Source organism: Bufo gargarizans, chromosome 1 (genome assembly GCF_014858855.1).
Source record: "Bufo gargarizans isolate SCDJY-AF-19 chromosome 1, ASM1485885v1, whole genome shotgun sequence".
In the NCBI taxonomy this organism is placed as follows: domain Eukaryota; kingdom Metazoa; phylum Chordata; class Amphibia; order Anura; family Bufonidae; genus Bufo; species Bufo gargarizans.
This window is the reverse complement of record NC_058080.1, coordinates 508,853,216-508,921,766: the sequence shown is the minus strand read 5'-3', so window position 1 is coordinate 508,921,766 and position 68,551 is coordinate 508,853,216. Positions and strand designations below refer to the sequence as shown.

Sequence of the window (68,551 nt, the reverse complement as noted above, 5' to 3'; positions counted from 1 at the left end):
AGACCTCGATCAGCCCTGCTCTGAGGCTGTACAGCGCAGAATCGCGCTGTACAGCCTCTCTGGGGGGTGCATTTCTTCTGTAACTGGGGCTACTATGTCAGCCCCAGTTACAGGAGAAATCAACAGTGAAAAAAAAAGAAAAAGTGAAGCAAATGTCCCCCAGAGGTCTTGTATGACCTTATGGGGGACTAAAAGTGTAAAATAAAAAATAAAGGGTTGAAAAAATAAAATAAAAAAAAGTTTCACATGTAAAAAAAAAAAGTCCCCAAGTAAAGAATAAAAAAAAAAATTAAAAATAGAAAAAATAAAATAGACATATTTGGTATTGCCACGTCCGTAAAAACCAGCTCTATAAAAATATCACATGAGCTAACCCCTCGGGTGAACACCGTAAAAAAACAAACAAAAAAAACTGTGTCAAAACAAGCAATTTTTGTCACCTTGCATCACAAAAGGTGCAACACCAAGTGATCAAAAATACGTATGTCCCACAAAATGGTACCAATAAAACCGTCACCTCATCCCGCAAAAAATGAGCCCCTACATAAGAAAATCTCTCAAAAAATAAAAAAAACTATAGCTCTTAGAACATGGAGACACTAAAACATCATTTTTTGGTTTCAAAAATGCTATTATTGTGTTAAAGTGAAACAAATAAAAAAAGTATACATATTAGGTATTTCCGCGTCCGTAAAAACCAGCTCTATAAAAATCATATGAGCTAACCCCTCAGATGAACACCGTAAAAAAAAAAAAAAAGTCAAAACAAGCAATTTTTGTCACCTTGCATCACAAAAGGTGCAACACCAAGTGATCAAAAACGCGTATGTCCCACAAAATGGTACCAATAAAACCGTCACCTCATCCCGCAAAAAATGAGCCCCTACATAAGAAAATCTCTCAAAAAAATAAAAAAAACTATAGCTATCAGAACATGGACACATTAAAACATAATTTTTTGGTTTCAAAAATGCTATTATTGTGTAAAACTTTAATAAATGAGAAAAAGTATACATATTAGGTATCGCCACGTCTGTAACAATCTGCTCTATAAAAATGTCACTTGACTGAACCCCTCAGGTGAACGCTGTAAAAATAAATAAATAGAAACTGTGCTAAAACAACCAATTTTTTGGTCACCTTGCCCCATAAAGTGTTATAATGAATGAGCGAAAAAATCATATGTACCCAAAAATAGTACTAATAAAACTGGCACCTTATCCCCTAATTTCCAAAATGGGATGACTTCTTGGAGTTTCTACTGTAAGATGCATCAGGGGGCTTCAAATGGGACATGGCATCTAAAAACCATGTGGAGTTCCTTTTCTTCTGCGCCCTGCCGTGTGCCCATACAGCAGTTTATGACCACATGTGGGGTGTTTCTGTAAACCGCAGAATCTGGGTAATAAATATTGAGTTTTGTTTGGCTGTTAACCATCGATGTGTTAAAGAAAAAATTGGATTAAAATGGAAAATCTGGCCAAAAAGTGAAATTTAAAAATTTGATCTCCATTTTCCTTTAATTCTTGTGGAACGCATAAAGGGTTAACAAAGTTTGTAAAATCAGTTTTGAGTAACTTGAGGGGTGTAGTTTCTACAATGGGGTCATTTATGGGGGTATCCACTATGTAGGCCCCACAAAGTGACTTCAGACCTGAACTGGTCCTTATAAAGTGGGTTTTGGCAATTTTCTTAAAAATTTGAAGAATTTCTTCTAAGCCTTCTAACGTCCTAAAAAAATAAAATGACATTTCCAAAATGATGCCAACATAAAGTAGACATATGGGGAATGTTAAATAATAAATATTTTATGAGGTATCACTTTCTGTTTTAAAAGCAGAGAAATTGAAATTTAGAAAATTGCGAATTTTTCAAATTTTTGGGTAAATTTGGGATGTTTTCATAAATAAAGGTGAAATATTTTGACTCAAATTTATGACTATCATGAAGTACAATGTGTCACGAGAAAACAATCTCTGAATGACTTGGATAAATAAAGGCGTTCCAAAGTTATTACCACATGAAGTGAGATATGTCAGTTTTGCAAAATTAGGCCTGGTCAGGAAGGGGGCAAATGGCCCAGATGGGAAGTGGTTAAAGGATATCCCTGTTTCGTGATAACTTATAGTCAGAGCAGGTCATAACTCCTGGCACCCCCACCAATTAGCTGTTTGAAGTGGCTGTGGTACTAATGCCAAAACTTCTGCATTGTAGTGGCGGTGCAGTGGAATAACGTCTTTCTCTGCTATTTAAAGGGGCTGTGCAGTTTCGCGACTAAACCAGACAATACAGGATCCACGTACAATAAATAAGGGCTCTTTCACACTTGCGTTCTTTTCTTCCGGCATAGAGTTGCGTCGTCGGGGCTCTATGCCGGAAGAATCCTGATCAGTTTTATCCTAATGCATTCTGAATGGAGAGAAATCCGTTCAGGATGCATCAGAATGTCTTCAGTTCCGGACCGGAACGTTTTTTGGCCGGAGAAAATACCGCAGCATGATGCGCTTTTTGCTCCGGCCAAAAATCCTGAAGACTTGCCGCAAGGCCGGATCCGGAATTAATGCCCATTGAAAGGCATTAATCCGAATCCGGCCTTAAGCTAAACGTCGTTTCGGCGCATTGCCGGATCCGACGTTTAGCTTTTTCTGAATGGTTACCATGGCTGCCGGGACGCTAAAGTCCTGGCAGCCATGGTAAAGTGTAGTGGGGAGCGGGGGAGCAGCATACTTACCGTCCGTGCGGCTCCCGGGGGCGCTCCAGAGTGACTCCAGGGTGCCCCACGCGCATGGATGACGTGATCGCATGGCACGTCATCCATGCGCATAGGGCGCTCTGACGTAATTCTGGAGCGCCCCGGGAGCCACACGGACTGTAAGTATACCGCTCCCCACTACTACTATGGCAACCAGGACCTTAATAGCGTCCTGGCTGCCATAGTAACACTGAACGCATTTTGAAGACGGATCCGTCTTCAAATGCTTTCAGTTCACTTGCGTTTTTCCGGCTCCGGCGTGTAATTCCTGCAAGTGGAGTACACGCCGGATCCGGAAAACGCAAGTGTGAAAGAGGCCTAAGTGATTATTACTTACCTGCCAGATTCTGTACTGCCACTCGCTCTGTTTCTCCTAGCCATTATATTTACCAGACTGCAGCAGTGATGTCATGTCGACAACACATAACCGCTGAGGCTAATGATTTATTACAGCGGTCAACCGAAGAGGCCAGTGATTGGCTGCAGCAGTCATACCTTGAAGACGCCACACAAAAACAAAAAACATTTGTCCTATACTAAATCAAGTGTGCGGATTACAAATCCGAAGTCCGAATTAGCATAAGTATGCCAAAATGAATTAAGCACTTGGAAAGCATTGAATAATTTTGAACAGAATGAGTTTTAGGCTACTTTCACACACTCGTTTTGTGCGGACCCGTCTTGACTTGCATTGAAAGTCAACGGGGGGAGGATCAATTTTCAAGCCCACATTGACTTGCATTGTAAGTCTAGACGGATCCGTTAGGCTCCGCATAGTCAGACGGTCACAAAAAATGCTGCAAGCTGTGTTTTAGTGACCATCTAAAAAACACAACGGAGAACAAACGCAGCCAAATTGATGCATTCTGAACGGATCCTTATCCATTCAGAATACATTGGGGCTGAACTGATCCGTTTTGGGCTGCTTGTGAGAGCCCTGAAACGCCAGTGTGAAAGTAGCCTTACTCCAATAATTACCTGATCTACATCAAAGTTTGCATAGTAAACAGTGTATGAAAATGTAATGGAGTAACAAAATTTCAAAAAGTCTTGTTTTTCAGTTTAAAAGTCTTACTTGAGCAAGGCCCAGTACTGTTAAATGCTTCAGGCATCTGCTTTTGCGTTTGTCATATTTTCCTGTTGCAAAAACCAGCAGTAGTCCCCCATCATGTTGGCATTCCAACGGCCTTGATACCTGTTCTCCATTGTAGAAATATCTTTATGGAACCGCTCTCCATGTTCGTCACTTACGTGTCCCAAATTGGGTGGGAAAAAGTCAAGATGGGAATGTAAGAAATGCACTTTCAATGACATTCGGCAGCCAATGCTGTAGCATGCTGTAAGCATGTTGTCTACTTATTCAGCATAGTTTGCAGCTCGTCTGTTCCCAAGTAAGTTCTGCACTAGTGGCACAAATGCATCCCAGGCTGCAAGACGCACTCGCTTTGTCAGATTCTTGCACTGATCATAAATAGTGTATTTGCCACATATGTAGCAGAAATTGTCTGGATCGTTAACACATTTGCGTTTATCCATCTTAAAGGGGTTCTGCACTTTCATTTAACTGATGATCTATCCTCTGGATAGATCATCAGCTTCTGATCGGCGGAGGTCCGACACCCGGGACCCCCGCCGATCAGCTGTTTGAGAAGGCAGCGGCGCTCCAGCAGCCCTGCGGCCTTCTCACTGTTTACCGCCGGCTCACTGACGTCATGACTAGTATCAACTAGCGTGGGCGGGGCTAAGCTCTGTTCACTTGAATGGAGCTTAGCCGCGCCCACGCTAGGTGATACTAGTCGTGACGTCAGTGAGCCGGCGGTAAACAGTGAGAAGGCCGCGGCGCTGCTGGAGCGCCGCTGCCTTCTCAAACAGCTGATTGGCGGGGGTCCCGAGTGTCGGACTCCCGCCGATCAGAAGCTGATGATCTATCCAGAGGATAGATCATCAGTTAAATGAAAGTGCAGAACCCCTTTAAAGTATAACTGTCATCATATTTTTTATTTATTTTTTGGAGTATTGGATTGTGGTGATTAATATCACCTTCGTGGCCCTATTTCAACTTTTCAGTGTGTATTCAAATACCCCTTAATTCCACAGTTTTGTTCCCTGTACTGCCTGCTTTTACCTGTGCTTAAAATAGGGTTGCTAGGCATGGTCCGTCTGTGTTGAAGGACGGAGGACACAGAAGCAGGCAGCATGCAAGGTCAGATTACAGACAGCCAGGGACTGTAAGTAAATGATTAAAGCCAGGTCCTCCCCAGCAGCTGATAGCAGTGCCTGGGCTGTGTGCACTTCTCCCTGTCCCTGCGCTTGGCAGACACTCCCTCACTCAGCAGACTGGGACAATGCAGAGCCGGAGCAGCGCAGACCAGGGAAGGGAGATCTGCCGTCTGCTCAGTGTATAAATTAAAGCAAAGCGTGGTAAGAGGATCCCTTTGTGCTGCAGGAGATTAACCCTTTAGGGGGGCTATTGTTACTGGTTAGTGAGGGCAGGCAGGATTAGCCTTAGGGTGAGGGCAGTGGCGGCTATCTTAACTGAATAGTGAGATTGCAGTTTTATGCAGACTGGTTGCTAAGGGCTGAATCTTATTAAATATGGGGTAAGTCAGTCTAATAGTAACTGATTCTGGAATATCATGTTTTTAGTAACTACATATATGAAAATTGAAATTAGGGTCTAAGTGTGACAGTTGTCCTTTAAGTTTCAAAACTGATAGCACTATAACAGATCACTTTATCAAAATCTGTCCAGCTTGCCTTATATACTTACTGCTGACATCAGCCTGTGTGCGTCTGAACAGGTCTGGACATGTCCATTGGAATATCTCCAATATCATGCATTAATATTATAACTGAAGGCTTTGCATGTATAACTTAACCCCTTTAATCCTTAACCTTTTAAGGAACTACATGTACAGTGGAAGTTCGGTCCCCAAACATGGCGCCCGCTTGCACGTGCAGCGAGCGCCATAGCCGCTGGGTTTCTGCTATTTTAAATAACAGAGACCGGCGGAACATGTATGTGATCAACCATAAGGCTGATCTCTTACATTTTCCCTTTCAGATGCCGTGGTCAAATGTGACCACAGCATCTGCGCAGTCTGGAAGCAGAAGTCACGCACTTCTGCTGCAGTAACAGAGGAACCTGTTACATTGATCTAATAGGCTGAAGCCTCAAGCAGGCTTCGGTGCCTATTAGATGACTATACTAATACAGGGCACTAGGTGACAGCATTGGTATAGTGCAAATGAAGTGTTCAATGGTGTCTATATAGACATCAATGAACACAATAGGCAATCTAATGATTGCCAGTTATTGTCACCCAAGGTGACTTAAGTAAAAAAGTTAATCACCCCCCTTTCCTTAAAATAAAAATACTTTAAACAATAAAAAAAAAACATCATGGGCATTGTTGCGTGCGAAAATGCCCATACTCTAAAAATACAACACTAGTAATGGCGTAACAGGAAAGAAAAGTAAAAACGGCTAATTCACCATTTTATGTCACTTAACTACCCAATACTTGGGCACAGAGTTGGGACAGCGTGATGACGTGAATACGTCGCGTCTCGTTCTCCCCCTCCACCGGCCTCCCCCTCCCAGGCTCTCGCGTCTATCCGAACAGCTGATGCTGAACAGCTGATGGTTAGTGCTGCGACCTGGCGCTATCTCCTCTCTCCGCTGCAGGCTTTTACCTCCTGCCCCCTGGGTCCGGCCGCCTGGTGTGTCGCTTTTCATCTCTTGTCCGCCGATGTGCGGTGGGATCCTCCGCTCCTTTCCCTGCTGCCTGCTCTGCTCTGCATCGTCATCGGCTTTTACCGTCTGGCTCTGCTCCGGAGGCGGGCTTCAGCTGTTTGATCGTCCGGATTGTGTGCTGCCGGGTCGTCTCTCCACCTGCTGCTTTGCTTGCTGCGGACTGCCTGCCACCCTGATCCCCATTCTGAACTGCTGCCATCCCTCTCGTCTGCCCTCGATATTTGGACACAGCTGCGGAGTGCCCCACGAGTAGGACTCCCTCCTCCGGACACGTGAGAAAAAAAAAAAATATAGCCTACTTCTGACTCTTCTAAGTTTTCTGAGTTTTTTCTAAGTTTTGCCATCCCTGGTTTGCAGGTTTTTTTTCCGTCAGATTGCCATACGGAGGAGATAGTCCCCTTCTCTCTGATTGGAATTGTTTTCTTTTTTTTCCCCACTCTCTCCTTCCTTTCTTCCTCCCTGGTGAGGGGGGGGGGGGGGGGGAGTGTAAGGGGGAGAGGAAGGAAGAGGAAGGGGTGAAAGACAAAAAGGAAAAAAAAAAAAAAGGGAAATAAATAAATAAAAAGATAAGAAAAGAGAAAGAGAAGATAGAGAAAAGGCCGAAGAGGTTAAGAAGGCGAAAGAAAAGGGGGAGAGGCAATAAAGAAAAGGAAAAAGAAAAAGAGGACAAGGATAAAGGGGGGAGAGAAAAAAAAAAGGGGACAAAAGGAGAGAAAATAACAAGCGAGACAAATAAGTAAAGGGAGCAGGTGGGAAAAGGAAGAGAAAGGGGCAGGAAAAAAAAAAAAAAAAAAAAGAGAATAAAAATTTTTCTTATGAAAGAATGGCCCCAAAGCGACGTTCAGTCGACTCCTCTGTAAACAGGGTGGGGTCTAAGACTCCAGAGAACAGAATTGATAAATTTCTGAAATCACCTCTCCCATTCGAAAAGAACTCAGCAAAAACTAATCCCTCTGCTAATTTGAGAAAATTCGCTAAAATTCCCCAAAAAGTTGATCATTCTGAGGACGGATTAGAGGACGCAGACCAGGAGATGGGGGAGGAAGGCCTCCTTGCACAAACACAAACTGAATACGATCCATCTCTCTTGGACAAAATCCTTGGCGCCGTGGAAAACAACGGCAGTTTAGTGCAAGGGATGTCCGCTCAATTGGGGTCAATGCAGATCGACATATCCTTAATAAGAGATGACCTAGCAAAGATCCGCGATCGAGTTCTGCATATGGAAAAAACAGTTGCCTCTCTGCAAACTGACACGGACATGCTAAAATCTAAAACTATGCTTCTCGCCTCAGAAAATCAAGCACTTCAAAATAAGTTAGAGGACCTTGAAAATAGGTCAAGGCGAAACAATGTCCGAATAATTGGCTTTCCAGAAGGAGTGGAAGGTCGACACTTAGAGGAACAACTTAAAGACGCGGTTATGCATAGCCTAGGTAGCGATAACTTCTCCTCGGGATTTCAAATTGAAAGAGCTCATCGAATCCCAGGAGGGAAACCTATTCCAGGGAGGCCCCCGCGTGCAATTTTAATGAAAATATTACTGTCCTCCGACAGAGATATGATGCTGAGAAGAGCAAGAGAATTGACACCCATTGAATATCAGGGCTATAGGCTGCTCTTCTTTCCTGATTTTGCTCGGCAAACTCAGGAAAAAAGAAGAAATTTCACAGAGATAAAGAAACGCCTGGCATCCAAGGAGATTAAATATTCTTTACAGTACCCAGCGAAACTGAGAGTGATTCACAATGGGACTCCCCTTTTCTTTGAGACACCGCAACAAGTGCTAGAGTGGATGGATCAAAAGGGCATCTGACATTGTGTACTTTCATTACCGGAGGGTTGGGAGGGGGGTGGGGCTAGAATGGGGGAGAACGGCCGGAGGTTAGAGGTTCGCTGAATAGACCGGGCGAATCAACGGAGAAGGGGGGGGGGGGAGAGAAGGGGGGGATGATTACCCACTTTGCAGGCAGGGTTTTTTTTTTTGTTTTTTTTTTTTTCCTTTTTTTTTTGGTTGTAATTGATGTCTATTAGAATGGTATCCTGGAATGTCAGAGGGCTTGGGGAAAAGGTAAAAAGACAGGCTATTATGGATGCATTAAAAAGATATCTCCCAGCAATCATCTGCATAGTAGAAACCCATCTAACTAAAGAAACCGTGTCCCGCCTGACAACGGGATGGTATTCCCAATCTTATCATTCTACCTTCAGCAGCTCTGCCAGGGGGGTTTCAGTTCTTATCCATAATTCTATAGATTTCACCCTTATAAAATCCCATATAGATGATCAGGGTAGATTCATCTTCCTTCATGGTGAGCTGTATGGATGCAGCTATATCCTCGCTATTTTTTATATACCCCCGCCATTTTCAATGTATCCACTGACCCAGTTGATGCTCTTTTCTGAAAGGAGACCAGAATCTCGGTTGATCTTGATGGGAGATTTTAACGCGGTCATGGACCCTAACAGAGATAGATTTTCATCAGATACAGAAAGGCGGAGGAATTCTTGTAACTCCCCGCTGTTCCAGTTTTGTTTGGAAGTAGGGCTGGTGGATATATGGGAACATCTTGGCGGAGGAAAGAGAGTGTATTCCTGTGTCAGCAGGGGCGGTAGAGCAATGTCTAGGATCGATTTAGCACTTACTAATGAGTGTAACCTGAGTAATATCCGCAAGATGCGATATGGAGTAAGAACAATTTCAGACCATTCACCCGTTCTGATTGAGGTTTGCACTGGGGAGAACAAGGATATTCGGGGGCTGGGATTTAAGCTGAGTCCATATTGGCTCACTATTATGGATAATCATCAGGTTATTAAACTGCTGATTTCTTCCTTTTGGGAGGTGAATCTACCCTCTGCAAACATCAATATGGTATGGGATGCCTTGAAAGCATACTTGAGGGGGACCTTTATAAGTGAGATTGCTGCACTAAAGAGAACATTTAAAAGGAAGGAGGAGGAATTGGCTAAGACTGCGGCATCTACAACTGAGCGATTCACCAGGCAACCCACTGAACACAACAGGGAAGAGATGCAGAAGGCCAGCTGTCTCCTGGAGAGTTGTGTAACAGAGAAGGCAAACCATAGGGTATTCTTTAAGGGGTTAAATTATTTTTCCGAGTCTGGACGACCGGGTAAGCTTCTAGCTAGAATAATCTCACAACAAGATAAGAAAAATCAATCTATTACCTTGATCCGGAATACAGAGGGGGAAATTATAATAGATTCAGAAGGAATCAGGAATACTTTTCTGCATTATTTTGCTCAGATATATAAACCCTCCTCTGGCTTAACATCTGAACTGGCGATGCGGTTCTTGGAGAAAATTCCACTCTGCACCTTAAATGAAGCTCAAATAAAATATCTGGAAGAGGAATTGTCTCTCTCAGAGCTGCAGGAGGCCCTTGGGTCTATTTCGGGGAACTCATTGCCAGGCTTGGATGGCCTGCCATATGAGGTTTACCGTAAGTATAGCGATGTGATTCTTCCTCAGCTGCTCGAGGTTTTTTCCCAAGCAATACAGGGAGGGGGATTACCAAACTCCATGATGGAGGCTCTCATTGTTTTAATCTTAAAAAAGGATAAAGACCCGGCAGAATTGAGCTCTTATAGACCAATCTCCTTATTAAACACGGATGCTAAGATACTATCCAAAGCTCTGGCTAGAAGGCTGTCGCGGGTCATATCCACCATTATCCACCCAGATCAAAATGGCTTTATGCCAAAAAGGGGTACTCAGCATAACTTGCATAGATTATTTATGAATATTCAGTCCCCGGGAGGTGGTGCCCGCTCCATCCTGTCGTTGGACGCTACCAAAGCCTTCGACAGGGTGGAGTGGACTTTTCTCTGGGAGGTAATGAAAAAAATGCGTTTTGGACCAAAATTTATGACAATGATTCAGCTGTTATACAATTCCCCAGTTGCTAGGATCAGGATTAATGGGACAGTGACAGAGAGTTTCATCCTGGGAAGAGGTACCAGTCAAGGCTGTCCCCTCTCCCCCCTGCTATTCAATATTTACATCGAACCTTTAGCAACTAGTATAAGGCAGGACTCAAAGGTGGCCGGCTTCGGCATAAATGGGGAGTATGATCGTGTTTCACTCTATGCAGATGACATCCTGGTCTTTATGCATCAAACAGACACTACTCTCCCTTGTATAATGGAGCTGGTTGGTCTCTTCTCTGATCCATCCGGTTTGGAGATTAACTGGGATAAGACCGTCCTCCTTCCTATAGACGAGTTGCGTGGCGAATGGGATAATCAGTTGACGATCTCCGAGTCAATAAAATACCTGGGGATAACAGTTTCTGCCAAACCGCATGAATATCTACAATTAAATCTGATTCCGCTGTTGATGAAGGTGAGGGCTAAAATTAAGGTATGGCAAAAAATCCTGCTTTCTAGAGCGGACAGAATCTCATTAATAAAAATGGTAGTACTGCCCCAGGTTCTTTATATTTTGCGCAACTCGCCTGTATGGATTGCAGATAACTACTTTAGATTGATAGACCGGATGCTCAATGATTTAATATGGGGGAGGAAACGCATGAGACTAAAGGCACTCTATTTTTCTATGCCCTATGAGCGGGGAGGTCTCAACCTCCCCTATTTTAGGGGTTACTTTATGGCCTCCCAATTATGTCTTTTTAATGACTGGGAAAATAGCCCTCTCTGCAGTAGAGTGGTGAAAGACTCAGGATTCTCGGATTTCTTTACTGTATTGGAGTCTGATTATCTAGTAAACACACTGAGCGGGTACACACTTTTCTGCAAAATGGCTATGATGACTTGGTTGGCCATAAGGAGATGGTGTGGAGTTAAGGCGTCACTTATTTGTACCCCATTGTGGCACAACTCAAAGCTCCTTAATTTAAATGACTTAAACTGCTGCCAGTATTGGAGGAACAAAAATTTTCAGTATCTACACCAAGTGGTCAGTGAGGGACAAATATTGCCCCTCATGGAACTAAAGCAAAGGGCAAATTTAGGTGAGGTGGTTTGGTTTCCATATTTCCAACTGAGGTCAGCACTATCTTGCACTTCGGACAGCCAATTTTTTATTGATACCCCTTTATTTCTACACGATTTAATTTGTAAGAAAACTGTCACGAGAATTAAAATATCACATTGCTATAAGCACTTAATGAATAACTTTTTTTCGGATGCTCTCTCTCCAGGACAGAGAGCCTGGTCTTCTCTACTTTCAGAGGTGGGTTCTCCAAACTGGGAGAACATGGGGGATAGTTTAAAGTTGGTTTCACACAATTTAATATTTTGCACAAAATTTATGTGACACCCACATGGTTATACAAAAGAGGCCTTAGGGCCTCTTCCGATTGCCCACGCTGTGGCGATCCCGGGGCAGATCATTTACACCTGTACTGGGACTGCCCAACGGTGAGCAGATACTGGAGCCTGGTCCAAAATAATCTGGCTCATAAACTTAACATCTCTGTCCCTTTGTCCCCCAGGATATGGGTCCTGGGGGACTTATCGGAGCTTAACTGTCAGCCTATAAAACGCCAACTGCTGATCAAGGTTATGTTCTTGGCTAGGCTCCTGATCACTAGATTATGGTTTTCCCCTTCCGCTCCAGAGTGTAACAACTGGCTGGGCCTGGTCGAGAAAGTGAAAACCTATGAAAAGATTCTGTACAAACAAAGAGGATCTTACTTGAAGTGGAAAAAACTCTGGAAAGATTGGAATAGGGTTAATTAATCAGAACCTTTTTCCCCCCTAGGCTTTATGAAGGGTCTTCCTTTTTTTTTTTTTTCCCTTCCTGCAAAGTGGGGCTGGGTGGGGGGTTGGTGAAGTGAAATCAATGTCACTCAATAGAACTGACGGGCTTATGAATTTTATAATATTGCAAAGTAATATGGATATAAAGTTTTGTATTACAACAATAAAGTATTTTTAAAAAAAAAAAAAGAAACTACCCAATACTTTTTCATCACTTTTTATTTAAAAAAAAAAGTCGCACACACTTCAAATTGGTATCACTGAAAAGATCGTCCCACAAAAAATGAGCTCCATACACATAACTACAAAAAAGTTTTAGGGGTCAGAATATGGTTATAAAAAAATAAAATTTCCTCAAAGGTTTTTAAAAAAAATAATTCAGTATTAAAATGCACGAAAAATTATACAAGTGTGATATCTTTGTAACCGTCCTGACCTGGAGAATGAAGATAACAGGTCAATTTTACTGTATACAGTACAGGGTACAAAAAAAAAAAAAACCTTTATCAGAATTGCCTTTTTTCACCCAATTCTACCCTATTTGGAATTTTTTTCCCTGCTTCCTACTGCATTGTATGCAACCGTAAATGGTGCCATTAGAAAGTACAACTTGTCCTGCAAAAAAATAAGCCCTCAAAAGGCTATGTGAATGGAAAAATAAAAAAGTTAGGCCAAATAAAAGGCAGGGAGTGAAAAACTGGTTAAAATCTAGATGTGTCGGGCACATTCTGAGTTCATATTTGGAATGAGCTACTCTCAGTAGCAAATCATTGTTGCGCGGTGTGATGTGACTGCTGCAGTTGGGTAAACGGATTCGAGCTGGGAGAACTGGAGAGTGGCAGCGCAGAATCTTCCAGGTCAGGCATGCTCAACCTGCGGCCCTCCACCTGTTGTAAAACTACAACTCCCACAATGCCCTGCTGTGGGCTGATAGCTGCAGGCTGTCCAGGCATGCTGGGAGTTGTAGTTTTGCAACAGCTGGAGTGCTGCAGGTTGAGCATGCCTGTTCCAGGTAATTCATGATCACTTCTTTGTTGTACATCCACACTAACATGAACTCCCTATCATAAAACACTATGATGCAGTCAGTTTGGATCAGGGGAGCCATGGTAGGCCTGGGACATGTGGTCCAAACACGGACCATGTTTCCTGGGCCAGCTACAGTTGTGTGAATCGGCCTTTACATGTATATAAAAAAAAAAGAAGCTACAGCACTTCTTTAACCACCTCCCGTCTGCCCGTTGAGTATAAACATCCAGGAGGTGGATCTCTATCTCTGAATGGAGGTTTATGAACGTCCATTCAGAGATGGCAGCTGCACGCTAATTGTGCAGCTGCAGAGCGGGTTGCCCGCTGTCAGTAATGGCAGGGCAACCCAGAGAGAAGGCAGTGACAGTTCCCAGGTGTCCCTGCCTTCTAGATCGCTGTATACACAGCACTCATCGAGCGCTGTGTGTACAGATCAGGAGAGAGTGCAGGAGCTGTCGGGTCTTCTACAGACCTCGATCAGCCCTGCACTGAGGCTGTACAGTGTTGTATAGCGGGGGGGTATATTTCCCCTGTACCTGGGACTACTATGTCCAGTAACAGGAGAAATCAATAGTGAAAAAAAAAAAAAGTGACGTTAAATGTCCCCCAGAGGTCTTGTATGACCTTATAGGGGATGGAAAGTGTAAAAATAAAAAAAAGTATTACATGTAAAAAATAAATAAATAAGAAATTCCCCTAGTAAGGAATTAAAAAAAAATATATAAAAAATAGAAAAAATTAAATAGACATAATTGGTATTGCCGCGTCCAAGACGGTCGACTCTATAAATATCACATGATCCACCCAGTTTGATAAACACCGTTAAAAAAAATTATAAACTGTGTCAAAAAAAGCAATTTTCCATTTCATCCACAATGACGGCCCACATTGAGATTGACCCTTGACCTCTGTAGGGGCAGGAACACATAGAGAGTTTAAGAACCCCCCACCCCTCCACCTCCTCAGTGCTTTCCTGCCCCTACAGGGGCCAACACGTGGAGAGGATCCTCCTCAAGGAGGATTGCATCGTTATTTTTTTCCTTTGCAGGTTCTCCAGCTGGCCTCCCGCGGTATGGGCTAAGGCTGGCCAGCTTGGAGCATCGAGGACCCTCGTCTTGGCCTATGCTGAGGCCTGTGGTCCTCCCCCATACCTCTTGTACTTCCTTCCCTCCTTAGGGAAGCAGTCGGGGGTGCCGGCTTCGCGGGCGTTCTTCCTCCGGGCATGCTGTGCGCTTGTGACCGGCTGGGGGAGCAGGTGCGGCGCATGGAGCGCTCAGGAGGCAGGCCGGACGTCGCACGCATCCTCTCATAGGCTCGTGCGGCGCCGGCTCTTGCCGTCACTAGGGGCGCAGCTTGATGACGTCAGACGCCGGGAAATTTGAAAAAGGAAGTAGACCGCGGTTCCCTCCAGCTCTTGCCTGCTGCACCGCGATGTCTGAGACACCTGCTCCCCGCCAGGAAGGCCCTGATCCCACTGCTGCCAGTACCGTGAGTCCCCTTCTGGGGGGTATATATTTCAGTCTCTTGTCATTGAAATACTAATTGTGGCATATCTGGTTGCTTCCTCACTCCAGGGCAGCAAGGAGTCAAAACCAAAATCCAAACTCTTAAAATGCTGCGCTTGCTCTAAGCGTCTCCCTGAGAACTACAAAAAAAGGTTGTGCAAATCTTGCACATCGGAAATTTGAAAAGAAGAACAACCAGATATACTGTCTGAAATGAAATCTTTTATTGCGGACGAAATTAAGTCCTCTTTAGCCACCCTGACGGCCCCCGCTAGTACTCCCATCCCCTCCAAGAAACGCAAATTGTCCGCTATCTCCTCTTCCGAGGGCGAGGATGTTGAAGTGGCTTCCACCTCATCCGGACAATTTCCTAATGAGGAACCCTTGTCTGATGGGGAAATTCCGGACGAGGATAAAAAATATTTCTTCTCCGCTGATGAAATGGAGGAGCTGCTGAGAGCAGTCAGATCCACAATGGGTATCGAGGATACCCCTAAACCCCGTACGGTACAAGACGAAATGTTTGGGGGTCTTAGATCCAAATCCTCTATAGTTTTTCCCATTAATGAAAATATAAAGGAGATGATAATGGAAGAATGGTCAGACCCGGAGAAAAGATTAGGCGTTCCTAAAGAGTTCAGAAACAGGCTCTGCTTTGATCCGACTGAATGCAAACTTTACAATCAGACCCCTAAAGTGGATCTACAGGTGGCTAAGGTAGTAAAGAAGACCGCCCTACCCTTTGAAGACTCCTCACAGTTGAGCGATCCTATGGATAGAAAGGCGGATGGGCTCCTAAAAAATCAGCCATGTTTGGGGTCAAGACTAATATCGCTGCTACCTCCGTTGCCAGAGCAATGTATATATGGCTAGGGGAGTTGGACAAACACCTGAAAAATAAAACCCCAAGAGAAGAGATCAGAGATTCGCTCCCTCTTCTACGCTCCGCCACAGCATTTTTGGCCGATGCTTCTGCAGAGTCGATCCGTTTCTCAGCCAAGGATGCGGCTCTTTCTAATGCAGCCCGGCGGGCGTTATGGATGAAGGCCTGGTCCGGGGACAAGGCATCCAAGGCCAAACTTTGCTCCATCCCCTTTTCCGGGGAATTTGTCTTCGGTCCCACTCTGGATAAAATCCTAGAGGGGGCGGCAGACAAGAAAAAGGGGTTCCCAGAGGAGAAGGATTCTAAAAAGAAGCCCTTTCGTCAATTCCAGCCTCAGCAGAGATCCTACAGGGGGAAAGGGAAAACCGGCCGATGGAGCTATCCCAAAGGAGGGAGAGGAAGAGGCTTCATCCTCAATGCCCAAAATAGACCAAATAAACAGCAGTGACGCCAGAGTAGGGGGGGCGACTGATGGGTTTTCTATCTTCCTGGAAACAGGTAACTTCAAATCCCTGGGTTCTAAATGTAATCTCTCAGGGCTACAAGATAGAATTCTCATCAGTCCCCCCAAGAAGATTCTGCATCTCACCCCAGCGCAGGTCAGAACTTCCAAAAATTTGGCAGGGCATCTAGGACCTCTTGGACCTAGGGGTGATTCAGAAGGTCCCTATCCCAGAGGAAAGGAGAGGGTTTTATTCCAGCCTTTTTTTAGTAAAAAAAAAAAACAGACCAATCCTTTCGCACTATTATAAACCTAAAACCCCTAAACAAGTCCATTCTATACAGGAGGTTCAGGATGGAGACAATCCCATCCACGATTCCCCTGATCCAGAAGGGGGCATTCATGTCATCAATCGATCTAAAGAACGCCTACTACCACGTCCCCATTCATCATCTCTCTCAGAAGTATTTAAGATTTGCTATAAAGGGTCCAGACGGATCAATCCATCACTTTCAATACGTGGCCCTTCCCTTCGGTATCTCCTCGGCCCCCAGGGTCTTCACAAAGGTCGTAGTAGAGATGGTGGCCTATCTTCGTCAAGAGGGAGTTACAATCATCCCATATCTCGACGACTTCCTGATTCTGGGCAAGACAGAGTCCGAAAACCTCCGAACAACTCAAAGATTCTCGGCTGGATCATAAATCTAAAGAAATCCACCCTAATCCCATTCAGGAGAATAAGGTTCCTGAGTGTGGAACTGGACTCATCCCTGTTGAGAACTTTCCTCCCTCAGGACAAGGCCACGACTCTAACGGAAAAGATCCGAGCATTCCAGAGGACTCGCAGTTGCTCCATCCGGAAGGCCATGAGTCTCCTGGGAAGCCTAACCGCCTGCATCCCCTCGGTTGCTTGGTGCCAAAGCCACACAAGGGTGATCCAGAGTTGGATCCTAGGCATCTGGGACGGGAAGCAGGCAAGTCTGGACAAGACTTTCCGGATTCCACAGGCCGTAAAGACAGACCTAGACTGCTGGAAAGAAAGAGGAAGACTGCTTGGAGGCCTACAGTGGCAGAACCATCCGGCCGTTCAGGTTATCACGGATGCAAGCCTCGGAGGCTGGGGTGCAAAGATAGGAGATCATCTTCTACAGGGCTCCTGGCCAGCCGAGATAAGAGTCAGATCCTCAAACTACAGAGAGCTGTATGCGGTCCTGGAGGCGTTATTAAGGGGAGAGAGTCTTTTAAAAGGGCGACACCTAAGAGTAATGTCCGACAACACCACAACGGTGGCTTATCTGCGACATCAAGGAGGGACAAGGTCACGGCCTCTGGGTGCATTAGCAAGAAGAATCTTCTCCTGGGCAGAAGAGAACGTCTTATCTCTCTCCGCCATCCACCCAAGGGGCTGCGAAAATACGATAGCAGACTTCCTGAGCAGGAGGACGATAGATCCAGGAGAATGGTCTCTGAACAGGGATATCTTCCGGAAGATCTCGGAAAGATGGGGCCGTCCGGAGGTAGACTTGTTCGCCTCCAGAAAAAATGCGCAGGTGGAATGCTTCTGCTCCCTAAACCTAGAGGACAGACCCTGGGCAATCGATGCCCTATCTATACACTGGAATTGGAACCTGGCCTACGCCTTTCCCCCAATACCTCTTCTACCCCGGGTCATCCAGAAGCTCCTAGGGGAACCAACTACTCTGATCCTAATAGCCCCTTCATGGCCAAAGAGGAGTTGGTTCTCCACTCTAAAACAGCTATCACTGGAGGATCCATGGGAGATCCCTTTCCAGAGGGACGTTCTAGTCGAGGGCCCTCTACTTCATCCAGACCCCGGGATATTCAAACTGTCAGTCTGGATCCTGAGAGCGAGACATTAAGAAACAGGGGTCTTTCAGAAAAAGTGATACTTACCCTAAGGGCCAGTAGGAAAAAGGTGACGTCTGCCATCTACCTAAAGATCTGGAAGAGATACTGTTCCTGGTTAGGAGTGGAGTGCCCAGACACCTCCTCCCCTCCCATCAATAGGATCTTGGACTTTCTGCAGTGCGGCGTGGAATTGGGCCCAAGACCTAGTACCCTGAAAGTCCAGGTTTCTGCTCTCAGCTCCTTTTATGACTGCAGCCTAGCTAGCCACAGATGTATCAGGAGGTTCTTTAGAGCGGTTTCAAGATTGAGACCCTCTCTGAAATCCAGGGCTCCTACTTGGGACCTTAACATCGTCCTAGAAGGCCTAACAAAACCTCCCTTTGTACCGTTATCAGAAATCTCTTTAAAACACCTTTCATTAAAAACTGCCTTTTTGATTGCTATCACCTCAGCCAGACGTATTGGAGAGATCCAGGCCCTTTCTTGTAGGGAACCCTACCTCCAGATCACCAAAGATCACATCCGTTTAACTCTCGATCCAGGTTTTCTCCCAAAAGTAGTCTCCCCCTTTCATCGGGAACAGGAGATCTTCCTACCTTCCATCCCCAGATCTGAATCTTCAGGGTCTAGCGTTAATTTACATATCTTAGATGTCAGGGATACAGTGATCCAGTACCTGGATTCTACCAAAGATTTTAGGGTTGATGGCAATCTCCTTGTTCAAAGTAAGGGAAAGAAACTAGCTAGGTCTTCCATAGCCAGATGGATGAGATCCACCATTGAATGTTGTTACAGGATCCAGAATAAACCCAGTCCTGATAATGTTAAGGCCCACTCTACTAGGGCCACTGCCTCCTCTTGGGCTGAGAAAGGAGGAGTCTCGCTGGACCAGATTTGCAAGGCTGCAACCTGGTCAAGCGCCAATACCTTCGTAAAACATTACCGTCTTAATCTTCCGGATTCGAATGAAACTCTTTTCGGCCGGAGGGTTTTACAGGCGTTATCCCCACCCTCTTAGTTATCTGTTATATCTCAATGTGGGCCGTCATGGTGGATGAAATGGAAAAACCGCAATTAGACTTACCGGTAATTCCGTTTCCTTGAATCCACCATGACGGCCCATACTATTCCCCTTCCCTAATAAAAAAAAAAAAAAAAAAAAAAAAAAGCAGATATATACTTACGAATATATCTTTTCATATATACGTACTTTAGGATAAATAGGAGTTTAAGGGTATGAATTAATATCCTTTTACTTTTGTTCCACCTTTTCGGGTAATTGTAAAGCACTGAGGAGGTGGAGGGGTGGGGGGTTCTTAAACTCTATGTGTTCCTGCCCCTACAGAGGTCAAGGGTCAATCTCAATGTGGGATGTCATGGTGGATTCAAGGAAACTGAATTACCGGTAAGTCTAATTGCGTTTTTTTTGTCACCTTACATCACAAAAAGTGCAACACCAAGTGATCAAAAAGGCGTATGTCCCAAAAAATGGTACCAATAAAACCGTCACCTCATCCCACAAAAAAGGAGTCCCTACATAAGAAAATCGCTCAAAAAAACCCAAAAACTATAGCTCTCAGAACATGGACACTTTAAAACATCATTTTTTTTGTTTCAAAAATGCTATTGTGTTAAAGTAAAAAAAAAAAAAAAAGTATACATATTAGGTATCGCCGCATCCGTAACAACCAGCTCTATAAAAAATATCACATGACCTAACCCCTTGGGTGAACACCGTAAAAAAAATAAAAACTGTGCCAAAAAAGCCATTTTTTTTGGTCACCTAACATCACAAAGTGTAACACCAAGCGATCAAAAAGGCGTATGCCCCCCAAAATAGTACCAAACTCTCACCTCATCCCGCTAAAAATGAGACTCTAACTAAGACAATCGGTCAAAAAACAAACAAAAAACTATGGCCCTCAGACTATGGAAACACTAAAACATCATTTTTTTTTATTTAAAAAATGCTATTATTGTGTAAAGCTTAAATAAATAAGAAAAAGTATATATATTAGGTATCGCCACGTCTGTAACGATCTGCTCTATAAAAATGTCACATGACCTAACCCCTCAGATGAACGCTATAAAAATAAAAAACTGCTAAAACAACACATTTTTTGGTCACCTTGCCCCATAAAGTGTTATAATGAATGATTAAAAAATTTTGTACCCAAAAATGGTACAAATAAAAACGTCAACTCTTCCTGCAAAAAAAAGGCCCCTGCACAAGACGATCGGCAAAAAATAAAACAAATATGGTGTTCAGAATATGGAGACACAAAAACATAATTTTTCTTTCAAAAATGCTTTATAATGTAAAACTGAAACAAAGAAAGTAGACATATTTGATATAATTGCGTCCGTAGCAACCTGCTCTATAAAAATAGCACATGATCTACCCTGTCAGATGAATGTTGTAAAAAATAAAAACAGCAATTTTTTGGTTACCTTGCCTCACAAAAAATGTAATATAGAGCAATTAAAAATCATATGTACCCCAAAATAGTACCAATAAAACTGGCACCTTATCCCCTAGTTTCCAAAATGGGGTAACTTTTTGGGAGTTTCTACTGTAAGGGTGCATCAGGGGGGCTACAAATGGGACATGGCATCTAAAAACCAGTTCAGCAAAATCGGCCCGGATGTGAAGTGGTTAAGCAGTCGTAGACATGACATTTGAACCAGCAAGAAATACTACCACAAACCTTCAAGGCATGCAGTTTTCAAATAACAATGTCTGCAAAGTTTTCGCAGATAAGGCCTCTTTCAGACAAGCGTCTCCTGTGTGGAAATCATGCTCCATGTGTGAGCGTGATTTCCTATTATGGACACTGCTAGTTTCGCAGGAGAGCACAACATTATAATGATATTTCATGCTGTGTGTCTCTGCATGACCTGCATCTACAAAATTATACTGACTTTGTCAGTATAATTCTGTAGAAGTAGGGTCATGCTCATCTGAAAGAGGCCTGAGACTAATATTACACGAGCAGATCATGCAGGCGATTGTTGGGAAGGAAGCTTTCCTGCACGGCAATCGACTGCTCGCTAGCGGAGGAGACTGCTGCTATTACATGCAATGATGTCCTCCTCAGTGTGGGGAGGAGCGATCACTAATGCCATCGCTCACCCCCCCACCGAATCACTGTTTGCCGGCGGCAGATTAGACAGCACGATCTGCCGTTGGAAAACCTGTTGAAAGATTCCAGTTACCTGATTAATGAGCATTTGCCCATTCATCTGGTAATTGGCGCCAGTATTGCACAGCCAGATCATCGCTAACGAGCATTCGTATGAAGCTTGTTAGCAATGATCTGAAAGATTATCTGCCCGTGTAATATAAGCTTAAAAGGGTTGTCTCATCATGTACAATGGGGGCATATCGCTAGGATATGCCCCCATTGTCTTATAGGTGTGGGTCCCACCGCTGAGACCCTCACCTATATCGAGAACGGAGCCCTGCAAGGTGGTGGCTGGAGGACCACCACCAAGCCGGCTCCCAATAGAAGTGAATAGGAGCGTACCACGCATGCGGGGCCCCTGCTCCCATTCATTTCTATGGGGCCAACAGAAATCACCGAGCCAGCGCTCGGCTATTTTCGCAGGCCCCACAGAAAATTAATGGAGGGCGGCTGCGCAGTGCCCTTGCAGGGCTCCGTTCTCGATATAGATGTGGGTCCCAGCGGTGGGACCCGCACCAATAGGACAATTGGGGCATATCCTAGCGATATGCCCCCATTGTCCATGATGAGACAACCCCTTTAAGATTGCTGTTTATCTCCAAAAAACGCAAATGTTATCGCGAAGGGTTTTAGCTTTGCACTACTAGGTGCTCTGAACCCTTATAACTATACAAACCATACAAAGGCGTAACATTCATTTGGAAACTTGCATCTAAATTTTAAAACTCCCCACCCTGAGGGACCTGTAAAGTGAAGCATACTTACCTGCTCTCCAGCACTCTATTCTGGCTCCTAGGGTCCAACGCTGTCTTCTCTGGACATCCAGTATGGATGTGCTGCTGCAGCAACCAATGACTGTCTGGAAGTCTAGAGAAGACAATGGTGGACCCGAGAAGCATGTAAGTATACTTCCGCCCCCCAGGGTGGGGCATTTAAAAAATAATAATATGGGGTTGTCTGATGAAAGATAATGGGAGAAGTAGGACAGTCTCTGGCTGCCTTACCCCTGGGGTCGCCTCTTGATTACGTGTGCCCATTGCACTAAAGGGTTGCCACGCTGTCAGCCTGTCCCTGTTTGTGCGCAGTAGCTCCCAGGCCCTCTCATGTCGCCCTGACCTACTTCTGTGTCGGTCTCTCCTGACTGGGCCTCTTCCCTGTCCCAAGCCATAGGAAATCCTGTCCGACTCTCCCAATCTATGGCAGAGTCGATGCTCCGACTGCCTGCCCCAAATTGCGACCACCTCTGCCCTCCCAGGGACCTTTCCACTGATGGGGCACACTGCTAGTTCCCGCAGATGACCTCTGGTTGTCACAACTATGTCTCGCTCCTCCTCGGCAGCCTCGGGTCTCTCCCAGGACAGGTCTGAGGCTGGCGACAAATCCTTCCCTGCCATTCCATCCGTTGCCTCGGGGGACACCTCTGCTCCGATTCTCTCTTGGAAACAGAGCATCAGGCGGTCTTCCATCGTACAGATTCTCTCTGGGTGATTAAAGACAAATGTCCACTGAAGAACCTCTCCTCTCCAGGGTTGGTATCCCCTCTAGTGGACCTTCAGATGGCGCTCCCCTGGCTACACACAGGTAAGTCAGCCCGCCACATGGTTAGCATGCCGGCACACCTACGTGGTGTCCCAGGTACGTACGCCTTCCCCTTAACAGGGGGGTACTTGTACCACTGCCAAATACTGTACCCAGCACTGCAGCTATTTCACTGTACCAGGGGCTATATTTAACACACCCTCCTAGTCGGAGAGTGTTCCCGCCAGGCGCTGTAGCCAAAACAGCCATTCTGGTGCTAGCGTGTGACACGCAACCATATATACAGAGGGAGCCCTGGTTCACCAGAGTGAGTGCCTGTAGCCATTACAGTACACTACACCTGCCTGGTTCTATGGTGTTTCATCTCCAGGGGCTGTAGCCATTACACTGGTTCTAATGTGAACCAAGCAGCTACATTGCTCCCTTCATAGATAGAGTAACTGTACCATCTTCAGACACTGTAGTCATTAAACGTGTCTGGTTCTCTGGTGCTCCATCTCCATAGGCTGTAGTCATTACACTTGTCTGGTTCTCTGGTGCTCCATCTCCAGAGACTGTAGCCATTTCTTATGCCTGGTTCTTGTGTGCACCATGCAGCCACATTGCTCCCTTTAGAGGTAGAGTACCTGTACCATCTCCAGATTTGCTGTAGCCATTACACCTCTCTGGTTCTATTATGCACCATGCGGCCCTATTTCTCCCTTACCAGGCGAGGTATAGAGGCCATCTTCTAATGCGGTAGCCATTACACTTCTCTGGTTCTAGTGCGTACCACGCAGGCATCGCTCCCCTTTGAAGTGGAGTTCCTGTGCCATCTCCAGATGTTGTACTCTTTACACCTGTCTGGTTTTAAGTCTGCACTACACAGCCATATTTCTCCCTTATTAGGTAGAGTACCTGTACGGCCTCCATATACTGTAGCATCCAATGCTGTAGCTATGTTTCACTCTCATGATAAGCGGAGTATTTGCAGTATCTCCAAGAGCTATGCCCTATTGGTACAATCTGCGGCCCATACAGCTCCTGCATTACTTGTTGTATCCCTCCCTTCCCTGGCTCTGATCTGTGATACGCAATCATGTGCCCCCGTCCCTTCTTCACGTGAAGTTATGTTTCTATCTCCTGATGCTGTATTTATCACGCTTTTCTGCTTCTAGCATACATATCATACCTGGTATCCATAGGTCTCCCCCCTTCCTGGCCAGAGTAGAGTTGCTTTGTTAGTTTCAGGATATCGCTTCCCACCTTTGGTGGAGCTGGGTGTTTCCCTTTGTTCCTTCTTGCAGGCCTTGTTTCCCAGGCACCTGTCCTTGGGATCCCGACAGTCTCCCATATTTTTATTTTTGTTTTGGAACCATTTCATGCTAGGGTCTCTCCTGGTCCTGTTGGGTCACATGGTTCTTCTGCACCTGTGCACTCTTCTTTTTGCATGAGATTTCAATCCCACCCTCAAGGACTGCTTTAGGACGTCCCATGGTGCTGTGTTCCCTAATGCCATTAACAAGAGAATTGGATTTTTGTACTTACCATAAAATCCGTTTCTTGTTCAATGCATTGGGGGACACAGATCCCACCCTTTGTTTTCACTTATTTTCCTGTCACCGGGCTGCTGTTCTCTTTTCCTTTCCCGGTCCAGGAAATGTTGGTTCTTCACTTTTGTTTCTCTCTCCTACTGCTATTGATACAAACTGAATAGCCTAGTGCTGTGGAGAGGGTATAGCCCACCTGGGAGGAGCCAACCTTTTTGATGTCTGTTGCCTCCTAGTGGTAGCTGGGCATATACCCGTGGTGCTGTGTCCCCCAATGCATTGAATGAGAAACAGATTTTACGGTAAGTACAAATTATTATTTTTTTATAAATCTCCATAATTGAAATGAATACTAACATTAGAAGAGCACTGCAACCCATAAATAATAGGAATTTTTGTTCTTACCTGTAAAATCCTTTTCTCGCTGAGTTCATTGGGGGACACAGGAGACCATGGGTATAGCTGTTGTCACTAGGAGGCAACACTAGACAAAAAAAAGTGCTAGCTCCTCCTTTCAGCTATATCCCTCCTGCAGACACTCAGCTAATCAGTTAGTACAAAAGCAGTTGGAGCAGCCAGAAGTCAACAGAAACCAATTTTATGAAAGAGAGCTGGAGATAGGTCAGAACCAAGAACACCACCGGAAAGAACCAGAAATATACTTACAGGGTGGGAGCTGTGTCCCCCCCCCAATCAACTCAGCGAGAAAAGGATTTTTAAAGTAAGCACAAAAAATCCTATTTTCTTGCTTGTATCACTGGGGGACACAGGAGACCATGAGACGTTAAAGAGCAGTACCATGGAGAGGGAATAAAAGACTAGAACAAATGTAAGGCCGGTCCCGCACAGAAATGTGGGGAAAGGATGCACAGAAACCCTGAATAGGACAGGAAGAGCATTAACCAGGAAGGTCAGCCAGAGAGCGCAGAACGCACGGCGTCTTAGACTGAGCAAAAAGAGGAAAACCCAGTTAAACGGAGCCCAAGGGTTCGAGAGGCTTCGGAAGATGTGGACTGCAACACATAATATCCACAAGAAGGATAAGCATGACTGACGACTGAAGATGATGTGCGGAAGGCAATTCCGGATAACAAAGACCACAGAATTGCTGTGGGGACCTGGACTGGAAACCCAGGATGTCTTGCATGGCAATAGGCCCCATGGAAAACCGAGGGGTGTTTACTCAACAGAAATGAACCTGTAGAATCCGGGTATGCACGAGACCTGGCAAATGAGCAACAGGATAACCCAGACAAGACCTTACCAAATCCAAATGTATAAGTATCAGGATGGAATACTTCAACCTAGGAAAACTGGAAGGAATTACTGGGAAACTGGCAGAGGACTAGTCCTGTAGGGATCCCCCAGGTACGTGAGGAGACCCCTGTTGGCCAATTTGTAAAACAAAATAGCGAGTAGCCACTCCCTTGTAAAGAATCCAGCACAAGAAGAGACTAAAAAGTATGGAATATAAGACAGAGATAAGGGATAGCCAAGGGGGACAAAAAGCCAAAACGGGAACCAGAGGTAGAAAATTAAAAACCATGGACAAATAGGAAGTTGTCTGAGAGGACAAGACTGTGTCCCCGGGGATCAATAGCACCCCAGCCGTGCATCAGAGAGCAATGCGGCAGAAGAGTGCAGACAAAGCAACCTCCGCCACTGGACAAAAGGAAGACTGTGAGTGATGCTGGATCCAGGACCATATCATGACCGGCAATAGACAGCCTGAGGAAACTGAACAACTGCACTCTTAAAAGAGTGCAGGCTACAATACATGAGAGAGAGCACATACACTCACCGGCATGCACTCATGGAAGCCGGTCCAAAAGGTAAGGATCACAGCATACATCTCTGCTTAAAAAGGAAACGCCCCTAAGGAGCAGGTATTGTGAAGACTGATGCCCCAGAGCTGTAGAGGCTTGTCGTGAGACTTCTAACAAAAGAAGCTGCTTGATACTCCACAAACTGCCTGGATCAGGCAGACCCAACTATAAGCTGAAGAACAAAAATATCGGAAGTGTGTAGATTCGTCAGAGACCATCTACTGCCACTGTGTAGCGACTGTGCCTTAAGGCGACAATGCGGTCACCAGCGGAATGCACAGATTGGTCCGAGATAGGATAAATACTTCTCCAGGAGAGAATGTGATGACTATGTCCGACATCACAAAAACACCAGAAAAAAATCTGGACATGTAAGAAAAAAAATAGTGCGGGCGTTTCAGAACAGTAACAATCCAACCTCAGGAGTATGGATACTGGCCATGTAGACAGAAACATAATCTGGGTGGAGCGCAATTACTCATCTTGCGGAGGGGCATAATGTTGAAAGGGTGTTGCGTTCCAGCAACGAAACATCTATTAGCATTGACAACATGCGACAGCACCATAGTCCCGTCCGGTGAGGGGGAGAAAGCAGTTGATGCACAGCATGTGCCCTGAATAGGTGTGTCACCCACATAAGGACATGTCAAAGCTATTACTCATCTCTTAAAAGAGGCAGTGTGTCACCGCCAGTTCTGTGAGAAGGTCTGGCAGACGTTCTTCTCTACCTCTTGTATGATGTTCATTGTTTTGGTTTCACTTTCTCATCTCCTTTCCTTCTGCCAGGTGTTACTTATTTAGACTAATCATTTTCCTTTATAATCCTTCTCATACTGCCTCACTTTGCGGTTTATACTACTTCCTGAATGAAGTTTTCACTGCTGGAGGCTGCTTCTGCTGTTCAGATAAGTCTTTTACTTTATTGTGTTTCCTTGCTGGCTTGATTCTAGGTGACCCTGACTCCGTCCGTATTAAGTGCAGGGAGCCAGTGGTCGTGTCCCCTCACTATTATAGGGTTTTCAGGTGTCACACAGTATTAGGTACGCGGGCATGCAATCGTCTACCATACAGACCCTTGCATGTGCATAGCAGTCAGGGAGAGCTCTTAGGGTTTTATAGGGCTCACCTATAAGCTCCTTAGTTTGGGATCAAGCCAGTCGCTCGTTTATTTATACGTTCCAGCTATCTGCTAACTTCATCAGTGACATTATAAACCGCCATAACCGTCTTAAGCATGGTTAGAGGGAGCCAGACACCCTATTACCGTGTTTACCGACCATAAGAATCTGGCCTACTTGGAATAGGCCAAGCGTCTGAACCCGAGACAGGGCAGATGGTCTTTGTTCTTTTCTAGGTTTAATTTGGTTGTTACGCTCCGCCTTGGGGTTTAAAATGTGAAGGTGGATGCCCTGTCACGTTGTTTTCCGGGAGGGGGGAACTTTGAAGACCCGGGTCCCATTTTGGCTGAAGGGGTGGTCGTCTCTGCTCTTTATCCTGATTTGGAGACAGAGTTTCAGGCAGCCCAGGCAGAGGCTCCTGATCTTTGTCCTCCTGGGAGGTTGTTTGTGCCTCTCGCTTTACGACAAGGTTTTTTAAGGAGCACCACGATACTGTCCTTGCTGGGCACACAGGAAGTAGAGCCACAGTGGATCTCATTGCTCGGAGATTCTGGTGGCCGGCTCTTCGTAAGACGGTTGAGGGTTTTGTGGCAGCCTGCGGGACCTGCGCTTGTGCCAAGGTCCCTCATTCACTGCCATCGGGTTCTCTCCTCCCGTTACCCCTTCCTTCCCGTCCTTGGACGCATCTGTCCATGGACCTCATTACGGACCTGCCTCAGTCCTCGGGGAAAGACTGTGATTCTGGTGGTAGTGGACCGTTTTAGCAAAATGGCACATTTCATTCCCTTTCCTTTCCTGGGTTACCCAATGCTAAGATACTGGCGCAAGCATTTGCTGATCATATTGTTAAATTGCATGGCATTCCTTCAGACATCGTTTCTGATAGGGGCACGCAATTTGTTTCCAGATTCTGGAAGGCATTCTGTTCTCACTTGGGGGTTCGGTTGTAGTTCTCTTCTGCTTTTCACCCGCAGTCGAATGGTCAGACCGAACGTGTCAATCAGAATCTAGAGACATATCTGCGCTGTTTTGTGGCGGAGAATCAGGAGGATTGGTGTTCTTTTTTGTCCCTTGCCGAGTTTGCTTTAAATAACCGTCGTCAGGAGTCCTCTGATAAGTCACCATTTTTTGGTGCATATGGGTTTCATCCGCAGTTTGGGACATTCTCTGGAGAGGGGTCTTCTGGTTTACCTAATGAGGAGATATTTTCCTCGTCTTTGTCATTTATTTGGCAAAAGATTCAGGGTAATCTGAAGAGGATGAGTGAGAGATATAAGCGTGTGGCGAATAAGAGACGTGTGTCTGGTCCAGACCTGAATGTTGGTGATCTGGTGTGGTTGTCTACAAAGAATATCAAACTGAAGGTTCCTTCTTGGAAGTTGGGTCCTAAGTTTATTGGGCTTTACAATATCCTGTCCGTCATCAATCCTGTTGCCTTCCGTCTTGATCTTCCTCAGACTTGAAAGATCCATAATGTTTTTCATAAGTCCCTATTAAAACCTTATGTCCAACCCACTGTACCCTCCTCTTTGCCTCCTCCTCCGATTATTGTTGATGGTAATCTTCAATTTCAGGTCTCTAGGATTGTGGCTTCTCGCATTATCCGCGGTTCTCTTCAGTACCTCGTTCATTGGGAGGGTTATGGTCCTGAAGTGAGGATGTGGGTCCCAGTGGCGGACATTAAGGCCACTCGTCTCATCAGGGCTTTCCATAGTTTTCATCCTGAGAAGGTGGGCTCTGAGTGTCCGGAGTCCACCCGCAGAGGGAGGGGTACTGTCACCGCCAGTTCTGTGAGAAGGTCTGGCAGACGTTCTTCTCTACCTCTTGTATGATGTTCTTTGTTTTGGTTTCACTTTCTCATCTCCTTTCCTTCTGCCAGGTGTCACTTATTTAGACTAATCATCTTCCTTTATAATCCTTCTCATACTGCCTCACTTTGCGGTTTATACTACTTCCTGGATGAAGTGTTCACTGCTGGAGGCTGCTTCTGCTGTTTGTTCAGATAAGTCTTTTACTTTATTGTGTTTCCTTGCTGGCTTGATTCTAGGTGACCCTGACTCCGTCCGTATTAAGTGCAGGGAGGCGGTGGTTGTGTCCCCTCACTATTATAGGGTTTTCAGGTGTCACGCGGTACGCGGGCATGCAATAGTCTACCATACAGACCCTTGCATGTGCATAGCAGTCAGGGAGAGCTCTTAGGGTTTTATAGGGCTCACCTATAAGCTCCTTAGTTTGGGATCAAGCCAGTCGCTCGTTTATTTATATGTTCCAGCTATCTGCTAACTTCATCCGTGACACAGTGTTGATGGTGTCACAGCATCAACAGTTAGCACCAATGTCCCACTTGAAATGAGAACCATGTGGAAAGACCAATGTCATAGAAACTAGGGGCTTATGCCAACCAGGAAGAACCCTGCAATAGTGCGCACCAGAAGTGAATAGCTCATCAGCCATAGCATGCATACTAATGCAAATACCTGGTCAGAGAATGGCAGTACTGTGGATAACCATGTCATCAGGAATGAGTGAACGAATCAGCTAAAACTGCAAGCACCAGCATAAAGACCCCACCTTTTGGTGAAAAGACATCCATTAGTCGCGTAAAATGGGCCCGAGATCCACCTGAGAGGGAATGTAGACACAACCACCAACCTAGGACCAGTGTGAGGGTTTCACCTATAGAAGGAGAGAAGCAGTAGAGGCTACCGCATACAGAGCCAGTGCCAAAACATGGAACGGAACAGAAGGCAATGTAGTAGAAACCACAGAACCATATCCAGTGCAAATGCAAGGAGTGAGGAGGAAAGCAACGCAGGTGCCACCATGGATTGCAGGGGGTACGTAAGACCCGAGCCTGAGGAGAAGGGAGCCACACAGTGGTAGACAAGGCACTTAGGGCTAAAGCCAATTCTCCACCTGAGAATGGGGCCAGACAGGAGTAGACACAGGAACTAGTGCTGGTGCAATACTCCACCTGAGGAGGGGGTCATAACGTAGAAGCCATAGTATACGATGATAGAACCATACTCCACCTGATGAGGAGACCATACAGAGGGAGCCATGGTATGTAGTACTAACGCAAATACTCCACCCAAGGGGAAGACTGTTCAGTAGGAGCCATGGCATGGAGTGCTAACACAAATCCTTCCCCCTGAGAAGCAGCCCATACAGATAGTAACCACTGAAACAAGGGCTAGCGCAATACCTGAGAGGGCCATACAGTAGTAGCCATGATATGTAGCGCTAGTGTAAATACTCCACCTGAGAAGGAGGCTATGCAATAGTAGCCACAAAAGCCAAAGTCAGGGTAGACAAGTCACCTGGGAAGGAGGCCCTACAGTAGTAGCTACCATCTCTAGTTCTAGCGTAAATACTCCACCTGCAGAAGAGGACATATAGTAGCAGCCATGGAATGGAGCGCTAGCCCAAATACTCCACCTGAAAAGGAGAACTAGAAGTGGAAACAGTATTCAGAGGCAGTGTAATACTCAATTCGCTTGGTAGTAACTAGGGATAAGCGAATCGAGTTTGGATGAAACATCCGAAGTCGATTCGCATAAAAGTTTGTTCCAATACTGTACGGAGCAGGAACTCTGTACAGTATTAGAATGTCCAGGTTTTAATTCAATCATTGGCCCTTTATAAGGAGGGGTGTGTCCCTCTTTTTTCAACATATTTTTTTGCCACTGAGGAAGAAATCCTTGCGGTTTTGAAACGCATCTGGCGATACCAACAACTGCATCCTTTTGAAGATACTTTGTTACACCACAGATCGCTATACCACAGATGGTATAAAAGTATACGAAAAGTTACACCTTGGCGTCCGGAAATTTACACCACAAATGCGCGGAGTGCCGTTGCCAGCAAGAGACGACTCTTGGGGCCGCTAGCATCTGGAAATTTACATCACGCAGGCGCGGAGTGCCATTACCAGCGAGAGACGGCTCGTGGGGCCGCCAGTATACAACACAGATTCCAGCAGGTACCACTCCACAGACGGAGCCACAGACAACTGGTAAGAAGCGCATCTGCGCTTAATGCTGTGTGAGAGAAAAGGAATCAAATATACCACAGTATATACAAGGCGGGCGAACTGGCATGCATGTGAGTGAACTTACATATAATCATTGTGTGTATACCAATCTACTATAATCAACCATATAGTGCACTCATCTTCTGGGGAGGTGTATACAGATCTTACCTTATTTAGCTCCTTTTTTGTATGAGCAGTCATACTGAACATTAACTCAAGGTGTGCAGGACATTATTTTAACTTTTTCTCCATCTGCAGTCTGGATTACAGAATAAGAGCGCAGGACACTGCAATTAATTTTATAAACAGGTAAAGGATCGCAGTTGTAATATAAAACTGTGGGCTGCGAGAGCTCCGCAGCCCACTGCATAGGAGGGACCGTGACCATTTTCAATATTTTATACTGTTATTTTATATTGTTATTTATATATGTTTATATGATTCTAGTGTTAATGTATTTCTCATTTACATGGTTTGTTTTTTCATAGGTGCGCTTTTAGAGTTAATAATAAATACGCAATTTTGACTTCTTTTGAGCCGACCATTAGTATATTAATCCAGTATCAGAATGTATTGGCTCCGATGAGCCGAGTGGTAACTTGGAAACGAACCAGAGTTCGGGAAATGTTTTTTTTACAGTACAAATGAATTTATAAAGTTATTACCTGAAGTCTCGCAAGTCTTCACGAAGCAATAACTTCGGCTCAGCGGAGACAATACATTCTAATACTGTATGGAGCTTCTGCTCCGTACAGTATTGGAACAAACATTTATGCGAATCGACTTCGGATGTTTCGTCCGAAGTCGATTCACTCTTTCCTAGTAGTAACCACTGAATTCTCTTCTAGGGCAGATACACCAACTAAGAAGGTGTTAAGTATCATGACCAACTATACAGTGTGGAGTCCCACCGGGACTTAATGCGGTGTTGTGGGGAGACACCCTGGGATGACAGAGACTGCCATGTCGGCACTCTAAACCAACAACCAAAAACGAAGGTGATAATGCGCTAGTAGCTGCAGTATCCAGTGGTTTTGCCCATATTTCACTTGTGGGGGAGGAACGGGTAATAGTAGGTATCGTCTCTTAGCATACACCCCCTGTAGAAGAGTAAGAATATGATAGGAAATATAGTACCTGGTGCTGTGGCGTAGTAGACATAGTATCCAATGGTGGTGCAATTACTTCACCCGTTCATGTGAATACTGAACTTGTGGGAGTAGGTAACGTAGGATATACTATCCAGTGACGGAGCAATTACTCCGCCTATGGAAGGGAGTATTGCGACCGGCTGTGCAGTTTCCAGTGGTCGTGCAATTACACCGCCTATGGAGAGGGGTAAAGCGACCGGCTGTACAGTATGAAGTGGTAGTGCGATTATGCCACCTATTGAGGGGGGTAATGCAACAGGCTGTACAGTATCCAGTGATCGTGCAATTACACCGCCTATGGAGGGGGTAATGCAACAGGCTGTACAGTATCCAGTGGTCGTGCAATTACACCACCTATGGAGGGGGTAATGCGACAGGCTGTACAGTATCCAGTGGTCGTGCAATTATGCCGCCTATGGAAGAGGGGTAATGCGACCGGCTGAACTGTATGCAGTGGTAGTGCGATTACGCCACCTATTGAGGGGTGTAATGCGACAGGTTGTACAGTATCCATGGAGGGGGGTAATGCGACAGCCTGTACAGTATGAAGTGCGATTACGCCACCTATTGAGGGGGGTAATGCGACAGGCTGTACAGTATCTAGTGGTCGTGCAATTACACCGCCTATGGAGGGGGGTAATGCGACAGGTTGTACAGTATCCATGGAGGGGGTAATGCGACAGCCTGTACAGTATGCAGTGGTAGTGCAACTACTCCACTTAAGGCTACTTTCGCACTTGCGTTCAGAGCGGATCCGTCTGAGACGGATCCGCTCATATAATGCAGACGGTGGCTCCGTTCAGTACGGATCCGTCTGCATTATAATGTTAAAAAATTTCTAAGTGTGAAAGTAGCCTCAGACGGATCCGTCCAGACTTTCAATGTAAAGTCAATGGGGGACAGATCCGTTTGAAGATTGAGCCATAGTGTGTCATCTTCAAACGGATCCGTCCCCATTGACTTACATTGTAAGTCTGGACGGATCCGCACGCCTCCGCACGGCCAGGCGGACACCCGAACGCTGAAAGCAGCGTTCAGGTGTCCGCCTGCTGAGCTGAGCGGAGGCTGAACGCTGCCAGACTGATGCATTCTGAGCGGATCCGCATCCACTCAGAATGCATTAGGGCAGTACGGATGCGTTCGGGGCCGCTTGTGAGCCCCTTCAAACGGAGCTCACAAGCGGACACCCAAACGCTAGTGTGAAAGTAGCCTAAGGAAGGTGGAACGTGACAGGATGTACAGCGCCAGTGCGTGTCCGTGGAAAAGGGTTGCATGAAAAACATCTAGTGGACTTGTGTCAGGGAAGTGCGTCAGTAACTGCATGAGGGGAGCGCACATGCACCACCTTAGAGGGGGTTAATTCTGCAACAGACACCACACTCAGCACTTGATAGTGCCAGGGTAACTTATTTAATTTTCTTCTTCACGGACAGAGAGGCTGGGGGCGGAGCTCAGCAGGCTCCTGGAGAAGGGGGACGTCTGGGCGCAAAGATTTCTGCCTCCTACAGACACTAAGCTAAAACTGATTAGCTCAGTGTCTGCAGGAGGGGTATAGCTGAGAGGAGGAGCTAACACTTTTTTTTGCCTAGTGTTGCCTCCTAGTGGCAGTAGCAGCTATACCCATGGTCTTCTGTGTCCCCCAATTATAAGAGCGAGAAAAAAGCTTTTGTCAAATGCTACTGTGTGCAAAATTTTAAGAATTTATTGCTCGAAAAGCAATAGTATACAGTCACTAAGCAGCAGTTCCTTATAAAGAGTGCAATATTAAGATGGTATCATCCCTTTATTCCTCTTCCGATCTGACATGAACCTGCGGTTGTGGTTTGCTCGGGCTCCTTTGTTGGATTCTTTCTTTCTCCGCTCTTGTACCGTTTCTCGGCTCTGTCCTTGACCCCGGGTTGTTCCAGCAACAGTCGTACTGTTATCATGTCGGATGCTGGAAAAAAAACAAAAAAAGTTCTGACTTTAGATATACTATTATGTGTATTGGACTCTTAAAGGGGATTTCCGGGAGTAACATAGTGATGAACTATCCTCAGGATAGATCATCATCTAATCAGTGGGGGGTCCGACTCTTGGCACCTTTGTCAACAGATGTTCGAAGAGGCACCTTGGCCTCTTCATTAGGCCAGCGAGTCACGTTTATCTGTCACATGGCCTAGGTGCAGCTCAGTCCCTTTCAAGTGAATGGGCATGGGCTGCAATAAAAAGCACAGCAGCTGTGAACTGCGCTGTGCTTTCTATGCTGCGAGGAGGCCACAGCGCAAGTTGCAGTGCAGGTTCTGAGGCTAGATCATCAATATTCTACTCTCAGAAAACCCGTTTAAAGGTGCTGTCTGAACAAAACAACCACCATTCACAATGCAGCTGTCCCAGCGATCAGGTTGTTGATAACCCTGGAGATCCGCTGATATAGGGAAACGTGCAGGCAGCCACACACTTCAGGCTGCTGCAGGTGAAATGTAGTATTACACGGCATCAAATTATAGGAGTCCTCCAGAGCAGGAAGTGTTGCTTTATGACGTGGCTGTTGTCTTTGTCTAATAGAGTTTGATCCCAAGCAAAGAACCCCCTTCTACAACATACGGACAGAAGTTGTCCTAATGGGACTGCCCTCTAAAGGGGTCATCTCACAAAGGAGATTCATTACCTATACACAGTACGGATATCAGATCTTTAGGTCTCCCACCAATCCCCTATTTGGCGTCTATGGAGCAGATGGAGACGGCCAAGCACTGTTTTCCATCACCCCGTAGATTCTGATTGGCATTGCACATGCACCACAACTCCGTTCAAAATGGTGTAGTGAGGATGAATTTGAAGCTGAAGACCGCTGATCTAGATACTGGTGCCCAGCAGTCAGACATGCATCATGTGGGACAAACCCTTTAAATATTTAGATGCAATATAATAGACTAGTACACAGCTGTATGATCATGACATAGCCTAGCAGACAAACGCGCAATCTTCAAAGCTTACCCTTTCCTTGCAAAGTAACTTGCTCTTCTTGCCTCAGCACGTTCTCTCAGTACTGCGGGGTCCTGCACAAAGTGATCAGGGTGCTGGAAAACACAGTGCCAGTTACACAGTCAGAAAGTGCAGAATATGGTAAAAGAAAACAAGCTAAGAAGCAATATATGAAAGCGAGCCTCCAATTATAAAACGGCTTTCCCATTACTTACGTGGTAAATCCCCAGCCGTTACAAAGCTGCTGCTCTGTTCACTTGACTGCAGCAATGACATGCCTGTCACACGGGACCACCACAGTCAATCACCGGCTGATCACTGGCCTCAGGACTGGTAAGGCAAGTGATTGCTTCAGTGGACATGTGGGTAGACAGACATGTTATCTCTGAAGCCAAGTACGCAAAGAACAGTGGGAAGCACTAGGGCAGGGATGGCCAACCTGTGGCTCTCCAGCTGTTGCAAAACTACAACTCCCAGCATGCCCAGACAGCCTATAGCTATCAGCCTACAGAAGGGCATGGTGGGAATTGTAGTTTTACAACAGCTGGAGAGCCGCAGGTTGGCCATCCCTGCACTAGGGTAATGGCGATGGAGTGGCACAAACAGCTCAAACCATGTAGATCAGGGCTGGCCAACCTGTGGCTCTCCAGCTTTTGTAAAACTACAACTCCCACCATGCTTTGCTGTAGGCTGATAACTGTAGGCAGTCTGGGCATGCTGGGAGTTGTAGTTTTGCAACAGCTGGAGAGCCTCAGGTTGGCCATCCCTGATGTAGATGATCTGTAACATTCATGCATGCACTTTTAAAAATGATTTAAAAAAAAAAAAGCTTCTATGCAGTGTCAGCTTCCTGTAAAGAGTTAAACAAACGTGTGATGATATTATTAATGAATATTCCATGTAGACGGTCCTTATTAGTGTGCTTCATACGAGTTATCTTTATACAGGAAGGCACATGTCCGTTGTTAGATCAGCACAATTCTGGTAAAGGTGAGTTTAGGGGAGACCTACACTGAGGTTACCAGTTCCACTGCTGGCATTGTTACTATGTGTTGCACATATGGTAAGACTGATCTATATGGTAATATGCCATCCACTTAGTAATACCCGAACAGCTTGTTCTTGGGTTTCTTCCTCTTCAATCTCTTCTTCCTCTTCTTGCTCTTTAGACCTGAGTACTCGAGGAATAGTAAAGGGCCTAAGATATAAAATGATAAAAGTAAGAACACATACGCTGTTAGGTAGGGCGTCTAAGTATGCAGCAGCACAGCACAATCATAAACATGCTTGGCAAGGTGCATGTATACTGGTGACAGTACTGACCTGCGGCTAATGAGCTCATCATCAGAATCTGCATCATTTGCTCCAACCTGGTTCCCATCATATGTATCATCATACTCATCATCGTAGTCGCCATCCACAGTGTGTTCTTCAGAAACCATGCTATAGTTGGAATAGCGCTCTTTCTGTGCAAGTATTGAGCTCTTATCTGACAGTATCTGTGCTGCGGATTCGTGTTTCCTGCACAGGGGTAATGGATTTTTTAGTGCTCGTCTCATCACTGTCATGGGTTAAACTTTGAAGCTACTTCCATGAATATATAAAAACAGGTCAGCACTACAAAACATCATATATATCACATTTCAACTATATCTCTTAAAAGAGTATTCCAGTTACTACAAGTAATCCCTTATCCACTGGATAACAGATAACTAATTGATCAGTTGGGATCCCAAGAATGGGGGACCCATCCTCCATTCTTTCTTTATGCGGCTGCGGGAGATTGCAGATGGCTGTTCTTGACTACCTCTGACAATCCCATGTAGAATGAATGTAGAAGCAGCACGCACACTTGATCTGCTGCTCCATTCATATGGGGATATGGGTTCCCTCGTTTTCAGGATTGGTGGGAGTCCCGGCGGTCAGACCAAGCAGATACCAAAGGAATGGGGATAAATTTGTATCTTGGGACAACCCCTTTAGGGTCCATTCAGACGTCCGTAGAATGGGTCTTGATGGGTGTGGACCCATTAATTTTCAATGGGGCAGGAAAATATTCGGACAGCACACATTGTGCTGTCCGCATCCGCGTTTCCGGTCCGCGGCTCTGCCAAAAAATAGAGCATGACCTATTCTTGCCTGCAGCTGCGGACAAGAATAGGAATCCTCTATTTAGTGATGTGCGACGTCAATGTTTTGCAGTTCGCAATATGGGGACCGCAAAACACTACAGATGTCTGAATGGACCCTTAACTGTATTAAGAACAATTACCTATACCCTTAAAGCCCCCTCTCAGAAGGCTCAAACCTATCAAACCAGGGAACTGCCTGGTAGTGTTGATCCTGATAATTAAAATGATACCTGTCTTGTGAAAAGCTGTTGTGGCATTCTTGGGAAAAAAATACTTTTTTTTATGACAATGAGAGCTTCAGTGTACAGAGGAATGTGGTTAAGGCTGAGGTGCATAGAGGTGTTAGGCCCTGGCCCTTGGTGCTTGTATGCCCTAATTTACGTAGGGAATAAAAGTATTTTTTGGGGAATGCTGCAACCAATTTTCACAACACAAGTATCATTGTGATCAGCAGAATCAACCCTACCAGGCAGTATGCTTGGTATAATAGGGTTGATCTTGCTGACAGGCGCTCTTTCTGGCACAATCAGCAGAATGCATGTGCTGTTTAAAAGAATCTATATAAATATAATGAATACTCTCTACCTTCTTCCTTTCCAGATTTTTGAAGTGTCCACAACATCTCGACTGAAGACATCAAATTCATCATCTGCAAAAACATTTGACCGAGAGGCGACAAGAGGGCAGGGATTCACCTGTTCCTGTCTGCAAAGTAAAGAATGTATGGTATCTGGTAATGTAATATAAATGACTGAACAAATCCCTGCATTTTAGATCATTCGTACAGATCATTTAACCATTAAAGGGGCTGTCCGGGATTGGGGACATTGGTCTAATAGTACTAGACTGCCTTACACATTCCAAACATGCATGTACTACTTTTTGCACATATTTCTCAAGCCCCGTTTTCATCCAGTAAATTCTTGGCCGGAAGTGACTGTTTTCTTGTTCTCAGTGAAGTATCGGGTCCCTTGCAGGCGAGCAAAGCCTCCTCTTCCGCTGCTCAGGGAGCCCGGTGACGTCACTGGCAGCCTAAGTAATTATGCAGAGTGGATGGAGTGGAGGTAACTAGGCCGGCCGGCATCGCGCTAAGCCCCGCCCCTCCGGTGACATCACCGGGCATGGAGCTTTATAAGGAGGCAGATCGCTATGCTAGTTAGCATAGAAAACTCCTCCCGTGTAATGTGCATGAGGCATGAATATGTATGAGAGGGGCGGGTGCAGGGACACAATGTTAGAATGTAGAAACCGGGAGATGCCGCGCTGCGCTGGGAGCCACAGTACAGTGCGGCAGGAAGTGATCGCACAGATAAACAGATATGTAAACATAGAGCCATGCTGCAGTATAAAAGCTACCTAAAAACATCCGGGGAACATAGACTCAGCTAGTCACGTTGAGTAAGCTGTTTTTAAAAAATAACTACTTGCCCAAACAATCAATCCGACCCTGTGCATTGGGCCAGGTTTACAGAATAATGCTAAAGTTTGGACCATATTATTGTAATTTCTATACCATATAAGTAGACAAATCGTGGTTTGTCGTGTGACTGCTGCCATGTCTTAGGGCAGTGAGATGTGTCTTGACATCAGCAGATCATGTGACACTAACCATGGCCTTGTTCCTACCAGTGACGCATCCTACATTACAAGGCCCCAATGCAGGATGTATCCTACAGCAACTGAATAGGAAAACAGATTTGCTAGAGTGCAGAGAGGCAGTTCTGATAAATGGTGGTATTTGGTGAAAGTGATATAATAGTGATATCTGTCAGGTGGGACACAACCCCTTTAATATTACTTGGGTAGATGCATAAAGTAAAAGACATGTTAGATCTCACAGTACCTGGGCATAGAACGATCTAGTTCCTGCAGATGTGGTGACAAGTTTTCCTCCAGCAGGTGGTTGATGACTCCTTCGGGATTGTGTCCATATTCTTCAAGACATCTTAAGATAAAGCCCTCACCCAGATCAGGAAGCAAATCCTTCACCTGAGACACTAGAGAGTCCAGCTCGACACCGCTAGGAAATGGAGCAGCTGTAGCACCTGCACACTGAGTCAAAATACTTGATTAGTTATTTCAGGATAGTGGAGAACCTAGAACGAAAGGTCACAGAAGTAGTCTGGAAGTCAGCATGCTCACTGCAGGTTCTTCTGGGTAACCAGAGCTTTGTTCGCTGCCTGAAGGTGCACCTTCTATGCTTCTGTCAGGAGGAGTTTGAGATGGTGGCACAGAATGCGGCCTGGGTCTCTGAGCTTCTGCCGATGCACTCTGGACGCCGTTTAACAAATACCTGCTGCGAGTTTCATCCCTGATATAGGGTTAAGGACAACTCAGAAAGCAAAAGCACAAACAAAGTTCCACTACTGTGACAGTGCATAAAGGATACAGAGAAGGGGAGACTTGTTGTAGCAAGTGCATGTCATCCGCTACTGGAAACAGCTCGTCATAGTCACACAAAAACCTGCAAACCAGAAGTATTTATACATTACATGCTCATAGTAATAAAATACATCATTCAATATTATTTTGACATGGTCTCATAATTCTAAGGCCGCATGCACACGACCGTTCCCTTTTTTTGCTGTCCGCAAAAAACGGAAGCCGTCCGTGTGCCTTACGCAATTTGCGGAACAGAACGGGCGGCCCATTGTAGAAATGCCTATTCTTGTCCGCAAAACGGACAAGAATAGGACATGTTCTATTCTTTTTTTGCGGGGCCACGGAACGGAGCAACCGATGCGGACAGCACACAGAGTGCTGTCCGCATCTTTTGCGGCCCCATTGAAGTGAATTGGTCCGCATCTGAGCCGCCAAAACGGCCGTGTGCATGAGGCCTAATACTGATGTAAGTTATACAAAGGTCACAAAGGAGAATGTCATGTGTCAGCCTGGGCATAGGGACACACTGGGGGAGATTTATCAAAATTGGTGCAAGAGAAAACTGGCTTAGTCGCCCATAGCAACCAATCAGATTCCTTCTTTCATTTTCCAAAGGAGCTCTGAAAAATGTAAGGTGGAATCATGATTGGTTGCTATGGTAAACTAAACCAACAGTTTTGATAAATCTCCCGTCCTCACTTGCTATTCTTTTCCTGGGCATAGGGTCAGGAGGTAATACGGTATGATAGGTGTTTCTATATAGTAAGCCTATAGTAACAAGACAGGGAGCTAGTGATAAGTTATGGCTAATAGGTAGATTACAGTGTATAAGTGTAAGGGCAGATATTAGCGTTACAGGTCCGTACTACTGGTAACCGATAAGGCGCGTTACAGGTCCGTACTACTGGTAACCAATAAGGCACAAAAAAATAAATAAAAAATATATACACTGAGTCTTTTGGCTATTAGGAGTGCTCACGGAATACAACAGACACATAGGGGATCATTTACACGGGTCTTTGTTTCCCCTTTGCGTACGCCTCGTCATAGATTAGGCACCTCCAGCAGTCAGTGCGTCTACAGTGAAATCTACTGCAGTCCCTGACTGGAGTAGTCTTCACTCCTCTTTTACTCGTTTCCAAGCATAAAAGATGGCAAATTTGTCAGAGCCGAAGTCCCACCCACACCACGTCACTCCCAGGTGTGGCGCATAAACGCCTGTGCCACAAAATATTGTGGCACAGGCATTAAAAAAAAGGGGGTCTACAACCTTATTTACGCCTGCAGGAGTAATGTGCTTCATAAATGACCCCCATAGTTTAGAGTCCGGTGTACTCGTGAAAGAGACCTCACCCACCCCTAACACGTTGACTGACAGGCTGCTGTGTATATGTGCATATACAGCAGCCTGACCATCAATGCCCTAGGTGCCGGTCAAGCCCTCTCCTTAGGAATACACCGGACACAACAATGAGTCGACTATATTCTTTTAGCACTCCTGGTAGTCAGCACAATAATGTTGTGTACCGATTTGGCCACTAGTACTAAGGACCTGTTGTTGTAATAGCTTCCCTTATATACATGTCACCCATGCGTGACATGACGCATGGGTGATATGTTACCACTGCAGCCAGGCACTGGCTGCAGCAGCCCCATGGCCCTCACCAAACCAGAAGCTAACGCAGGAAGACCCAGGACCTGCAGAGCCGGAACACAATGGCAGGATCATGTATGATTCGCACTGTGGCTCCGGCCATGCTGCAGGAAAGGTCTCATTGGGTGAACAACCCCTCTAAGCTGACAATTTTGCTTTAAATATTTATCATGAATTAGCATGGCTTATTCCAAGTTCATAGAGCATGCTTGTCGTATATATGCAACATGTTTTTAGAAAATTGGTATCGGAATCAGTTTATTTTTTACACTGGAAATACCCTTACCTTCTTTCGGGAAGCAGATTTGTTAATATTTGTAGGAATTCTTCCACATAAGGTTGAATATTTGCTGTTCTAAAAACACAACAGAGGCTGGGGCTTAATCTTGTGCCATGGAAGAGGAAAAAAGGCAGGCGGAAAGCGTCATATTTACCTGTGCTCAAGGATGGGCTGCAGACATGTGCTGCTGATGAGGATGTGAGAGATTTCTAATAACTTCTTCCGGGAGTGACAAAGTCTCCTCCACAGATCGAGCTGAACGCTAGCGAAAATGAAAAAAAAAATCCACAATTACCATTTCCTTTACCAAACTGAGGCATCCTCAACATGCGTCTATATGCAGATATATTTAGACACAGGTTTACTGTACCACCTTAATGATGGCATATTGCTGGTGTATGCCGTGTATAATTATGTAGGTGGAGGCCAGAACAACATGTCCATTTGTATCTGAGGTCAAATCGTAGCCTGCATTCCAACAGTAGTGTCAAGGGTGTACATAAAGCCTTACACCTGACTATTAGATCATGGTATGCCTTTCTAATTACACCTGACATAACGTGGTGCTACCATTTAAAAAGCCAGTGATAAATTATGAAACATGCAATTTCATATATATATTTTTTTAATTTAGACAGTTAAAGGGAACCTGTCACCGGGATTTTGTGTATAGAGCTGAGAACATGGGCTGCTAGATGGCCGCTAGCACATCCGCAATATCCAGTCCCCATAGCTCTGTGTGCTTTTATTGTGTAAAAAACAAAAAAAAGATTTGATACATATGCAAATTAACCTGAGATGAGTCCTGTCCCTGACTCATCTCACGTACAGGAGACATCTCAGGTTAATTTGCATATGGATCAAATTTTTTTTTTTTTTTACACAATAAAAGCACACAGAGCTATGGGGACTGGATATTGCGGATGTGCTAGCGGCCATCTAGCAACCCATGTCCTCAGCTCTATACACAAAATCCCGGTGACAGGTTCCCTTTAATGTAAAAGATTATAAACAGTTACCAATTAAATACTTATTCATGAAAAAAGGGAAACCACAATTCATTTTTTTCTCCTTGCTTGGCAGCATTGAAATAGACTTAGTCTGCTGGTCAATGACAGAGCTGGATCTTATAGCGTGAGGTGGTAGGGGACCTTTGTAACTGTGCCCCATTGTCTCCTAGCCAGAATGGTAAGGTCAGATGGCACAGCCAGCCCACAGCAGACACAGTCGGGCAAAAACTTCACAGCAATGTGAGCAACAGCCATTTGGTATTAGATCGCTAAAATAATTAATTGGCAGTCACCTGCTTAACCACTTCAGCCCCGCTAGCTGAAACCCCCTTCATGACCAGGCCACTTTTTACACTTCGGCACTACACTCCTTTCACCGTTTATCGCTCGGTCATGCAACTTACCACCCAAATGAATTTTACCTCCTTTTCTTCTCACTAATGGAGCTTTCATTTGGTGGTATTTTATTGCTGCTGACATTTTTACTTTTTTTGTTATTAATCAAAATATAACGATTTTTTTGCAAAAAAATGACATTTTTCACTTTCAGCTGTGAAATTTTGCAAAAAAAACGACATCCATATATAAATTTTTCGCTAAATTTATAGTTCTACATGTCTTTGATAAAAAAAAAATGTTTGGGCAAAAAAAAATGGTTTGGGTAAAAGTTATAGCATTTACAAACTATGGTACAAAAATGTGAATTTCCGCTTTTTGAAACGGCTCTGATTTTCTGAGCACCTGTCATGTTTCCTGAGGTTCTACAATGCCCAAACAGTATAACTACCCCACAAATGACCCCATTTCGGAAAGTAGACACCCTAAGGTATTCGCTGATGGGCATAGTGAGTTCATAGAACTTTTTATTTTTTGTCACAAGTTAGCGGAAAATGATGATGATTTTTTTTCTTACAAAGTCTCATATTCCACTAACTTGCGACAAAAAATAAAAAATTCTAGGAACTCACCATGCCCCTCACAGAATACCTTGGGGTGTCTTCTTTCCAAAATGGGGTCACTTGTGGGGTAGTTATACTGCCCTGGCAATTTAGGGGCCCAAATGTGTGAGAAGAACTTTGCAATCAAAATGTGTAAGAAATGACCGGTGAAATCCGAAAGGTGCACTTTGGAATATGCGCCCCTTTGCCCACCTTGGCAGCAAAAAAGTGTCACACATGTGGTATCGCCGTACTCAGGAGAAGTTGGGGAATGTGTTTTGGGGTGTCATTTTACATATACCCATGCTGGGTGAGAGAAATATCTTGGCAAAAGACAACTTTTCCCATTTTTTTATACAAAGTTGGCATTTGACCAAGATATTTTTCTCACCCAGCATGGGTATATGTAAAATGACACCCCAAAACACATTCCCCAACTTCTCCTGAGTACGGCGATACCAGATGTGTCACACTTTTTTGCTGCCAAGGTGGGCAAAGAGGCACATATTCCAAAGTGCACCTTTCGGATTTTGCAGGGCATTTTTTACACATTTTGATTGCAAGGTACTTCTCACACATTTGGGCCCCTAAATTGCCAGGGCAGTATAACTACGCCACAAGTGACCCCATTTTGGAAAGAAGACACCCTAAGGTATTCCGTGAGGGGCACTGCGAGTTCCTAGAATTTTTTTTTTTTTTGTCACAAGTTAGAGGAAAATGATGATTTTTTTTTTTTTCTCTTTTTTCCTTACAAAGTCTCATATTCCACTAACTTGCGACAAAAAATAAAAAATTCTAGGAACTCGCCATGCCCCTCACGGAATACCTTGGGGTGTCTTCTTTCCAAAATGGGGTCACTTGTGGAGTAGTTATACTGCCCTGGCAATTTAGGGGCCCATATGTGTGAGAAGTACTTTGCAATCAAAATCTGTAAAAAATGACCGGTGAAATACGAAAGGTGCACTTTGGAATATGCGCCCCTTTGCCCACCTTGGCAGCAAAAAAGTGTGACACATCTGGTATCGCCGTACTCAGGAGAAGTTGGGGAATGTGTTTTGGGGTGCCATTTTACATATACCCATGCTGGGTGAGAGAAATATCTTGGCAAACGACAACTTTTCCCATTTTTTTATACAAAGTTGGCATTTGACCAAGATATTTTTCTCACCCAGCATGGGTATATGTAAAATGACACCCCAAAACACATTCCCCAACTTCTTCTGAGTACGGCGATACCAGATGTGTCACACTTTTTTGCAGCCTAGATGCGCAAAGGGGCCCAAATTCCTTTTAGGAGGGCATTTTTAGACATTTGGATCCCAGACTTCTTCTCACGCTTTAGGGCCCCTAAAAAGCCAGGGCAGTATAAATACCCCACATGTGACCCCACTTTGGAAAGAAGACACCCCAAGGTATCCAATGAGGGGCCTGGCAAGTTCATAGAATTTTTTTTTTTTTCGCATAAGTTAGCGGAAATTGTTTTTTTTTTTGTTTTTTCTCACAAAGTCTCACTTTCCGCTAACTTAGGACAAAAATTTCAATCTTTCATGGACTCAATATGCCCCTCAGCAAATACCTTGGGATGTCTTCTTTCCAAAATGGGGTCAGTTGTGGGGTGTTTGTACTGCCCTGGCATTTGAGGGTCTCCGCAATCATTACATGTATGGCCAGCATTAGGAGTTTCTGCTATTCTCCTTATATTGAGCATACAGGTAATGAGATTTTTTTTCCCGTTCAGCCTCTGGGCTGAAAGAAAAAAATGAACGGCACAGATTTCTTCATTCGCATCGATCAATGTGGATGAAAAAATCTCTGCCAAAAAAAAAAAAATGGAGGGGAAAGGCGTCTGCCAGGACATAGGAGCTCCGCCCTACATCCATACCCACTTAGCTCGTATGCCCTGGCAAACCAGATTTCTCCATTCGCATCAATCGATGTGGATGAATAAATCATTGCCGGGATTTTTTTTATATATATATATATATATATATATATATATATATATATATATATATATATATATATACACAAAGTGCTTGCCAAAGCATAGGAACGCCGCCTCCTCCTCAGCTCGTATGCCTCGGCAAACGTATCTGTCACTGCAGAGGAGAAAATCCCGTCTTGCAGCGCCGCATACACCGACTTGCGTGTAATCTGACAGCAGCGCAATGCTTCTGTCAGAATGCACATCGGTGCTGCAGCTAGTAGATCGGTTGGTCCACCTGGAAGGTAAAAAGACAAAAAAAAAAAAAAAAAAAAAAACCAGGCCACAACGCAATAATTTTATTAACTTTGGAACAGAACATGTAACTTTAACTTTTGGAACTAAACATTAACCTGTTTGCTTACCTGTTTTTTTTTTTTTTTTCCTTTATAGAACAAACCTCTCCTTCCCCATGGGTCAATGTGCAAAGCGCAAATCGCCCAAAGATGTGGCGAAGTGCGTTATGCACTTTGTCCCATGTGAAAGGAGACGTTTGCAGCAGCTGTGAGTGAATGGGCCCTAATAGCCCTGTGTGTCTATCCTGGTGAGATGTGATCCCTATGCTAGGTGTACCTGTGTGTGGTACTTTCGGAAACACTCCCCTAAGCATAGGGCAGGGTGGTCGGGACAGTCAGGACAGAAATAGCGGGTGTCACGCCTTATTCCACTCCTGCTACAGACACGACATTTTTTTCGGGGTGGCGGTCGGTTTGAGGTACCAGCAACGACACTGGGGAAGTGTCGCTCGTGTAGACGGCTAACTACACTGGTGGATGGGGCCACGGAACCTCCTGGATACAGGAGGTTCGCGATGATCTCTTCCTGAAATTTGAGGAAGGATCCAGTTCTCCCAGCCTTACTGTAGAGAACAAAACTATTGTACAGAGCCAATTGAATTAAATATACAGACACCTTCTTATACCAGCGTCTGGTGCGTCGGGAAACTAAATACGGAGCCAACATCTGGTCATTGAAGTCGACCCCTCCCACGTGGAGGTTATAGTCGTGGACTGAGAGGGGCTTTTCAATGACACGGGTTGCTCGCTCAATTTGTACTGTCGTGTCTGCGTGAATGGAGGAGAGCATGTAAACGTCACGCTTGTCTCTCCATTTCACCGCGAGCAGTTCTTCGTTACACAGTGCGGCCCTCTGCCCCCTTGCAAGACGGGTGCTAACGAGCCGTTGGGGGAAGCCCGCGCGACTAGTTCGCGCGGTACCACAGGCGCCAATCCGTTCTATAAACAAATGCCTAAAGAGGGCCACACTTGTGTAGAAATTGTCCACATAAAGATGGTACCCCTTGCCGAATAAGGGTGACACCAAGTCCCAAACTGTCTTCCCACTGCTCCCCAGGTAGTCAGGGCAACCGACCGGCTCCAGGGTCTGATCTTTTCCCTCATAGACCCGAAATTTGTGGGTATAGCCTGTGGCCCTTTCACAGAGCTTATACAATTTGACCCCATACCGGGCGCGCTTGCTTGGGATGTATTGTTTGAAGCCAAGGCGCCCGATAAAATGTATTAGGGACTCGTCTATGCAGATGTTTTGCTCAGGGGTATACAAATCTGCAAATTTCTGGTTGAAATGGTCTATGAGGGGCCGAATTTTGTGGAGCCGGTCAAAAGCAGGGTGGCCCCTGGGACGGGAGGCGGTGTTGTCGCTAAAGTGCAGGAAACGCAGGATGACCTCAAATCGTGTCCTGGACATAGCAGCAGAGAACATGGGCATGTGATGAATCGGGTTCGTGGACCAATATGACCTCAATTCATGCTTTTTTGTCAGGCCCATGTTGAGGAGGAGGCCCAGAAAAGTTTTAAATTCGGAAACTTGGACTGGTTTCCACCGGAAAGGCTGGGCATAAAAGCTTTCCGGGTTAGCGGTGATAAATTGTGTGGCATACCTGTTTGTCTCTGCCACGACTAAGTCTAAAAGCTCCGCAGTCAAGAACAGCTCAAAAAATCCCAGGGCCGAATCGATCTGAGCTGTCTCAACCCGAACTCCAGACTGGGCGGTGAAAGGGAAAACTACGGGTGCGGCTGAAGTTGGGGACTGCCAATCAGGGTTTGCCAGCACCTCTGGGATTCTAGGGGCTCTACGGGCACGTCTTTGCGGTGGCTGCGACGGGGTCACTACTGCACGTGCCACCGTACCAGCTTCAACTGACCTTCTGGTGCTCGCTACTTCACCAGGTTGTACGGCAGTGCTGGTACTAGGTCCAGGAAGGGCTGGGCTGCTGGTGTATGCCTCACCACGTAATCCGACAGCACCAGCCCCACTCTGCTGCTCTTGAAGCGGATCCTGCGCAACCTGCGGTCTAGCGACACGGGGCCGGGTACGCCTGGTGCTATCAGGGACCTCAGCCTCCTCGTCCGAACTTTGGGTCAGAGAGCCACTGCTTTCTACAGGTTCGTATTCTGACCCGCTGGATTCATCAGATGAGGGTTCCCACTCCTCATCCGACTGGGTCAGAAGCCTGTAGGCCTCTTCAGAAGAATACCCCCTGTTAGACATGTGGGCAACTAAATTTCGGGGTATTCCCTGAGACTACCCAAGAAAAAAAAAGCAAGCCTGTCTTACAAATGGGAGGCTAGCGAAGTACCGGAGGCTGCTGCGGTTGATAAAAAATATCAAAACTGATTTTTTTATCGCCGCAGTGCGTGTAAAGTGAATGTGCAGTGATCAAAAAAAAAAAAATTTTTTGTCACTGCGGTGGGGCGGGCGTGGGCAAACGCACGTGTGGGCGACCGATCAGGCCTGATCGGGCAAACACTGCGTTTTGGGTGGAGGGCGAACTAAAGTGACACTAGTACTATTATAGATCTGACCGTGATCAGTTTTGATCACTTTCAGATACTATAAAAGTACAAATGCTGATTAGCGATACGCTAATCAGCGAATAACGGACTGCGGTGCGGTGGGCTGGGCGCTAACTGATCGCTAACTACCTAACCAAGGGACCTAAACTATACCTAAAACCTAACGGTCAATAACAGTGAAAAAAAAAAGTGACAGTTTGCACTGATCACTTTTTTCCTTTCACTAGTGATTGACAGGGGGGGATAAAAGGGGTGATCAAAGGGTTAATTGGGGTGATCTGGGGGCTAAATGTGGTGTGGTGGGTACTCACAGTAATGATGTGCTCCTCTGCTGGAACCAACCGACCAAAAGAAGGAGCAGAGGAGCACAGCAGCCATATAACCCCATCATATTTACTAATATGTGGGGTTATATGGCTGCTGATTGGTTTTTTTAAAAATCAGCAGCCTGCCAGCCAATGATCGTGGCCGGCAGGCTGCTGACGAAATACTCTTCTGCGAAATGCCGGCCCGCGATGCGCATGCGCGGGCCGGCTGTGACGTAATCTCGCGTCTCGCGAGAGGACGCGCCGATGCGTCCAGGAGGAACTAAACAACCACCTCCCGGACGCATCGGTGCGTACAGCGGTCGGGAGGTGGTTAAAGAGGTATTCCCAACTGGAACACTGATGGCATATCATTAGGATATGCCATCAATATTAGATAGCTGTGGATCCCACCTCGGGCACCCGTGCCTATATCCAGAATGGGGCCCCAGAAGTGAAGGAGAGCACATTGTGCATGCGCAGCTTGCTCTCCATTCACTGCTGTGCGACTTCCGAAAATGGACAAGCAGCATTTGCTTGGCTAATTTTGGAAGCCCCATAGTGTTGAATGGAGAGCAAGCCATGCAAGCATGGACATCTCAACATTCACCGTTATGGGACTGCTAGAAATAGCCGAGCCAGCGCAGGGTGGCTGCTCTCCCTTCACTTCGGGGGTCCCATTCTCGTGACAGAAGCGAGTCTCGAGGTGGTACCCACACGTATCTGACATTGATGCCATAGGCTAATAATATGCCATCCATGTCCCAGATGGAACTTCCCCTTTTAATGTCACTGGCTGTGCAGTTCCCGCAAAACTGTGTGGCCATTAACCGTAAGCAAGCAATTGTCAATAATTTTTTAACAATTTAATACAAAATAGCTGTGGCCTGCACAGCCAGGCAGTGTTTGCCTGCATAATGGCTACATCTCAACCACAGGTCCGCTATCCCGTCAGGTCATATCCCAATACATTCTCCTCAGTCTGTTTCCAAAGAACTTCCAGGTATAAAGCAGTTTCCCAAAACTTACCACACCGCTAGTAAAAACGCCCCAGCCAGCGCCATTCCACATGTGAGTAAAAGCTCCGTATGTGCTTGCTATCTAGCTTGGAATACACATCGTCTATCTATTGTGTTGTAATTGTTTCAGAAAATGATACCCACCTCTTATCTTGAAATTTTCTTTTTATTATTGCAGATTCAAGCTCTGTGCAGCATAGTTCATAAAAAGAGCTCAAACTGAAAAGAACAAGAAATTATAATTAAAATCCAGTACAGTTTCAGCTCATGTTACAAGAAAACATGTTTCCATACATGCCAATCATGCACTATACCTCAACATCATGCTGGTTCATTTTCTTGGTAGAATCAGTGACTTTTCTTTACTTAAATCTGGTACTTAGGACACTAGTCGTTGATATACACTATACAAAACTTTAAACTGTAGTGTGACTATGGAGATAATATATATATATACATATACACATACACAGTGATGCTCCACATCCAGGGCACTTGCAGGAATTTGCGTGTGTGTATGTATATATAGCTGTTGCACACCCCTCCTCTCAGTGACAGCTGTAGTTTCTCCTGGTTGGATGCTTCAGCTGTCACGCAGAGCTGGAGAGAGGGGCTGTGCAGCAGTTCAATGCAGAGGACAGAAGCTCCGCCTACAGTGCGTGTGCAGGAGCAGTGCCTGAAAGAATAAAAGTTCCTATTCACACTACTCCTGATAATAAAATTGCCACAAAAGGTATGTTTGTACTGCTCTCCCCAGCTCCTAGTGCTGTCAGCACCTCTGCATGGTCCAACCTGCTTAGAGTCCCTTTAAACTTTAAAGGGTTTCTGTCACTAGAATTTTTACTATTAAACTGGCTGACATTAGCTAATGTCAGCTGCACCTAACTATGCTATTCTTGTGATTATTCATGGCCCCGTTACTACAGAATTCTTACTTTTATAATATGCAAATTAGCCTCTAGGAGCAGGGCAGGCGTTGCTCCTACACCTAGAGGCTCTGTTCTCCCACCTCATTACACGCCCTCCAAGTCTTGATTGAGAGGGCCAGGCAGCGTTCGAATCCTCCTGCCGCCCCTGTGCGCTGGGGAAATCTCACGCTGTTCAGTATTCGGCGCAGGCGCGGTGAGGGGAGGACGCTCGCCAGCCTGCCAGCTTCCTCATCACACCTGCGCCGAATACTGAACGGCGTGATATTTCCTTAGCGCACAGGGGCGGCAAAAGGATGTAAACGCTGCATGGCCCTGTCAATCAAGACTTGGAGGGTGTGTAATGAGGTGGAAGAACAGAGCCTCTAGGTGTAAGAGCAACGCCTCCCCTGCTCCTAGAGGCTAATTTGCATATTATAAAAGTAAGAATTCTGCAGTAACAGGGGCCATGATTAATCACAAGAATAGCAAATAAATATGGCCACCCAATTCTCAGACTACTCCAGGAACACTTTGCTTAGGCTGTCTGAGACGCTCTTCCCCTGTTCTCCGCTAATCCATCCATTAGCAGGAGGAGCATCTCACAATACTTAAGTGCATTGGTCTGAGAAGCTGGTGGCCATTTTACAGAAATGAGGAGGGGGCTGTGAATCGGAGAAACTGTGCAAGATATTTTAACTTTGCATTTTGCTTTCATTTTGGAACCTGAGGGTGGCTTTAAAAGGAAGTGAAGTTCCCATGTAAGTTCCTATACTCCAATACCTGCTGAGAAAGTTGTGTTTCTGGAGAGTGTTGGAAGCCATTGGAAATATCTCAAGAAAAGCCCAAATTGTGCTAGAAGTGTCACAAATATAGATTACTGCATCCCGCAGCTCCTGTGAATAGGAAAGGTATAGAAGCTGTAATAGTAGTCACGTGTGTGCTCAGAGACCAATATACAGTGGATTTACAAAGTCCACAGACCCTTTCACTTTTTTCAAAATTTTGATAAGCTGTGGCCTTGTGTTAAAATTAAATAAAAAGAAAAAAGTTTTTCCCAATAATTTTGCACTCAATACCCCATAATGAGAAAGTGAAAATGGAATGTTCAAAATTGAAAAGGAAAAACTAAAATGTTGCTTTGACATAAGTATTCAGACCCTTTCCTCAGTACTTAGTGGAAGCACCTTTGGCAGTGATTACAGCCTCCAGTCTTCTTGGGTATGATGCCACAAGGGTTGCACATCTGGATTTTCTGCAGATCCTCTCATTCACAGAGTTGTCCCTTAGGCTACTTTTACATTAGCGTTTTCAATTCCGCTATTGAGATCCGACATAGGATCTCAATAGTGGAAGAAAACGCTTCAGTTTTGTCCCCATTCATTGTCAATGGGGACAAAACTGAACTGATCGAAACGCAATGCACCAAAATGCATTCCGTTCTGTTTGGTTGCACTCCCATCGCGGACAGGATAACGTTGCAAGCAGCGTTTTTTTGTCAGCGATGTGGTGCGGAGCAAGACGGATCCATCCTGACACACAATGTAAGTCAATGTCTATTGTGTCAGAGAAAACGTATCCGTTCCCCATTGACTTTCAATGGTGTTCATGATGGATCAGTCATGGCTATAGAAGACATAATGCAACCGGAAAAAAACGCTAATGTGAAAGTAGCCTAAGCCACTCATGTGTTGTTTTGGCTATGTACCTAGGGTTATTGTCTTGTTGGAAGGGGAACACAGTCCTCTAAGATCCAGAGCAGACTCTGGATCAGGTTTTCATTAAGAATATCTCTGTACTTTGATCCATTCAGCTTTCGCTCAACCTTGACCAGTCTCCCTGTCTCAGTCACTGAAAAACACCCCCACAGCATAAGGCCCCATGCATTTTGTGGAACGGAATTGCGGACCCATGGCCCGGCTCCTGAAATGCGGACCCGCACTTCCAGGTCCGCATTTCCGTTTCCTGAAAAAAAATAGAACATGCCCTATTCAATTGCGGACAAGAATAGGCATATTCTATTAGTGCCGGCAATGTGCGGTCCGCAAAATGCGGAACGCACATTGCAGCTGTCCGTTTTTTGCAGATCCGCAAAACACGTTACGGACGTGTGAACGGAGCCTTATGCGGCCACCACTATACTTCACTGTAGGGATGGTATTGGGCAGGTAATGAGCAGTGCCTGGTTTCCCCCAGACATGACATTTAGAATTGAGGCCAAAAAGATAAATCTTGGTTTGAGCTGAGAATCTTGTTACACAGTCTAAGAATCCTTTGTGTACTTTTTTGCAAACGCCGGGTGGGCTTTCATGTGTCTTTTACTGAGGAGAGGCTTCTTTCTGGCCACTCTGAGATAAAGGCCAGATTGGTGGAGTGCTGCAGTGATGGTTAAGCTTCTGAAAGTTTCTACCATCTTCAAACAGGATCTTTGGAACGCAGCCAGGGTGACCATTGGGCTCTTGGTCACTTCTCTTACCAAGGACCTTCTTCCCCAATTACTTAGTTTGGTGGGCTGGAAGAGTCCTGGTTCCAAACTTCTTCTATTTAAGAATTATGGAGGTCCCTGTGCTCTTGGGAACTTTCGGTGCAGCAGAAATGTTTCTGTACCCTTCTCCATATCTGTGCCTCCAGGCAATCCTGTCTCTGAGCCCTACAGTCAGTTATTTCCCTCTCATGGCTTGGTTTTTGCTCTGATATGCATTGTCAGCAGTGGGACCTTATATAGACAGGGCTGTGTCTTTCCAAATCTTGTCCAATCAACTGAATTTACCACAGGTGGACTTTAATTAAAGGTGTAGAAACATCTCAAAGATGATCAAGGGAAAATTTGAAAAATTATGCTTCCACTCTCTCATTATGGGGCATTTAGATTTTTATCACAAGGTCGCAAATGTGAAAGTATATATATATATATATATATATATATATAATGTATTTATTTTCCCCCCCTTTACCTGCTCTGGCATATCCAAGGGTGTTGTCAGCTTCTGTTCTTCCAGTTTCAGTGGTTCTTTACAATCCTTCTGCTGAAGCCCACAAACCTGCATAACTGAGCTGAAAACCTTAGGATGAAAGCACATATTAAGCTTTGGTTCAAAATGGATGGTTAGACCTAAAATAAACACTGTGATAGATGGAGGCCAAAAAACAGTCAGCCTCTTGTCGAGTTTTATTCAAAACACCAAGACTGACTAAAAAACAGGGGGTATAGCTATAGAGATTGAAGCGACAGCACCTGAACCCTGATAACGAAGGTCCCTGTGGCACAGAAGATAACACCAGTACTATAAATTGCACATGGTAGAAGGATCTTCTAGCTCTGTCTCTGTTAGCAAGCATGCCAGTATATCCAAGTATAACCAAATGACCAATTTGTCAACTGCATTCCTTAACAGCGTGGCCTATAATAAAATATTACATCAGATCACACAAAACATAATATTGCAAATTGAATTATTGGGGGAAAAAAAAACCTCTTGCATCTAGATATTGCTGTTACAAACTTCTGAAGGCACTCCAGTGCTGATGAGAGGAAGCTGCTTCTAGTGTGCAGAATGGCCTGTACTATGCCAAGCATAGCTCCACTGTCCATGCACAAGAAGATTCAGGGCAGAGGGACTGAGGCGCCAGGCATGTATTTTCACCAGCAATGGACACAATGATATCAAAACACCACCAGGGGGAGCCAAAACAAGTCTAAACAGCAATACTGGATCACATTGCAAATATGTTAGGTTTTGTGTAACTGACATTCACTTGATTGTGGAACAAACCCTTTAAAGGGGATGTCCATGTTTTTTTTTTTTTTTTTTAAAGCACCCCCAGCGGGACCTGTGAACATAGCTATACTTATCAGCTCCTCGCCACTCTGTTCAGACACTGTGAATTGCAGACTATCGTCATCGGATTTCGTTTGTTTCCCTGCATGGACAGAAACACATTCACTGCTGCAGCCATTAAATGGTCTCAGCAGTTATATGTCCCTAAGTGGCACATCTGCTGGGTCACATACCGGTGGGGGTGCTCATAAGAAAAAATAAAAATAAATTTAAATCCTGAATAACCGCTAAGGAATGCAGTTGATAAACCGGTCATTTGTGTCTATATGCGGCTAATCTTGTGGCATATGTGGTGGTTTGCTGAACTCTACGACATGCGTCGAGCCAACATTAAAACACTAATGCAAAGGAGAAATATGTTGGCGTTTCTTACTTGCAGCAATGTAGGCACACTGTCATCCAGATCCTGGTAATAGCTGGGCTGTTGTTGGAAAATATTACCTGTCAATACGGAAAAATGTAGTAGTTACATAAATCACAAAAATAGAAAAATAAAACAGAGAATTCATATATAAGGGTAAAATATAACTACATGAAAATGAAGTCAGAATGGCAATGAAACATGAAAACTGTTTACTGAACGGCCATATTCACACAATGCTGTTGTTGTGTGATACTCATGTATATCGCTTGTGCCAAACCCAGCATTGATCAGAAGAGAAGACATTTCTGCTCACCAATCATCTTCTGCAAGATAGCAGAGTTTCCTTTCCCAAACAGGACACAAATATCCAGGAGTTTTGGAATGTCAAAAAGGAAATTGTTGTACAAAATTTCCCCAAACAGCGATGGTGTGATATGATGATCCTGAAGAGAAAAAAAACAATTAATCACTGAGGTTTTACTGTGTTTATGGTCTATAATGGTTTAGTGCTCATTTAAAGTACATCTGTCAGCAGGTTTGTATCTATGACACTGGCTGACCTGTTACATGTGCACTTGGCAGCTGAAGGCATCTGTGTTGGTCCCCTGTCCTTATGTGTCCGCATTTTAATATATGCAAATGACCCTCTAGGAGCAACGGGGGCGTTGTCATTACACCTAGAGACTCAGCTCTGACTGCAACTGCCGCACAATCTGCACTGACAGGCCGTGAAAATGTGATCACGCCTTGCTCAGACTACTCCTAAAGTCAATCAAAGTGCAGAGGGTGCCGCAGCGTGAAAATCGCAGGAAGCTCTATTTTGTGCGTTTTTCACGCAACGCATGCCCCATAGAAGTGAATGGGGCCTGCGTGAAAATCGCAAGCAAGTGCAGATGCGGTGCGATTTTCACGCACAGTTGCTAGGAGACGATCGGGATGGAGACCCCGATCATTATTATTTTCCCTTATAACATGGTTATAAGGGAAAATGCATTCTGAATACAGAATGCATAGTACAATAGCGCTGGAGGGGTTAAAAAAAAAAAGGGACCTGTGGTGACGTCACTCCAGTCATCACATGATCCATCACCATGGTAAAAGATCATGTGATGACCGGAGTGACGTCACCATAGGTCTTTTTCCTGCACACAGCAAATAAGAAGACAGAAGAAGCTGGGCTGCGCGATCAAGTGGATTAAGGCGAGTTCAATTATTTATTTATTTATTTTAACCCCTCCAGCGCTATTGTACTAAGGATTCTGTATTCAGAATGCTATTATTTTCCCTTATAACCATGTTAGGCCTCTTTCACACTTGCGTTGTCCGGATCCGTTGTGTACTCTATTTGCCGGAATTACACGCCGGATCCGGAAAAACGCAAGTGAACTGAAAGCATTTGAAGACGGATCAGTCTTCAAAATGCGTTCAGTGTTACTATGGCAGCCAGGACGCTATTAAAGTCCTGGTTGCCATAGTAGTAGTGGGGAGCAGTATACTTACCGTCCGTGCGGCTCCCGGGGCGCTCCAGAGTGACGTTAGAGCGCCCCATGCGCATGGATGACGTTTCCATGCGATCACGTGATCCATGCGCATGGGGCGCCCTGACGTCACTCTGGAGCGCCCCGGGAGCCGCACGGACGGTAAGTATGCTGCTCCCCCGCTCCCCACTACACTTTACCATGGCTGCCAGGACTTTAGCGAAGAAGTTCGGGTACCAAACATGCCGATTTTTCTCACGCGCGTGCAAAACAATGTTTTGCAATCGCGCATGTTCCCGCACTGCACTCGCACCTTTTCCTGCAACGCCCGTCTGAAAGAGGCCTAAGGCCTCATGCACACAACCATATGCGTTCTAAGGTCTACAAACCGCAGATCCACAAAACGCGGAAACCGGCCGTGTACATCCTGCATTTTCTCTTTCCTCCCTGCGTTAAAAATGTATTTTCTTGTCCGCAAAACAGACAAGAATAGGACATGTTCTATATTTATGCAGGAGAGCAGAACGGACATAAAGATGTACACAGCACACGGTGTGCTGTCTGCATTTTTTGTGGCCCTATTGAACTGAATGGGCCCGCATCTGAGCCTAAGGCTCAAAAAAACACGGCCACACTGTCAGTTATGCATGGCCATTTTTCAACCATTTGTGCATTCATTTTCTGTTCGTCTTTAATGGCCGTTTTGCACCCGTTTTTCATGTCCATTAAAAATGGTAGAATTTCATTGTTGTTGTTTTTTCAATAAAATTCCAACCCCTACAGTATACATACTGTCCTCCATAGTGGCCCCAGCGGTAATAATGTCTCCCTTAGTGGCCCCCAGCTGTAATGATTTCCCCCATAGTGGCCTGCAGCTGTAATGATTTCCCCCATAGTGGCCTGCAGCAGTAATGATTTCCCCCATAGTGGCCTGCAGCAGTAATGATTTCCCCCATAGTGGCCTGCAGCAGTAATGATTTCCCCCATAAAGGCCTGCAGCAGTAATGATTTCCCCCATAAAGGCCTGCAGCAGTAATGATTTCCCCCATAGTGGCCTGCAGCAGTAATGATTTCCCCCATAGTGGCCTGCAGCAGTAATGATTTCCCCCATAGTGGCCTGCAGCAGTAATGATTTCCCCCATAGTGCCCTGCAGCAGTAATGATTTCCCCCATAAAGGCCTGCAGCAGTAATGATTTCCCCCATAGTGGCCTGCAGCAGTAATGATTTCCCCCATAGTGGCCTGCAGCAGTAATGATTTCCCCCATAGTGGCCTGCAGCAGTAATGATTTCCCCCATAGTGGCCTGCAGCAGTAATGATTTCCCCCATAGTGGCCTGCAGCAGTAATGATTTCCCCCATAGTGGCCTGCAGCAGTAATGATTTCCCCCATAGTGGCCTGCAGCAGTAATGATTTCCCCCATAGTGGCCTGCAGCAGTAATGATTTCCCCCATAGTGGCCTGCAGCAGTAATGATTTCCCCCATAGTGGCCTGCAGCAGTAATGATTTCCCCCATAGTGGCCTGCAGCAGTAATGATTTCCCCCATAGTGGCCTGCAGCAGTAATGATTTCCCCCATAGTGGCCTGCAGCAGTAATGATTTCCCCCATAGTGGCCTGCAGCAGTAATGATTTCCCCCATAGTGGCCTGCAGCAGTAATGATTTCCCCCATAGTGGCCTGCAGCAGTAATGATTTCCCCCATAGTGGCCTGCAGCAGTAATGATTTCCCCCATAGTGGCCTGCAGCAGTAATGATTTCCCCCATAGTGGCCTGCAGCAGTAATGATTTCCCCCATAGTGGCCTGCAGCAGTAATGATTTCCCCCATAGTGGCCTGCAGCAGTAATGATTTCCCCCATAGTGGCCTGCAGCAGTAATGATTTCCCCCATAGTGGCCTGCAGCAGTAATGATTTCCCCCATAGTGGCCTGCAGCAGTAATGATTTCCCCCATAGTGGCCTGCAGCAGTAATGATTTCCCCCATAGTGGCCTGCAGCAGTAATGATTTCCCCCATAGTGGCCTGCAGCAGTAATGATTTCCCCCATAGTGGCCTGCAGCAGTAATGATTTCCCCCATAGTGGCCTGCAGCAGTAATGATTTCCCCCATAGTGGCCCAGAGGTTCCCCACAGTAGCCTCCAATGTCCCCATTGTGGTGGTGGATGTGATGAGTGATTTTATTTTTTTTAACCCTTAAAAGGCTATATTGAACATTTTTAACTGTCGTTAGATGGGTGCACGCCTGTCTTAAAAAAACGGTCCCATCGATTTCATTAGGATCCGTCTGGCTGTGAAAACGGACAAAAATAGGACATGTACTATTTTTTGACAGCCGCTATTCACTGGCCTGTTAAAAAAACATCAACCCCATAGACGTTAAAGGGGTTTTGCACTCTTAGACAATGGGGGCATATCGCTATGATATGCCCCCATTGTCTGATAGGTGCGGGTCCAACCTCTGGGACCTACAATAAGAATGGAGCAGGGAAATGAACAGAGGGCGCACTGCGCATGCGCAGCCGCCCTCCCTTCATTTCTATGAGGCCGCCGAAAATAGCTGAGCGCTGGCTTGGCTATTTCCGTCTGCCCCATAGAAATGAATGGGAGCATGGGCCGCTCCGTTCTCGTTGTGGGACCCGTACCTATCAGACAATGGGGGCATTTCCTAGCGATATGCCCCTATTGTACATGATGGGAATACCCTTTTAATTAATGCTAAAAATGGCTGTGTGGTGGTTGTTCGTTACTTAAACGGCCATTTTTAACGTTCATGTGCATGACGACTTGGAGCCAGTTCACATGACCAATTTTGAAATACACGCTAAAAAAAAAAATCAACGCAGAATACATGTCTTTTTTCAGCCCGAAAAAGGCATGTCTTTTAATGCCGTTTTTGACACAGTTTTTTAACCAATGGGTGTTCACTTCAATATAAAGCTGCATTTTCAACATACCATTGAAATGAGTGGGAGGCTGTTTTGAGGTGTTTTTGGAGTTGATTATGAGGGGCGGAAACGCTCCAAAATCAGCGCCAAAAAAACTCTGTGTGAACCGGCCCTTAGTGAGAGATCATTCAGGCTCTGTTCACATCATGCCTATGTTTAGTGTGGACCCCAGGAAAGGTCTCAACCAGAGATGAGCAAAATTAATTAGTTCATCAAACAGACTTCTTGAGCAATGAGGGCCTACCCCGCTGCTCAAGCGGCTCCCCCTTGCCGTACAGCTCACTGGGTCCTGTCATTCTCACACCTGCGCAGTCTGCAAAACGGGTACCTTGGACTCTTTGTGTGTAGCCATCCTCAGGAATGCGAGAAAAACATGGCGATAGAGTTCCTCATGGACACGCTGCACAGCAGGTGGGAAAGGGATGTGGCGGTCATATCTACGGGGGGCACAGCTCAGGAAGGAATCCAAACATTTCTGTAGTGACTCGTCATATGTTACCTGGAGAGACAAGTCAGAGAACTGATGTACACTAAACATATTCATGGCAATGAAGCCAAAATTATAGAATATTTCCTCACCTGGCACCAGAAAAGATCATGAGGCAGCGCTAACAGCCACTTTAGGTCCTTCAGAATGAAGTCTACCCGTTCCAAAAACTCCTCTAGGGAAGCAGGAGAACAGGACTCTGGTGGAGGAGTATAGACGATAAAGTGTCTGGCTGCAACACGGCTCGGATGCTAAAGGGTTTAATAAAATTATTTATTAGGCTGATAAAATTAAAACAGTCACTTTATGAAGAGTGATGCCTATTTAGGCTGATTTCACACGTTTTGCCATGTCAGTCTGAGGGGTATACATTGCATATACCTCCGATGGATACCCCATGACTGTAAGGAACAGACCAACATAAAAAAGTATACCACCATATATTGCTCTGGCGGAAGCCAAAAGAATGCCCTCTCGGTTTCCATCAGGTGAATGGGGCCTATGGATAGATTTGATCCAACGCTGGACATAAAGCGTCCAGACACTGCAAACCTACTGTGAAAGGAGCCTCACAGAAGACCTCAAGGGTCTCCTAATTACTAAAATACTGCTGAAGCACCTTTTCTTCTAACTCGTTGTGCCATTTTTCATCTATTATTCCTCCTGGAAATACATCAACTGACAAATGTGCATTCTTACCAATACACGGTCTGACGGTGCTAGCACTAGCTGGACAGTGTTTGCCCAAGTATGGACACACTGTACACTGACAAAAGGAATGATAACGCCCATCTGTCCATTTAGGCATACATTTCCAAAAGGAACAACAGAAGGATGGTATCATGCAAAGTTCTAAGCAAATAGGCTTCAGAATTTAAGGTAAATACCAGAATTTTCTAAAACATATCTAACAGCAGATGAGAAACTATTTCCCTGCTGCTCCTCGCTCCTCCGCTGCCAAGGTTTAAAGGGTAACTGTCATTTTTTTTTTATTTGCTAGTTTATTAGAGCTAGGCATGTATACCTGAGTTAGTCTGCCAATGATTGCCAAAGGATCTGTAATTACCTTATAATAACAGCTTTTATTAATGTCCTCTGTCCCTTTCCACTGCTCCCTTAAAAGACCATTACTATGGCTCATCTGTCTCCGGCTAGGAAGACGGAGGGGCGGTCCTTCACACTGCATGCCTGCATTAGGCTTCAGAGTGAGGAGGCGTGTCTCTCAGTAATCCAATCTCATTGGCTGGCAGGAAGCTGCTGGCTACAGCAAGTGTGTATGTGACCTGAGGGAACGCAGTTTTGACCTCAGAGAACTGGCAGAGGATCCATATTGAGAAGATCCTCATAATGTAGGATTCAAAACAGCCGTAACTAAGGGGAAAACTCAAGGAAAACTGTGGTAAGTGAAGAAACTAAAGATTGCTTTATGCATATTGCTGCTGCAGCAGTAACATATGCTAAAATAGTTTTTTTTTTTAATGAAAACATGACAGTTACCCTTTCAAGGTGCACTGAAATACAGTCAGTCCTCTCCATTATGTTGGCACAGCAGTCCGGACTGTGTATTTCAACGCAGCTTTGGGTACTGACAGCGGGTGAACAGGGGACAGTAGGAAAATAAAAATGTCAGTCTTATCTCCTTATCTGCAGTACTACTCATGTAATACTGCTGATTATACTCCAAGATCATGACAGGTTCTCTTTAAAGGGTTTTTCCAGGACTTTTAAACTGATGACCTATCTGATCGGTGGGGGTCTGATACTGGCTTGAGAACTGCCACAAAAACCACAAATCACCTAGTCAAGGAGCGTTTTGGGTGATCAGTGGCACTTACACAGGCCAATTATTGGTATCAAGTGTTCTTATGTATCATTTCTGATAACTAGGCCCTAAAGCCTATGTACAGCCAGGGGGCAATTTTTTATTATTGCATTGTACTCATTTTGAGCTTAAATTTTTTTTTTTTTATTGGTCTTTATTGAAAAGATGGCGTAGTTTTTTTTTCTGCACAGAGCTGAGATGCTCTAGTAGCATCCTCTGGATTCTCCATCAGACCAGGAGCTGATGGCTCCTTATCTCTGCTCTCTGACCTCCTAAACACTCATTATAGCTCACTTCTCATCTTACTGATAAGAATGTGGCTTAAATAAGTGTTTATCACCTCTCAGTAGTTTAGAGATGAGGGATATTAGATGACAAGAGCAAAGTGAAAGTACCAGTCACACAGTTAGATAAACAGTTAACCCTTTGTGACAGAACGGCTCAATATTTTTAATAAAGGCCAATTGAAAAAATGTTTTTAGCCAAATGCAATCATAAACAAAATTGCCTCCGAAGGTGTGTACATAGCCTTTAAGATGTGCACAGAAACATTATTTTCTGATTGTTACATTACCTAGGCAGGTACAGAGGGTACCTGTGTGCAAATATACCAATATAAGACCAGGTACATTGCTTTGGCCTTGGCGTCAGAAGTACGCTACAGAAATTTCTGGCCAAGGGCCACTCATTTGAATGGGAGGAGCTTACAATGTTATAACCCTGGCTGGATCTCTCATATAGGAAAGGCTCCATTGAAGTGAATGGAAGCAGCATTGCAGTTACAAGCTCCAACCACTGCACAATTTAGGCTGGGTTCATATCACATTTTTTTGTATACGTTAAACGGATGCCTCAGACTGATGCCATACAGTGGCATCTATTCACCATATTGTTCCATTATATAAAAAAAAAAAAAAAAAAAGTATATGCCATTTTTTATCGACTCGACAGGATACAAGAACGTGGTGTGTTTTTGTGTCCTTTTTTGTTTTGTAACGTATATGTCAAACGGAGGCATAAAACGTGATGTGAACCTACCCTGACAGAGCTGTGTAGTTTGAGAGCTACTCATAATCGCTGGGGGTGTCAGGAATTGGACCTCCGCCGATCAGATATTGGTGGCCTATCCTGAGGATAACCCATCAATATTAAAATCCTTTAATATTGTGGCCGTACAAGGCCAAATGGAAATATAGATGAGCTGGAGACCCCCTCTCTAATTCTGCTCGCCCTCCCAGATGTCCATGTATGACTTTGTTGGCCATCCATTTGCATGGAATATGTATGGCAAGGACAGTCAGGGAGCTGGACCCTGGTTGATCAGCTTGTCACCATGCCTGCTTTAATTCAAAAAGAGGTGGTCCTCATATATAGTAATACAAGAATACCAAATATATGTTTTCATTAGGTTATAAATCTGCATCTCTAAGGTCCTACAGCCTAAACGTACAAGGTGCAGAGATCTTACCAAAGCAGGCAGTGTGCGCAACTTTCCAGTCCCCGGATCTCTCTGGGTCACTTGTCGCTCATCTAGCGGTAGGCTTGGCATGCTGGAGAGAAAGAACACTGGTAACTGCCCAGAAGCACACCAAGCTTCTTTTTTTTAACCCCTTCCTGACAAGGAGTTCGGTTTTGCATTTTCATTTTTTACTCCCTGCCTTCCTGGAGCCATAACTTTTTTTTATGTTTCTGTTCTGGATTTGTTTTTGGTGGCGCTTAGTGTTGAGCGAACTAGTTTTTTTTTTTTTTTTAAGTTCGGCGTCTAAAGTTTGGGTTATCGAAGAATCGCGTTATGGATTCTAAATAAACGCGATTCTTCAATAACCCGAACCCAAACTTTTAGACGCCGAACTTAAAACACAAGTTCGCTCAACACTAGTGGCGTTCCCTACGAGGCAAAACTGACTTGTTCTCTTCATTCTCTGGGTCAGTACGATTTACAACAATACCACATTTATATATATTTTTTAGGAAAAATAAAATAGCATTCTGACTCCCATAACTTTTTTATGCTTACATCTATGGAGCTGTGTGGGGGCCCCTTTTTCTGCTGGGCGATCTATAGTTTTTATCGATACCATTTTGGGGTATTTATAACTTTTTGATACTTTTTATTTATTTCTGTAGGTGTAGCAAAAAAAAAAAAAAAAGGGAGTTGTCCATTTTTTTCTGTTACCGCGCTCTCACAAAATACGTTTATATTTTAATACCGCGGGCATTTTGGGATGTAGCGATGCCCATTATCATAAATTTTTTCCATTAGTATTTCTAAGGGGAAAGAGGGTGATTTTGATTTTTTTTTAATTTTTTTTTATACATTTACAAAACAATTATTTTCTTTATTTTTTTAAGCAAATAAAGCTGTGGCCAGATGTTACATGTTGGCCAATAGGAAACTATAAAACGGAGATGCCGCGCACGTACATTTTGAAGCAGAATTATCATACGGGTGACTATCCTCAGGTTAGTTTATGAATATGAAATGGGTGATCAGCTGTTTGAGGAGACTGTGGCGTTCCGGTGAGCATGTTGTGCCCTCCTCGCTACATACCAGGCGCAGCACCATCCATTTGATGGCAGCTGTGCTTGGTTTCACAGCTCAACCCCATTGAACTGCGCCTGGGCCATGTAACCAATGAGCGTGACATCACATGGCCTAGGAGGAGGCTGCAGCCTCTTCATGCAGCGGATCAGAGGGGATGCCAGGAGTTGGACCCCCGCCGATCTCATATTGATGAACTATCCTGAGGATAGTGCCAGGGGACCGATACACTTTTTTACGCAGGTTTTGAAGCCAAAATCAGGCGCAGATAATAAAAAGCGGAGATACTACTACTCCTTCTCCTCTCCCCTTATGGTTCTTTGCTGGGAGTCCACCTAACTCTGCCTCATAGATGTCACATCACTCACTGTGCATGGGGACCCTACTGATCTCAACTGAAGGGTCTTCAGAAATGTTAGAACAGGGATCAGCAACCTCCGGCATGCCAGCTGTTCTGAAACTACAACTCCCAGAGTGCTCCTGTCACTTCTATAAGAGTCAGACAAACAACTGAACACGTTTGCATGCTGGGAGTTGTAGTTTCACAGCAGCTAGAATATGGGAAGCTTGGGGGGGGGGGGAAAAAGAGTCATCCTTTAATTAAAAAATTCATTTCTAAGCATCAATTCTAAAGTGCTAGGCAGGTGATGTCACTGTGGAGTGATGACAAGGTAACAGGACGTGTAATGGCGATCACTCCGCAGGGAGTCACAGCTGGCAGCCGTCATGTATGTGCAGGCTATGCTCTGCCCCAACATGGCGGCGCCCGGGCAGCCAGGATCACTAGCCCTACAAGGGAGAATAACCGGTACCTGCTTCCTGAAACTTGCCGACAACCTCATAGCACGGTGCTGTCTAGAATGGAGTTTCTCCTAGGAGGTGTGATGTCACAGGAAGAGGCGGAGTCTCTCAGTCTAATGGACGGTTGTTCCCAGATCTCTGAGGAAATGTCAGTGTGCCATGTACAGGGGGAGGATGGGAGTGATGTTCTTTCCAAGGGACTGTGTGCTGGAGGAGAGCGATGTCATTTACATAGGGCTGTTTCTTGGAGGGCAGGGATGTCATTTACATGGGGCTGTGTTTTGAGGGCAGGGATGTCATTTACTTAGTGCTGTGTGTTGGAGGGGAACAATGTCATTTACATGGGGCTGTTTGTTGGAGAGCAGCAATGTCATTTACATGAGGCTGCGTGTCGGAGGGGAGTGATGTCATTTACATGGGGCTGCGCGTTGAAGGGGAGCGATGTTGTTTACGTGGGGCTGTATATTGAAGGGCAGAGATGTCATTTACATGGGGCTGTGTGTTGGAGGGGAGCTATATTTTCTGCAGAATAGAAATGGAGTTGCCCCAGATTTCGGTGTAGATCTGTGTTCGTAGGGTTGCTAATGATTGTGTGACCTTTTTTTATTTTCTCTTAATTAAAGGGGTTGTCTCACCAGTAAGTGGCATTTATCATGTAGAGAAAGTTAATACAAGCCACTTACTAATATAACTGTACCCTTCATTGTGGTAAGGCCACGTTTTCTTCCTCCAGCTACATACCTTGTCATCCACAGGTCCCCCCCATAAGTGTCATCCACAGATCCCCCCATAAGTGTCATCCACAGATCCCCCCCATAAGTGTCATCCACAGATCCCCCCCATAAGTGTCATCCACAGATCCCCCCCATAAGTGTCATCCACAGATCCCCCCCATAAGTGTCATCCACAGATCCCCCCCATAAGTGTCATCCACAGATCCCCCCCATAAGTGTCATCCACAGATCCCCCCCATAAGTGTCATCCACAGATCCCCCCCATAAGTGTCACCCACATATCCCCCCCATAAGTGTCATCAACAGATCCCCCCATAAGTGTCATCCACAGAACCCCCCATAAGTGTCATCCACAGAACCCCCCATAAGTGTCATCCACAGATCCCCCCCATAAGTGTCATCCACAGATCCCCCCCATAAGTGTCATCCACAGATCCCCCCCATAAGTGTCATCCACAGATCCCCCCCATAAGTGTCATCCACAGATCCCCCCCCATAAGTGTCATCCACAGATCCCCCCCATAAGTGTCATCCACAGATCCCCCCATAAGTGTCATCCACAGATCCCCCCCATAAGTGTCATCCACAGATCCCCCCCATAAGTGTCATCCACAGATCCCCCCCATAAGTGTCATCCACAGATCCCCCCCATAAGTGTCATCCACAGATCCCCCCCATAAGTGTCATCCACAGATCCCCCCCATAAGTGTCATCCACAGATCCCCCCCATAAGTGTCATCCACAGATCCCCCCCCATAAGTGTCATCCACAGATCCCCCCCATAAGTGTCATCCACAGATCCACTGGCAGAGGCATCGTCGAACAAGGTGTGCTGGAAGACGGCGCATGCGCACTTCGCTCGACGATGCCTCTGCCAGTGCGCCTGTGCAAGATTACACAGAGGCAAGTGAAGTGAATAAATTAGCTAGGAGGCGGCGCCGGGGGACGGCGCCTCCAGCAACAGTGCGCTCTACGCGGTGGCGTACCTTGCTTATGGGTGGCGCTGGCCCTGACTGGATGATGTTAGTCTCCTCCCAGAAGCATCTTCTCTTTTAGGAGGAGCAGGGGCTTAGCTATAGGGGGAGCAGAGGTAGCAGTTGCAACCGGGCATAGAAGCCTGAATGGCCCAAAGACCCTTGTGCCAACAAGAAGACACCAGTATTATAGAAAGTGCATGTCTGGCTGGAGGGAAGGAGTTATATAAAGAATTTGGCATGGGGGGGTCTATGTGCTTCCCTGCCAATTGCCACAAAGCACTGCAGGAAAGGGGCCCTAGCTGAATTATTGCACCTGGGCCCATGAGCCTTTTGCTACACCCCTGGGGAGGAGAGTGATGTAATCAGCACCTACGCAGTGCAGATCTCAGTGGGAAAATCCTTGTGAGATCAACTGCGCATGCACCACTGAAGTCTCAATTACACAAGCACAAGATTTCAGGGCCATGTATCCAAACAGTGAACCATGAGAAGGAGTCGGCGACGGGGAGGGGAGGAGGTGAAGCGGGGCGGTAAGCACCTCATTTACATAAGAATAAAAGTAATAATTATACTTAAGCAGTACATCTAAATACAGCAATAGAGGGCTCATTTAATTCATCATCATCAAGGTTACCAGGCAGCATGCAGGGTATAAGGTACATCATGGTGACGGATGCTCTATAAAAGGACCTGCTCTATAAAAGTATCACATGACCTAACTCCTCAGGTGAACACCGTAAAAAAAATGAAATAAAAACTGTCAAAAAAGCAATTTTTTTGTCACCTTACATCACAAAAATACCAAGCGATCAAAAAGTCATACGCACCCCAAATTCATACCAATCAAACCGTCATCTCATCCCGCAAAAAATGAGACCCTACCTAAGATAATCGCCAAAAAAAAACAAAAAACGATGGCTCTCAGAATATGGAGACACTAAAACATGATTGTTTTTGTTTTAAAAATGCTGTTTTGGTGTAAAACTTAAATAAATAAAAAAAGTATACATATTAGGCATTGCCACGTCCGTAAGCACCTGCTGTATAAAAATATCACAAGACCTAAACCCTCAAGTGAACATCGTAAAAAAATAAAAAGTGTGTAAAAAATAGCAATTTTTGTCACCTTACATCACAATAAGTGTAATACCAAGTGATCAAAAAGTCATATGTAAGCTATTGGTGGAAGAGAGGGACGATTTAGAGAGAGATTTCTCCCTTCAGGAGATCCAGGGGGTTGTTAAAAGATTAGTGGTTAGTAAATGCCCGGGTCCGGATGGCTTTACTCCTCGCTTTTATAAGACATTTCTAGACGATATATCTCACCCCCTTATAGATATGTGCAATTCTATAACAAAAGGCTCTTGCTTCCCAGCCCAGGCTTTGACGGCTCATATTTGCGTGCTTCCCAAACAGGGGAAGGACCCTTTGGTGTGTAGCAACTACCGCCCAATCTCATTGATCAATATCGACGTGAAGATATATGCCAAAATCCTCGCCGACAGGCTGAAAGTTCATATGCCGTCTTTGATTCATGCAGATCAGGTGTGCTTTGTCCCTGGGCGGGAAGCAAGAGACAACACTATTAGAACTTTAGCCCATATCACGCGGTCCACCTCTTCCGGATCCCCCCTTTGCCACCTCTCGGTTGACGCCGAAAAAGCCTTTGATCGGGTAGATTGGGTACTTTTACAGGAGGCGTTGGTGGCTTTTGGTCTACGTCCCAATATGACATATTGGATCCTTCCTTATACCACAATCCCAGAGTGCAAGTACGGGTGAACGGGGCTCTTTCTGACTCATTTCCGAC

At 45.2% G+C, this 68,551-nt stretch overlaps 1 protein-coding gene across 1 annotated transcript; it reads right to left on the bottom strand.

The window, feature by feature from the left end:
- Nucleotides 1-34,046: 34,046 nt before the first annotated feature.
- Nucleotides 34,047-65,132, bottom strand: ASCC2 (activating signal cointegrator 1 complex subunit 2). Its single transcript, XM_044288521.1, has 19 exons — nucleotides 65,042-65,132; nucleotides 63,156-63,237; nucleotides 59,958-60,116; nucleotides 59,707-59,877; nucleotides 55,275-55,404; nucleotides 54,971-55,038; nucleotides 53,713-53,820; nucleotides 51,542-51,654; nucleotides 49,998-50,072; nucleotides 41,936-42,043; nucleotides 41,788-41,856; nucleotides 39,855-39,929; nucleotides 39,608-39,776; nucleotides 39,309-39,517; nucleotides 38,051-38,170; nucleotides 36,657-36,854; nucleotides 36,441-36,531; nucleotides 35,346-35,428; nucleotides 34,047-34,302 (listed from the first exon to the last, which is right to left on the bottom strand). The coding sequence occupies exons 2-19, from the start codon at nucleotides 63,234-63,236 to the stop codon at nucleotides 34,131-34,133; spliced, it is 2,199 nt and encodes a 732-aa protein (XP_044144456.1). The 5' UTR covers nucleotide 63,237; nucleotides 65,042-65,132; the 3' UTR covers nucleotides 34,047-34,130.
- Between the last annotated feature and the right edge of the window lie 3,419 nt (nucleotides 65,133-68,551).

Excerpts from the sequence above, each read along its gene's own strand:
- ASCC2 (XM_044288521.1), bottom strand. The coding sequence starts at position 63,236 with ATGCCAAGCCTACCGCTAGATGAGCGACAAGTGACCCAGAGAGATCCG. Across the intron at positions 39,930-41,787 it reads AATCTGCTTCCCGAAAGAAG|GTTTTTGTGTGACTATGACG; the intron begins GTAAGGGTATTT and ends TCTGGTTTGCAG. Across the intron at positions 39,518-39,607 it reads GTTACCCAGAAGAACCTGCA|TGTGCAGGTGCTACAGCTGC; the intron begins GTGAGCATGCTG and ends ATTTTGACTCAG.